This window comes from Triticum aestivum, chromosome 4A (genome assembly GCF_018294505.1).
Source record: "Triticum aestivum cultivar Chinese Spring chromosome 4A, IWGSC CS RefSeq v2.1, whole genome shotgun sequence".
Classification (NCBI taxonomy): Eukaryota; Viridiplantae; Streptophyta; class Magnoliopsida; order Poales; family Poaceae; genus Triticum; species Triticum aestivum.
In genome coordinates this window covers 711,944,677-712,015,827 of record NC_057803.1, presented here as the reverse complement: position 1 = coordinate 712,015,827, position 71,151 = coordinate 711,944,677, and the positions used below count along the sequence as shown (strand labels likewise).

Sequence of the window (71,151 nt, the reverse complement as noted above, 5' to 3'; positions counted from 1 at the left end):
TGTAGTGTGCTTCAGTGAGAGAATGCCCGTCCATACATATTATTTGATGCCCTCCTAGCGTGCCTTTTCCTTCCAGTCTGCCCTTATGCCGCGATTCAGGAACACCAATCGGCTTAAGGTCAGGAATAAAGTCAATACAAAACTCAATGACCTCTTCATTGTCATGGCCCTTCGAGATGCTTCCTTCTGGCCTAGCACGGTTATGAACATATTTCTTCAAGACTCCCATGAACCTTGCAAAGGGGAACATATTGTGTAGAAATACAGGACCCAAAATGTTAATCTCTTCGCAAAGGTGAACTAGGACATGCGTCATGATGTTGAAGAAGGATGGTGGGAACACCAACTCGAAACCGACAAGACATTGCACCAAATCATTCTGTAACCTTGGTATGATTTCTGGATCGATTACCTTCTGAGAGATTGCATTGAGGAATGCACATAGCTTCACAATGGCTAATCGAACGTTTTCCGGTAGAAGCCCCCTCAATGCAACCGGAAGGAGTTGCGTCATAATCACGTGGTAGTCATGAGACTTTATGTTCTGGAACTTTTTCTCTGCCATATTTATTATTCCCTTTATATTCGACGAGAAGCCAGATGGTACCTTCATGCTAAGCAGGCATTCGAAGAAGATTTCCTTCTCTTCTTTGGTAAGAGCGTAGATGGCCTGACCCTGATGTATGCCGTCTTTTCCGTGCATACGTTGCTGGTCCTCCCGTGCCTCTGGTGTATCTTTTGTCTTCCCATACACGCCCAAAAAGCCAAGCAGGGTCACGCAAAGATTCTTCGTCACGTGCATCACGTCGATTGCGGAGCGGACCTCTAGGTCTTTCCAATATGGCAGGTCCCAAAATATAGATCTCTTCTTCCACATGGGTGCGCGTCCGTCAGCGTCCTTCGGAACAGGTTGTCCGCCAGGACCCTTTCCAAAGATTACCTTCAAATCCTTGACCATATCATGTACATCAGCACCAGTACGGTGGCGAGGCTTCGTCCGGTGATCCGCCTCACCTTTGAAATGCTTGCCTTTCTTTCTTACAGGATGCCTTGTCGGAAGAAATCGACGATGTCCCAGGTACACATTCTTCCTACAACTATCCAAATATATACTGTCGGTATCATCCAAACAGTGCGTGCATCCGCGGTATCCCTTGTTTCTCTGTCCTGAAAGGTTACTGAGAGCAGGACAATCATTGATGGTCACGAACAGCAACGCCTTTAGGTCAAATTCTTCCTGTCCGTGCTCATCCCACGCACGTACACCTGTTCCATTCCATAGCTGTAATAGTTCTTCAACTAATGGCCTTAGGTACACATCAATGTCGTTGCCGGGTTGCTTAGGGCCTTGGATGAGCACTGGCATCATAATGAACTTCCGCTTCATGCACAACCAAGGAGGAAGGTTATACAAACATAGAGTCACAGGCGACGTGCTATGGTTGCTGCTCTGCTCCCCAGAAGGATTAATGCCATCTGCGCTTAGACCAAACCATACGTTCCTTGGGTCACCTGCAAACTCCTCCCAGTACTTTCTCTCGATTTTTCTCCACTGCGAACCGTCAGTGGGTACTCTCAACTTTCCGTCTTTCTTACGGTCTTCTGCGTGCCACCGCATCGCCTTCGCATGCTCTTTGTTTTGGAACAAATGTTTCAACCGTGGTATTATAGGAGCATACCACATCACCTTGGCAGGAATCTTCTTCCTGGGGCGCTCACCCTCGACATCACCAGGGTCATCGCGACTGATCTTATAACGCAATGCACCGCATACCGGGCAAGCGTTCAAATCCTCGTACTCACCGCGGTAGAGGATGCAGTCATTAGGGCATGCATGTATCTTTTGCACCTCTAACCCTAGAGGGCAGACAGCCTTCTTTGCTTCATACGTACTCTCGGGCAATTCATTGTCCTTTGGAAGCATATTCTTTATCATTACCAGCAACTTTCCAAATCCCTTGTCAGATACACCATTCTCTGCCTTCCATTGTAGCAATTCAAGTGTGGTGCCCAACTTTTTTTTGTCAGCTTCGCAATTCGGGTACAACAATTTCTTGTGATCCTCTAACATGCGCTGCAACTTCGTCCTCTCCAGATCACTTGCGCAGCTTCTCTTTGCATCGGCAATGGCCCGACCTAGATCATCAGCGGGCTCATTCGATGCCTCTTCTTCAGCTTCTTCCTACATTGCCGGCTCAGCTTCTTCCCCCATTGTTGTATCATCGTATTCAGGGAACCCATGGCCAGGATAGCCGTCGTCGTCCTGTTCTTCTTCATTGTCTTCCATCATAACCCCTATTTCTCCGTTCTTGGTCCAAACATTATAGTGGGGCATGAAACCGGATTTAAATAGGTGGACATGAATGGTTTTTGACGTAGAGTAACTGTGACCATTCTTACAGCCAGCACATGGACAAGGCATAAAACCATCCGCTCGCTTGTTTGCCTCAGCGGCCCGCAGAAAAGTATGCACGCCATTAATGAACTCGGGAGAGCATCGGTCATCATACATCTATTGTCGGCTCATCTTCATTACACAACACCGAATAGACCAAATTAATACAAGTTCATACATAAAGTTCATACATAAAGTTCATACGTAAAGTTCATATACAGCACTTAATTAAATGCAACATACAAATAACTCTCTAGCTAAAGAATTTAAATGCAACAACAAATGCGATGAAGATCGCAACTAAGGTAACAATTGATCCAACAGCATAATGATACCAAGCCACACTATCAATGGCATATTTTCTAATCTTTCTAATCTTCAGCCTCATTTTCTCCATCTTGATCTTGTGATCATCGACGACATCGGAAACATGCAACTCCAATTCCATCTTCTCCCCCTCAATTCTTTTCAATTTTTCTTTCAAATACTCGTTTTCTCTTTCAACTAAATTTAACCTCTCGACAATAGGGTCGGTTGGAATTTCCGGTTCACATACCTCCTAGATAAAAATATCTATGTCAACTTGATGGGCATAATTTGTCATAAACACGAAATGCAACAACTAGTTTTAAAAGAGAATATACCACATCTGAATCATAACAAGGACGAGGGCCGACGGGGACGGATATCAAAACCATGGCACTATGTATAACAAACAACGTACGGGTAAGATAATTATACGAGTAACTATATATCCAAATCACACAAACATCAATTTGGTAATGTAAAACATTCATGAACAAGAGCCTCGCCACAAGGTGGTGCCAGCGACGGGACGGTGCGGGCGATCGACGGTGGTTACGACGGAGATTTAGAAGGCACTAACTAAACCACGCCTACATATGCAAACTAAGTGTTATTTTTGACCTCAAATTGCATATAAATCAAATACTAGCAAATATAATTCCTCCCAAATTAATCACTATACAAAGCATTGCAAGAGCTAATCTAGCAATGAGAGTTGAAAGGACAAAGTTGCTAACCTTTGTGATCATTTGAATGGATGGGGGCCTTCAAATCTTGACAAATTTTGGGCAAAATTTGTGAGGAGCTCGAGGAAGAGAGGATGTGAGGGGAAAGGGGAAGAACATAGTGGCTCGGGTGGACGAAGGGTTTATGTAGGTCGACCTTTAGTACCGGTTCGTGCCACGAACCGGTACTAAAGGTGCTGGAGGGGCCCCAGACTAACAACACCCTGCCACCACCCTCTTTAGTACCGGTTCGTGGCACGAACCGGTGCTAAAGGTTTGCCACGAACCGGTACTAATGAGAACGGCCGGCTAGCCGTTGGAACCGGCACTATTGGACACATTAGTGCCGGCTCAAAATCAAACCGGCACTAATGTGTCTCATATTAGGTCCTTTTTCTACTAGTGGTGTGACATGATGTGCATTTCTCCAAATGTTAAATATTAGTTTATGGAATCAATAATATTTTCTACATAATGTACAATGGTATAGTTATAACTAATACTCCTTCCATACCAAACTTCTTATCGCAGAAATGGTTGTATTTAGATCTAAAAATGTGTTAGATACATTCATTTCCATGACAAGTAATTTGAGGGCAAAGGGAGTAAATTTAGTATTCAGGGCCATGATCCTCTTGGGTGCCAGAGTTGTCGCCTTTTTTTTGCGCGGCCTATGGACCGGACCTGATGAGAACATCAGTGCCCGCGAGGAAGAGCACCAGGTGCGTCCAGTGCTCGTTCGTGGTGGTGATGACCTCGACCTCTGGAAGGATGAGCATCGTGGGCTCGATTGCAATCAGAGGAGCCAGCACGCTCTTGAGCGTGGGGGCACAGACGAGCACTAGAATGAGACGGGGTGGAGCGCTTTACATCATCACGTTGACGAGGCTCGGGGGCGACAAGACGTCGCACGCACAGTCCGACAGCGAGCTGGCGATAGCGTAGTGGATGGTAGTGCACAGGAAACCTGCCCTCTTGTCGCCCCTGAGAATTTCCTAGCCTATCCATTGATGTTTTGACCCTTTTGTCAAACAAAATTGAGATCTAACCCCTGTTTGATTTTTTTTGAAATCTAACCCTTTTGCTACAGCCACAGGTATCGGCGGTAGGGTCAGGCAACCTACCGACAGGGGTTCTGGCGGTGGCATGGATGGGCCACTGTCGTTACCTAACGGCCAACTCAACACCCTACCGCCGCAGGCCTTTGCGGTAGGTTATGATATCCTACGGCCAAATGGCTTGGCGGTAGGGTCTTGTGGGTTTGGGTTTTTACAAGTTTTAGTGACTGTTTCTTTTGTAAATTTTATCACAGGTTTCACATAGTTTCACAAATAGCAAAATATGAACTCACATATTAATAAAGGTTCCACATAGCAAATATCAAACGGTTTACACATAGTTTCACAAGTAGCAAATAGGAAATAGCAAACTTGTCCACATGGTTTGACAACCCCAACTAACGCAAGTAATTTCGCCAAAAGTTTTCGCAAAGCCAACAAACAGTGCAACAAGTTCTTCAGACAAGTTTAGAGAGCGGACAGACATCTCTCAGAGCCATCGGTGTAGTAGGTTCTGTCTACCAACTTCCGCACATTCTTTGAAGAATGAAAATAAGCTATCAATGGAAATAAGCTGTCAACTATTTTGAAATAAAAAATATAAATTACTTAATAACTATGTTTGAGAAACTCACATAGGGGTAGAATTGGAAGCGTATCAACAAGGACCCAAATGACCAAATTGTCTACCTCGATGTCAGGATCACCAAGATCCATGGTGACAAACATACCCTGTTGAAAATCATACATCTTGCAAAGTGCTTCCCAATCCGGGCAACCAAAATTGGACACGCTCTCACAATTGTATAGATTTACCTCAAAATCCATACCATGATGGGTCCTTAGGTGAATTTTCTTTGTTTCATTCCTCTCATGATCTTCAAAACCCATCCTTTCCAAGACATAGCGTCTTGCATGGCATGGGATAAGCTAGTCGAATTGTAAAAGACGAAAATTACACGTTGAAGTAGTAGAAGTCGAGCTTAATTACGAAAAAAACACTTTGCGTTGTAGTGTACCGTTTCACAATCGAAGGCCACCTCGAGGTTAATGCTGAAGCACCGACCTTCTACCAAGTGAGGCCTATCGTAGAAACCACGGTTGTCGCCGCACCAGGAGCACTCCGCGGGACTTTTGTCCGACGTCATTTCTTATGTTCATAATTCAAAGATTAAACTTCTAAAATTCAATATATGTACTATAAAAACTAAATTAGATCATTATTATTCAGCACAGGTTGACTATCGGTCCGTCGAGTCTTTTTTTTGAAAACTCTCAGCTCACGTGGTGTATATATTCGACCGTTGGTGATGGTCGCTCCTCCCATCGTCCCCGAGTGCATTAAACCAAAATTTCTAGCACACGGGAACGAAGGAGAAGCGACCCCCACGACAACAGTCGGCATTCTTCTTTGTTCTCTCATATATGGTGGACACACTCCTTCATTGATTTTTCGACCGTCGGTGATGGTCGTAACTCCTTCTTCCCCTAGTGCCTAACAAAGGTCTAGCACAAGGAGAAGAAGGAGAAACGACCCCCACGACAACAGTCGGGTTTCTTCCTCTCTCATATATGGTCCAGACTTTCTCCCTCGCTCATTTTTTGATTGTCATGTATGGAGCCTCGATAGACTTAAAGTCAACCCGAAATGTCGTTTAATTATCTTTCTAGAAAATCCAGGCCACTCGATATTTCCTACATATTCTAGCACAAGTCATGCCAAAATTCACGGAAAATTCTGGCATGACCTTTGCTTAAAAAGGACATATCGAGCGCCTGAAATTTGCCGGAATGGAAATTAATCAACACTCCGGCAAAACATAGGCCACTCGGAGGACATATCCTATTTGCATTCAAACTTGATGGTCATTGAATTTCAATGCTTGAAAATATGAACAACAACATTTCAGAATATCTTATAGGACTCATATTGACATGGAGATTTGGCTAGTCTCACCTCGAGGTCGGAGGGGGTCTGTGACGGGGACGACGGCGGCGACGACATGAAGATTTGGCTGCAAAAACAAATAGCATTCAAAATAGTGCTCTCCAATTTGAGCATTCAAAATAGGAGTAGTGAAAACCCTAAATAAAAATATAAACAAAAACCTACATTTACTAAAAATATAAACAAAAACACTATTATCCTCATCTTAGGACTTAGTGAAAACCCTAAATCAAAATATAAACAAAAACCTACATTTACTAAAAATATAAACAAAAACACTATTATCCTCATCTTAGGACTTAGTGAAAACCCTAAATCAAAATATAAACAAAAACCTACATTTACTAAAAATTTCCTATCTATTCAAAAGACCTACATTTACTTATTTTTTTCAATTTCATATTTTATTCTATTCAAATTACTTATTCAAATTTGAGGGGGAGGAGGAGAGAGCAGGAAGGGGAGGAGGAGGGGGGCGCCGGAGAGGGAGGAGGAGGGGGAGGAGGAGGGAGGGACCATGGAGGGCAGGAGGATGACGACAATGGAGGAGAAGGGACGGAAGGAGGACGACGGCGGCCACGAGGAGTGTGAGGACGAGGAGGGAGGAGGGAAGGAGGGGAGGAGGGAGGAGGGGAGGAGGGAGGAGGAGGAGGGAGGAGGAGGGGAGGAGGGAGGGACCTTGGGGGAAGGAGGATGCCGACGACGGAGGAGGACGGCGGCGACGGTGATGGAGGCGACAAAGGCGATGAGAGTGTGAGGGGGAGAGTGAGAGGACGCGCGCGGGCCAGTTTGGATAAGGGCCCATAGTGGTAGTGCTTGTCCATAAAAGGCGCTACTGCTAAAATCTATAGCAGTAGCGCTCTCTAAGAATGTGCGCTACTAGTATCCCTAGCATACCTGGAACGGTCTGTCAGTTTTAGTAGTAGCGCATTTTATAGACCCAGCACTACTGCTATGCTCATATTAGCAGTGCTTTTGCTTACCCAGCGCTACTGCTACTTAGCAGCAACGACTGCTTATTAAAAGCGCTACTACTAAGCTCCTGTGTATAGGCATTTCCCTAGTAGTGGTTCCTTCTACATGAGAAGCAACACCAGCTTGAAGTCGAAAGCCCTACTTCGCCGATGAGGCCCAAGTGGGACACCCCTCTCAACCGGGCCTTGAACGAACTTAAGGGACTTCCTTTGGGCCAGTGGCCGCAATATGGACGTGTGCACAATGCCGGAGACGGCTCCACGTGGAAGGTGTTTTTCAACGAGGGCCTGGAGGCCAAGAAGCAGAAAAATAAGTTTAGTCAGGCGGACATCGACGAGAAGGTGAAGCTTGCAGTCGAGAAAAAAGCAGCTGAGGACGCGCAAAAAGCAGCCGAGGAGAAACATGATTTTCTAAAGCAGGCAGTAGATGCAGCTGTAAATGCATGTAGAAATGATTTCGCTACTAACTTGGTCCCGGCTATCATCAACTGGACGAAGGAAAATCCAGACAAGACGGTACATGATTTCCCCATGCCCAGTTCCGTCGGGAGCAACTCGGTGAACAACACCACCACACCATCATCTGCTCACGCAACCGGGCCTGCTCCCGCACCCACACCCGCACCCACACCCGCTTATAGCAGCCCATCCTTAGTCTCTGGTGCGCTAGGCGTGCCTTCGTCTTTGGCTGAGCTCGACGCCCTCACGGTAATTACATGTCGCACCAACATATATATATATCTAGAACATTCCATTTTCGTTGCCTTTCGGATGTTTTACGTCGTAGACATTTGTTTGCAGGCCGACGAAACCCCATGCACCATACTCTACTTGATCAAAGGCCAGAAGGTGGACGTGGGAAAGGGGGTGATAACGAACCCCTTGCGACTCATGTTCCACAACCAGCCGATGCCCGCTTGGCACTTCAGGGTCAACTTGTCCAGTGTTAATTGGGAGCTGCAAGACCCCACTGTGGATTGGAAGCTGCAAGGGTTGGGTGCTACTATGGCCGAAGAATCTTCTTCGTCTAGAGCCGGCTGATAGCACACCAATAACCACACATCAACAAGCATGTATGGAGACCACCACCCCGCCTACGCAATTACCAGCTCCTGTAGTGTCGGGTGAGAACGGCGGACGATGTGATGAAGGGGGTCCAATAGTGGCTGATGTAATCGGCCCCGTAGAACAAAGAATGGACGATGAGATGGAGGAGACAGAGAACCCAATGGGTTTCCTCAATACAGGCGCCTATGAAGGTGACTTAGATATGATGAGTCAACCATATGACGAATCGGGCTATCAGCATGCTAATAAGGATATGGATGATTTGCTCGGGCAGGAACGTCCTAGCAGGGATTGCAAGAAGTCTCTCTTCATGAAATCCTCACAGGACACGCCTGAAGATGCCACCTCAGCACAAGCTCAACTAGCCAGGGGTCGTACAGTGCTTAGCCCAGCAACACTGGGGCAGGGGTTAAGGAAGGGTCTGGAAGGTGTGCCCAAAAAACAAGAGGAAGAGATCGGAGAAGATAGGCTCAGCTGCCTGCAAACAAGCCAGAGCACATAGCAGCCAGACGGTGGATTCTGAAGAGGTACCCGTCAAAGGTGTGGCCATGTTCCATGTCACGTGCGAGCCGATGCTACCGCCGAAACCGCTGGAGGCACTATCAGGGGATCTCAGGAGACTGCACGACCATGTGTTGTCGACTGAGAAAAGCCTACTAGCCTCGAAGGATCCAGGATATCCGACACACGCAACTCATGTGCCTGAGGGGAAGTGCTAAGTCGACACACAACCCGTGGAGGTGTTCTTCCATATCTTCAAGATGTTTCTGACAAGGTGGCTCGATTTTACAATCGTCCGCCTTTTTACGCTACATATGAGCTCCGTCATGAAGAAAGAATAAGTCTCGCAAATCTGTGTGGCGGATCCGTACTGCATGCACGAGTCCTTCTTGAGTCTCGGCGACTCTGAGCGTGAAAATGCTAGGGAGTACCTCCAAAACTTCATGGTACAGAATAAGGACCAGGAAATTGTCCTCATGCCTTATCATCCAAAGTAAGTCATTTCCCCACAGCAACAGGCGCGCCATCCTTTCGTACATTTCAATCATTCCTTCTCGCTCATATGGAGAATAATTTGAGGTGTCTTTTTCCCCGCAGCAATGGGCGCGCCATCCTTATCGTTCTTTACCCGTGAGTATCCCACGCCGTGTATTTGGACCCTACCAGAAACTACGAGAAGGACTACACCCACATAATAAATATTCTAGATGATGCTCTCCAAGGCTTTAGCTTTAGGGGTGGCCACGTGCAGATCAGGAAACAAAGGAACAAGAAGATGGTTTTCGCGCATAAAACTAACTTCTGCTGCATCCATGTCCCAAAACCAAGTAAGAAAGATGGATTCTACATCCTCCATCTCATGATTGAGTTCAGCACGGATCACCAAAAGCTTCGCATCACAAACAGAAATGCTGATCATATCCACAAGTGGGTAGAATCTCAAGGAGAAGCGGATTATAAACTTAGAGATGACTTCTTTCGCATCCAAAGGGTCATTGCGACAATCATCATGAAAGAAGTCGTCGATGAGAAGGGGATGTTCCACCATGGCCCTATATCGCGAGCTGACGTCCGAACTCGCATAGGCATGCAACGTCATGACCTCACGCCGTTTAAGAAGCTAGGGTCCATCCTCAATGATATGGAAGGATGGAACTTCTAGTGATTTACAATGCCGATGATGATGATATGTGTCGGTTGAACTTGTATACTTTCTGTAGCGATGAAACTTAGTGATGTCCACGGTCCCTGCCGAACTTGCGTAACGCTACTTTGTTAGTTTGGGTACGATGACCTGCGTACCTCTAGTTAATTAGTTTGCGTACTGTATGTTGCATCCAGTTGCTAACCCTTTCTTTTTCGTGTTGCTCTAGTATATTTTGTTGCATATGATTGTACATTCTCTTGATGAAGATGCATCTCTAACAGGTACCTAGCTTCTTGATGGCGAGGTGGTAATGCTATGCCATGTACAAAGGGAAGGTTCGGGCGGTGTACAATGAGTGGCATGAGTGTCAGGAACAAGTGAATGGGTCTCGGGCGCCAGCTATAAAGGCTTCAAAAGCAGACAAGAAGAAGAAGCTAGTTACTTGAGGTTCACGCTAGCGCGAGAGAGGACTCGTAACCGCCGCCTCATGTACTGCATAGTTTCGCTCTCACTCATAGTGATAGCTCTTCTCGCGTATATCATTGTTTAGATGGATGGCGATGTAGTTGCAAGTATTTGAGACTTGTATCGCTATTTTCGAAATGATGACGAGAGAACACTTCATGTTGGATGATGATTATGATTATGACCACCTTGTATTGCTATGTATGTGCTATGATTACATTTGTATGTGTACGATATGCTAGAGATTATTGTATAAAGCCCAAAACAAATTCGACAGCACAAAATGTGGAGCAAAAAAAATTAAAAACTAATAACTGTAGCGCGGGGTATGGCATTAGCAGCAGCGAACACTTAGCAGTAGCGCTCTTCTCATAAGGGCGCTGCAGCTATTATCAGAAGCGCCTGTTTCAGATAAACGCTGCTGCTATCCCTAGTTAGCAGTAGCTCTGATCGGACCACACTACTGATAAGCATTAGCTGTAGCGCCGTATTAGTAGCGCGGCCACCCTGCTACTTATAAGCATATAATCCGCGCTACTGCTAGGCTTTTCCCTACTAGTGGAAATTACCTACAATAGTGGCAGGAGATCTGAGATGGACCTTTGCGAAAGTTCTCTGCCTCTGCTTGGCGCCCCAGATGGGCCAGCTTGTCTCCGTCAACCAAAGCGCGTTCATCGCCGGGCGCAGCGTGCACGACAATTTCCTCTTGGTGCCGCAAACAACGCGCTTACTACATAATCTCAAGGCCCCCAGAATCATGCTCAAGCTTGACATCGCCAAGGCTTTCGACACCGTATCCTGGGCCTTCCTTCTCCAAGCTCTCCGCCACCTCGGTTTTGGGCGCCGGTGGTGTGAGCGGATCAGCATCCTCGTCTCCACGGCGATCACGCGCGTCCTCATCAACGGAAACCCCGGACCGCCAGTCGATCACGCGTGTGGCCTGCGGCATGGCGACCCTGTCTCCCCCCTCCTCTTCGCCATTGTGATCGACACTCTCCATTCCCTAATGCAGCATGCGCTCAACGCTGGCATGTTGCATCGGTTCACGCCTCGGCATGCGGCATCGAGCATTTCTCTCTTTGCCGATGACGTCGTGATCTTCTGCCACCCAACCACCACCGAGCTCGCCACCATCCGGGCACTCCTTCAGATCTTTGGCGAGGCCTATGGCCTCCACACCAACTTCCTCAAGGTCTCGGCCACCCCGATCCAGTGCGATGACGACGTGAACTTGGTCGTCGCCTTCACGCTGGCCTGCACGGTCACCTTGTTCCCCATCATCTACTTGGGCCTTCCTCTGTCTATCCGTAAGACGCCAACCTCTGCCCTGCTCCCTCTGGTGGATAAACTTGTGCGGAAGCTCGCAACTTGGAAGGCGACGCTTCTTTCCCGTGGCGAACGGCTGGCTCTGGTCCGACATGTGCTCTCCGCCATGCCCGTTCACGTCCTTATGGCAATCGCTATCACCCCGACGATTCTTCGGAAGATCACGCGCGTCATCCGCGACTTCCTTTGGCATGGGTGCAACGATGCCCGCACTGGCAGCTGCCTGGTCAACTGGCCCCGCGTTTGTCGCCCTCTCGAGCTTGGCGGTCTTGGCATGCGCGACCTGCACCGTGTGGGCATCTCCCTGCGCTGCCGCTGGCTCTGGTTCAGGGCCACCGATCCCTCTCGCCCATGGCATCACCTTCAGCTCCCCGACGACGAGGTCACTGCCCAGTTCTTCCACGCCTCCACTTCCTGGCAGCTCGGGAATGGAACGACATGCCTATTCTGGACCGACCACTGGCTCGGCGGGTAGTCGATCGCTGAGCTTGCCCCCTCCCTCCTCCGGCTAGTTCCTCGCCACCAACGTTGCCACACTACGGTTTGCGCGGGCCTCGCGCAGCGATCCTGGATTGCCGACATCCATGGTAGCCTCGGACCTCAGGAGGTGCTCGAGTATGTCAGTGTTTGGCGTGCGTTGCATGCCACTACCCTCACCTCCGAGCCAGACCGCATCATATGGCGATGGACCTCTAATGGCGTCTACTCCGCTAGCTCGTGCTATAAAGCTCTCTTCCATGGTTCCACTTCATCCCCATGGTGGCGTCTTCTTTGGAAGAATTGGGCACCCATTAACAACAAAATCTTCCTCTGGCTTGCCTCCCTCAACAAGTGCTGGACGGCCGAGAGGCGGGCGCGCCACGGCCTCACCATCGACACGGCGTGCGTCTCGTGCACGCAAGAGAGCGAGTCCATTGACCACCTGCTCGCTGGGTGCGTCTTCTCCAGGATCACATGGCATGAAATCCTGTCGTGGTGCCGGCTCATCACCCCACCGATGGATCGCGACACCACCTTCTTCGCATGGTGGTCCAAGGTCATCGATGAATCCCCGGGCTGCCTACGAAAGGACCTCAACTCCATCTTGGCGCTCTCTGCTTGGTCAATTTGGAAGCACCGCAACGCGGTCATCTTCGAGAACTGGTGCCCCTCCACTGAAGACCTTATACGTTTGATTAAAGACGATGCCCGCCTCTAGGGTAAGGCGGGTGCTCGAGGGCTTGCCGCGATTATCCCTGTAACTTAAACCCTGTGTCTAGACGCTGAGCATCCTCCTCCCCCTGCTCCACCTTGCAACCTCCCAGACGCCGGCTTGTGTACGTCTGCGAGGAAGCATCCCTGTAACTTGTGTTCACCCCTCTACCTTTCAATGAAATGATATGCTGCTAAGCGTATTCACCAAAAAAAGATGGACCTTTGATCAATCTCCTTGACCAATTCCTCGGTTCAGTACTTGTGCTCTACAACAAGTAATGCAACATAGTTGTGGAAATACCAAAGCATGGAGATTCGTTTATATAGAATACTGGAGTAACAGGTAGCACCTCTAACAATTGAACAATATGACAAAAGGACTTCATAGCCGGCCAGCCATGGATTAGATAGTGGTTCAGCATCACTCGAATCTAAGTCCAGTACGCTCAGCCTATTACTCTTGAGAGCTGCAAACTCTCTAGACGGTTAGGTGTCAATTTCTTCAGAGACCAAGAGTGATTGTGGTTCTCGAAGAAGATGTCTTTAAATGTTCAGAGATCGCCTCAAGTATCTACCATGAGTGATCGGCATTGATTGATGAACCAATTGTCGAGGAGAATAGGGTGAAGATATCTTCCGTGTTAAGTCACAGCCCCTCCAACCGGACATAGTCCTTGTACAGAAGGACGAACTGGTCGAACAAATATCATGTCGCCATCGAGCATCACTGCTTACCTCTACTACACATGTTTACATTCAATATGTTTTGCTTCAAGTGATTTTTCTTGATGCATGTCTTAGTTTCTAGTCGGTACTTATCTATACCTCGATGTAGTTTGTTTTTAGTTCGCTCCGCTGCCGGGTTACGAGTTTTGAGATTTCCGAAGAAATTTTAAGACTCCCATTCACACCCCCTCTGATAGACATACTTCGTTCCTACAATTGGTATCAAAGCAAGATACTCCTTGACTCTGCTCATTTTGGTCTAACAACCTTGAAGTTTAAGTATGTCTTCAGTGAGCTACAAGTCGCATCTCAAGATTCCCATATTCGATTGAACAGACTATCCCTTTTGGAAGGAGAAGATGAAGATCCGTCTTTGAGCCATCAACGATGACATGTGGAACGTGGTGCAGTTTGGATTCACGGTTGGAATACCTCAAGTCCCCACCGATGAAGATCAACTTATTCATCTAAAGTACATGCTCCATCTTTTCAGTTTATCTACTGGTATATTTGTTAATTTCAGCAAATCCTCCATGATACCTATTAATATTGATCAACAATCATTATCTATGTTAGCAAATTCTTTTGGATGCAAGGTTGAGAGCTTACCATTTACTTGGGGCTCCCCATGGGCACCACCAAACCTTCTGTTCAAGATCTTATACCTGTGGTCTCCAGAATTGCTAAGAGACTGTCTAGAGTGGCTAGATTCATGAACCATTCTGGCAGATTCACTTACATAAACTCTGTGGTTTATGTTGACAAATATTTGCTATGTGCTCACTCAAAGTTCATCTCGGCATATTGGATCATGTTGATAAATCAAGCAGAAATTTCCTTGGGTATGGTAATGAGATTAATAAAAGAGGCAAATGGCTGGCAAGTTCGGATATGATATGCAAGCCAAAAAATCAAGGAGGTCTCGGCGTTTTAAGTTTAAGAACACAAAATAAAGCTCTCCTTATCAAACATCTATACAAATTCTACAATCAGACTGATGTACCATGGGTCAATTTGCTTTGGAATGCTTACTACCAAAACAATGAAGTACCTCATTCTGGCAGCAACAAAGGTTCTTTCTAGTGGAAAGACTGCATGAAATTGTTTGATTTATTTAAAGAAATGACTACATGTAAAGTCAACTTAGGAAATTCTACTCTTCTGTGGGAGGATAATTGGAATCGATCCATCATGAAACTGAAATTTCCTAAATTGCACTCCTTCAGTCAACAGGGGAATATCTCTATTTGGGCAGCCAAACATCTGGAGAATTATTATAATATTTTTCAGTTGCCATTATCTATTACTGCCCATCAACAGCTCCACTTGTTATCTGATTAGTTTAATAGCATCAGGCAGAATTATGATCATGCCAATTGGTATTTGAACTGGGGTAATTCAATCAACATGACCAAGAAGATCTATAATTTCTTCATGAAAAATGATGAAGCTGCTGATCCATTTAAATGGATATGGAAATCATGATGTTTCCCAAAGCATAAATTCTTCTGCTGGTTAATGCTCAATGATAGAATAAATACTTGTGGCCTTTTGACAAGAAAGAGTATGCACCTTGATTCCGCAAGTTGTGTATTATGTAATGATGAAGACATGAAAGACAGAACTCACCTTCTCTTTTCTTGCCCGTTTAGTCAAGGCTTTTGGTGGAATCTTGGTATTGAATGGAACACAGATATGAGCATCCATGATTTGATAATTGAAGCAAAACAGAGATACCAACTTGATTTTTTCATGGAAATTATGATTGTGGGCAGCTGGAGCATCTGGAATCAAAGAAATGGATGGATATTTGAAGGAATCTCTGTCCCTGAAAGTTAGTCCGTAACAATCTTCCCTGGGTTCTAGAGAAAATCTCTGTCCCTGGAAGTTAATCTGTAACAAACTGTCCCCGAAAATTAATCCGTAACAACGTCCTAATTCTGTTTCAAACCTCCCCCTTATGATTTCCTACACGTCAGTCCTTAACAGGATTAGGGCGTTGAAAAGGTACATACAACTCAGATCGAGACCCAACCCAATCGATCGCTAACAAGTTCGGTACGGCGCGCCGGCCCTAGCTAGCGAAGATCAATGGAGACGCTGCCGGACGACATCGTTGTGGAGATCCTGGTGCGCGTGCCGGGCGTCGCCGCCCTCTTCCGCTGCGCCGCGACGTGCAACCGGTGGCGCCGCCTCATCGCCAAGGCCTCTTTCCTCTTCCGCCGCTGGCCGGAGGGCGCGACCCGCCCGTCCTTCCTCCTCGGCTTCCTCGTCACACCACTGCCCCGTGAAGAACGACCAGCCAGAATCATCTCTGCGCCCGCACCGCCGTTCGCCCTGGCGCCATGGTCGCCCCTCGGAGACCGCTTCCGCTTCCTCGGGCATTACATCCGCGGCCTCCCCAAGGATGGTCGCTTGCACACGGTGCCGCTCACCGCGCGTCGCGGTCTTCTTCTCAATCACATCGTCGAACTCGTCTACCCCAACAATCTGACGACGGGGGGAAGCTTCAGTCTGGCTTTGTGCGATCCGCTCGCAGGCGTAGGTCGCGTGCTCCCCCCGCTGAAGTACAATGGAAAATTCACGATGGTAGGGTATACTCAGGCTGGACGCGGTCCGGGCCGGTCCGGTCTTTGACCGAGCCGTGCTTTGGACCGGTCGCGGCCGGTCCGGACCGGACCGGACCGAGCTGCTGAGCGGTCCACTTTCTCAAGACCGGACCGACAGCACCTCAGCTCGGTGAGGCCCGAGAGGACCGAATGGACCAGGAGCTGGATCTGTTCATTTGAAGTAGTACGTGATGCTAACACACTAGCAGGCAGCTAGATCGATTCATTTTCAAGCAGTACGTGCAAGCTAGCACACTAGTAGTCAGCTGGATCGATTCATTTGTGTACGTGCAAGCCGGCAGGCAGCTGGATCGATTCATTTCAGGCAGGCTGCTGGATCGATTCATCTGAAGCAGTGCATCTGTGCATGCAAGCTAGCTAAAGAAGAAGCTGGATTGATTTATTTGGAGCAGAACAAGCAGGCAGCTTGATTGAGCATTTTTGCCACTGTCGGCAGGCTGCTGAATTTTGGACATCAAAACGCTGAATTTTAACAGCAACAAATAGCATGTTTCACATCCACACTTCAAACATGAGTTCGTATCATCATTGAACGACACCATTACAAACTTGCGATGATATTACAATCAAGCTTTCTTGTTCCTGTAATTCTTACACACTTTGAGCGAAACTAGCTAACCATATGCAGATAGCTACTGACTGTACGTGGACATATGCACGCTGCCAGTCCTATTATTCAGAGAAGGAACAAAGTGTATGCTAGAACATGCAACAGACTAGTCATCAGTTTAGGCATCTGTTGATTTTGGAGAGTAAATAAAGCAAAAGTGCAACAACAAGTAGATAAGTTTAGCTACTGTTTAGGCATCACATAGTGACAGGCTTACGAATGGATGTAATATGATAAGTCATCACTCCTCACTACATTTTTCAGATAAGTTTGGACAGGAACAGCAGATATAACACATCCACAAACAATTCATTTGTACAGCAGGCACTGGACTAAATTTGGACAGTAAAAATAACTAAATTCGGACAGCATTTCCTTTGTGTTTTGGACATCAAAACAACTGATTTTGACAGCAAACATAGCACAAATCAGGTTAAGCAACACAAATACCACATCCACAAACATAATGTCTTATCATCATTGAACGACACGATTACAGACTTGCAATGACAATTTCAAGTCCATGTCAATTGGCAAGTTGAACATAACACAAATGAGAGGTTCATCTCCAAGCTAGCTGTGACAATTCACAGTTCATGACTTGACAAGTTCCAACATAACCCACATGATGAGCGTCTACAAGTAAGATAAGCAACATTCACATAAATAATGTTTGGTATCGTATGCCAAGTGAAACATGTAGAAAGAATTGTTACCAATCGTTGATCTCCTCCACGATGGGTAACTTGATGGTTTCAACATCATCCTCTTCATTCTCATCCCTCGGCTACAAGTGTGGAAGTTAGACAAATGCTCACATCACATACAACAAGACCAAAAAAGAAAGAAAGAAAAAGGTAAGGAAAAGATGGCAAACATACCACCAGATTCAAGTCAACGTGAGCACCCTTGATATAACTTGCACCACAAACTAATGCCTCCACTATAACTGGTTTTAACGAACTCCTGTGGTCATCTAATACACACAAGTTGACAAACTAGTTTGAGGATGAGAACTTGACAAGTTTATATCCAAAGTTCATTAGTACGAGTTGACATACCTAAAATCCTTCTGGTCGTGCTGAAGGTAGATTCTGAAGACACGGAGGTAGCCGGGATAGTAAGGAACCTCCTGGCTATCTTGGCCATAATTGGTACCTAGGAGCATTGCCTTTCCACCAACACCCTTTCCCTTCTCATTCCCCTTCTCCTTCACCATTCTCTACAAAAAAACAGCACATAATATCTACAGTCAGTACATCAACCATCAAGTGCAAATAATTCATCTTCTTCTTGTTTTACCATAGAAAACCTTGTTCGACACATACTATCTACTCTCTAGAACTACATCTCCTGACCAAACGTGTTAAATCAGCTAGTACTAGTGCAAACAAACATATGGTCATCTAGCAATAGTGCGTAATCAAGCATTTTTTCAGAAACTATTGCCACTTTTCAGTATAATCTCCTGACTAAAGTTTGCTGTTGAAACACTACATCTTCAGAAACTCTTTCAGAAAATTCAGAAACTCTAGATCTCTAGATCTTCTGAAACTCTTACATTAGTTCAGAAAATTCAAAAACTCTTACATAAGTTCAGAAAATTCAGAAATTTCTTGTTCAAACACTAGATCTCCAGATCACCTATCTAACTCTCTAGCACTGAATCATCTCAGTTTGGCGGGGTTACAGGTTACAGCCAGGTTACCTCTTCCGCTTCGTGGCGCTCGGCGAGGAACCAGGGAAGGCGAGACCGATGGCGTGCTGGCCTTGCTGCGTCCCCGACGTACACGTGCTCCTCCAGCTTGTACTCGGACGAGATGGTGCCGTCGATGAAGGGGAGAGGCCGCGGGCGATGGCGCCATTGCCTTAGGGTTAGGGTTAGGGATTGGAGAGGAGGAGGCGCTGTGAGGAGAGCGAGAAGGGAATCGACCCAGGAGGAGGGGGAATGGAACGAGGGGAGGGGGGTCGCTCGGTCTGTCCAGGCAGATGCGTTTTCATGGGCCTTGCGCCAGCGGTCCGCTCGGTCGGCCCGGTTAAAGACCGGACCGGACCGAACTTTTCGCGGTCTGTATTTCTGGGCCCGGACCATCATGTTTTTCTACCGGGCCTGGACCGTACGGTCCGGTCCTGAACGGGCCACGAGCGGGCCGCAAAGCTTGCTCGTGTCGTCCAGGCTGAGGGTATACCATCCTAACCGATCTGGATTGCTGCTCCGACAAACGGCGATGGCCAATCTACTCGGTCTCCTTCAAAGTGCTAGTCATCAGTGTCGGCGAAGGTCAGCCTGGGTACAATCTCCATGTGTTCATGCCCGCTGAGTGGAGCTGGAGCACGCCTAGACAGTTCTTTGGCACTCTGGAGCACGGCGTGCATGTGGTGCCCCAGCAGGCCAACGCCGTCGTGTGCCAAGGCGCGGCACACTGGCTTTTCAGGCAAACGTCAAGCTTTTACACACTCAGTGTGTGTGCTAAGACTGCCCACGTGTCCTTAAGAAGGCTCCCAATCACGCCGAACCACCTCGGCCTCAACTTGTATAGTGAACCAATGCTTAGTGCAACCAATGACGGGATGCTATCGTTGCTTCGCTTGTATAGGAAATGCACCATGCTGGAGATCTGGACATGTCAAGGTGATAACAAGAGTGAGGACGGCAATGTGGACCGCTGGTACCGCACAAAGATGATGAAGCTAAAACGGCCCACACAGAGTAAGATCAACCTTGTGCGATGCGTGTGTGTCGGCGAGATGAGTGGCAAGCTGCTGGTCAATGACAACCAAGGTTGTGTGTACATTGTAGATCTCCAAACTGGTGCAATGGAGACGGTCACGGAGTGGTTTCGCGGCAGTGTCGAGAGTGCTATACCCTTTGAGATGGATTGGCCTGCCTACTTCATTTCTAAGTTGGCTGGTGGCAGGATCAAGCGGACTAAACTGGGAGGAGCTATACAGAAAATTACGAAATCTTTCTGGGGACTAGTAGTTGTGTCAGTAATCTTTGGACCAATTGCTATGAGGCGGGCTTGGGCCTAGTAGGAGCTACAAGAATCTTAGGTTTTGTGTGGCAGACTTGGTGAACACCTAATTTAATATATTGTGTACGGGCACATTGGCTACGACACTCAATATAAAGATGCATCATCAAGGCAAGCAACAAACTTTTCCATTGAATTTTTTCATCAGATAAACAGCATGGAATTGCCATATTCATATCAATTGCCTCTGCATTATGTCTTCTGTTTTGATATGTGTTTATCAAGACTGCTTGGTGTGCTTGCTGAACCATTGATGTTCTATATTGAACAAATCGTAATGATGTTTTCAATGGGCATTCAAGTTATGTGCATATCCAGTTCTCCAGTATCTAAGAAGTGAAGTTTCTGTTTTTTTTTAAATTAAGTATACAGTTAATTATGATTATAACTGATAGTTCAACTGAACCTGCATGGTATAACACTATATCCCGCATGCTGCTTAATTTGTTCATTATTTCGTCGCTAAAGTAGAGATCAATATAAAACTTGTAATACTACTTGACTGTGACAAGCATGGCCAAGTAAGCATTTGCAAGGTCCATCAAATTTGAAATATGAAAAATGACTCGATAGCCGCCAAGCCATGGATGAATTATTGGGTAATTAAAAAATTACCACCAGAAGAAAAAACTACCCTTCCCAAAGGATGGATGCTTCTCTCGGGTCGCCATGCATCGATTTACCAGCAAATACTCCACACACTTAAACCCAAGTGGATGGCCAACTTGAAATATACTATGTACTCCCTCCGTCTCATAATGCAAGACGTTTTTTACACTAGTGTAGTATCGAAAAATGTCTTACATTATGAGACGGAGGGGGTAGAGCTAACAAAAATATTGCAAGATACTCAGGGACGCGGCTTGAGAGTTTCATAAGGAAAAAAACTTAATTTTTCTAATCAGTCAATCAAAAGCTCTTGGTTGTTGCAGGGGTCAGTCAGCTAATTGGCTTGGATCTGTTTCAACTTAATTATAGACAACTGAAGCACATGACCAGCAATCCAGCATCACAAAATTTTCATTTAGAACACATTAGTAATATATATAACTTTATTTCTTATTAGCATGTAAAACATGCAAAAACTTGAAATGACATGTGTTGTTGAACAAAGGGAGTACTTAATACAAGTAACATTTAGAAATACACAATACAAACATTGCATAGTTTGATCACATTTTTCCATGATAGATACCACATAGTTATATCTGCAGTGTATCAATAACCATCGTTCCCTTAGAGAAATGTTCATACAGCCCGGCAATGTAGTCCTTGACCTTCACTTTCATGTACAATGCTGGTCTCTTCTCATCGATCAGCTGAGCCGATGGCTCAATTTCTCTCTCATGGTCAACAGAATAGTCTAGAGCCACTGATAGCCTCTCTTTCTTTGCATTTGTCATGACCCTATGCACAGGGCTCTTGAAGAAGCCGTTGCTCATAATCTATGAAACAAAACATTTAACTCAATCAACCCAAGACCTTAGAAACTTTTGACAAAATAATTATTTTATCCGAAAACCTGGCATTTAGTTTTGATTGTTGTGTTCCATTATGGATATGCTAGCAGAGACTATAAATTTGTTATACCATGGAAGTATTTTTCATGGAAAACTCAAACAGTAAGGTTCTGACCTGACCACACAAAATAGTACTGCTACTTTATAAAAAAAACGCACCTCAGTCTGATCTCCTATAATGACCAACAGTGTGTGAGGTACGATCGGTACATCCCACCACACTCCATCTCTTAGAACTTGCAGGCCACCGACGCTGTCATCGACCATGAGAAGTGTAAGGACGGTTCCATCGCAGTGAGGCTTGAGACCAAATACAAGCTCTGGCCTTGGACACTTTGGGTAGTAGCTGCATCTCACGTTAGTTTCAGCCTTCTCCCCGAGCTGGTCCACAAAGTAGTCGTCATCATGAAGCTGCAGCAGCTTCGCCATTGCCTGGAGCAGATTGTCCTTCACTCCCCCACATTTTCTCGTGAAGTTGTGCAGAATATCCCTGCAAAGACAACAATATATGAGCTTATGATACTTATACCCCAGGCCTGGAAATTTTGAAAGTGATATCTCTGATCAATAGGTGACCTGAAGTTTTCAGGATGTGTTGGCCAGAGGGCGATGCGTCGCTCGTCCTCGGGCTCTACCTTGAGGTAGAGGCGGTCAGACCAGTCCAGGATCTGGTCAGGTGACCTCACCTCGTCATTCCCGTACCCCTCAAACTGGAACTGCTCACCGCCGATTAGGTTGGTGTACCTCTTCTTGTCTTCAAGTGGCCGCTTGAAAAACTCCCTCGAAGCAATCATCATGCCGTCCATCATGGTGGTTTCTACACCATGGTTACTGAGCTGCATGCATGCACATACATATAAGCAAGATGAATATGAACGTTTGATCTTCTACTAAAATTGTGGAGTACTACTAAGTACCGTGTGCTGATAGGATTGTTACTTACCAGGAAGAGGCCCCATGACTCGAGCGCTGCTCGAAGCTTCGATGCCTCATCAGTGGCTGCACCATCCTCCGTGAAAAGGCGGCAGAGGTCGATGACAGGGATAGGTGCTGCGACGGCTGTGGCGAGCTGCTGGTTGTGGTGCCCGCGCACCACGTACTGGGCTGGCACGTCGGGCTTGCCGAGGACGTTTGCGAGCTCCTGCACCGTCATTGCTCGCTCTTCTCCCATGCTTCCCATAGTTGCACTTACACGAGCTTCACGTATACTGCATGGGTCTTATAGTAAGAGGGAGTACCAACAGAAGAATCTGAAATGTATTCTGGTTACACTTAAAAATCAGATTGATACTGCAAATCTGACATACGGGTAAAATAGGTATGATTTGAACAGTTGCAACGCAACGTTAAATCTCATGCATTTTCTCGGCTAGCTGATGCATATGAAGCTTAGATCAGGAACTGCCAAACGAAATTACCTGCAATAGTGGGAGAGATCTGAGATGGATCTTTGATCAATCTCCTTGACCAATTCCTCGCGTCAGTACTTGTGCTCTACAACAAGTAATGCAACTTAGGTGTGGAAATACCAGAGCATGGAGCTCCGTTTATATAGACTATTGGAGTAACAGGTAGCACCTCTAACAATTGAAGAATATGACAAAAGGACTTCATAGCCGGCCAGCCATGGATTAATTATTGTGTAAATAGAAGATTACCGCCCACAGAAAATCTAGTCTTCCCCATGCACATGCTCTTCCCAAAGGATCGATGCATCTGGTCACCATGCATCTAACTGCCAGCAAATACTCCACAGTTAATCTAACCCAAGTGGATGGCCAACTTGAAACATACCACGTATGAACTTTGAAGTAACAAATTGAAAATATGACAAATGACTTAATAGCCACCTAGCCATGGATTAACTATTCGGTAAATTTAAACTACCACCAAAGGAAAACTTACCCTTCCTAGAGGATCGATGCCTGGTCAGTATCCATCAATCTACCAGTAAATACTCCCCACTTACAGCCAAGTGGACGGCCAACTTGAAATATACCGTGTATGTGCCACGTATGAACTTAGAGCTAACAACAATATTGCAAGAGACCCAAGGACTCGACTCGAGAGTTCCGTGAGAAAACTTAATTTCGTATGAACACTTGCTTTGCACGCTGACGTGAAATGAATTCTTCTAATCGGTCGGTCAAGAGCGCTTGGTTGTTGCAGGGGTCAGTCCTAGATTCCTGCGGTTGGCTGGCTTAGATCCGTTTCAGTTTAAATATTGACAACGGAAGCCCATGACTATGTCAATTTCAAACTATTTATGCGTCGTCAGCAAGGACGTTATTAGTGCTAATTATGATTACATCAGCAACTGAAGCACAAGCTGTTGCACGTTGGAGTTAAAGTTTACTTGAGACAAACTTAGCCGCACACTTATGTGCTAACCATCATGTTAATGATTGTAGTTTGAGTGTGTGGTATGTCACACCTCCAGCCTTCATATTAAGGTGTGCTAGAACATGCATGCGCGCTTTGCCTATATGAGAACATTTACACGGTACAAAAGTTCGAGAAAGAAATGAACAATTTAAATGATGTTAGCGTTTAAAGAAGTACATATTTTACATGTTTACATAACTGTTTGTAACAATTTTTTGATAAATACTGTAGTATGCACATTTGAATGTTTACACTATGCTCCAAATATAAATTATGCAGATGCCACTAATTATGCAGATGTCATCATTAAAATTCCCTTTCATTCTCAAATTAAAAATAATGAATATCAGTCCATACATAAGTTGTCTAATCAGTCAATCAAGAGCGTGTGGTTGTTGCAGGGGACAGTCAGCTAACTGGCTTGGCCCCCTTTCAACTTAATTATTGATAACTGAAACACATGGCAACCAATTCAGCATCAAATATTTTTCATTTAGAGCATATTAATAATACATAACTTTTTTTTCTTATTAGCATGTGGAACATGCAAATAAATTCAAATGACATGTGTTGTTGAACAAAGTGATTCTTGGCATTTGGAAATACACGATACAAACATTGGTCATAAAATGATCTTTTTTGTGTGTGTATGAAACCCGTGATACCACATATTTATATATGTAGTGTATCGATAACCATCGTTCCTTGACACAAATGTTCATACAGCCGGAAATGTAGTCCTTGACCTTCAGTATCATATACATGCTGGTCTCTTCTCATCAATCAGCTGTGCCGATGGATCGAGATCTCTCGCATGGTCAATAGAATAGTCTAGAGCCATTGATAGCCTCTCCTTCTTTGCATTTGTCACTGTTGAGTATATTGATTATTAGGACAGACGAAATAGACTAGGATTTGTTCTGACTTGTCTTGTATTCCAAGTAAATCATTGTACTCTTATATATATATCCACGAGGCTTAAGCAATACATCAACTATTCCACCAAATTGCTCTCTCCCTTCTAACATGATATTAGCCTAATCGATCCTAAACCCTAGCCACCGCCGCTTCCGCACCCGCGCGCCGCCCCAGGGGTGGTCGGCCTCCATGACCCCCACCTGGGGCCGCGCCGCCTGTACCTAGGGTTCGTCCGCCGGTCGTGTTGACCGGTTGCCCTAGAGAGTATTTTTTTCCCGAGCCCTTCCTCTGGGTTTTTCTCTCTCCCGCCGGTCATCTTGATCGGCGTTTTTCTTTTTGGTTTTTCGATCTATGTTGATCGGTTTACGTTGCCCGCCGCCGCCATCGACCTGCGCACACCTCTACTTCGACCCCGGCGCGATCAGCCGGCCTCTCCTCCGACCCGGCGGCCACGCGCGCTGATGCAGCCCGTCAGGGCCAGCCGCCATCCGCGCGTTGGCCCACCCGTCGCCCTGCGTGGACCATCTCCACCCTGCTTCAACCGGGACTCCTGCATCGCCCCGACCCGGCGGCCTCGCGCCATGCGGCGGCCCATCATAGCCGCCGTTCACATGCCGGCCCGCCCATCGATCCACGCCACCCGTCTCCGCCACGTCTGCACGGCGGCCCTGCGGTCTGCCTCGCCGACCTCCTCCCTGACTGCGTCGGGCCGGCTACGTTAGGCTCGTCGGCTACCTCAGCTCGGGCGCCGCTGCTACGTTGGTCGCTCGGGCCTCGCTGCCCGAGTGCTGGCCCTGTTTTAGCAGCCCGGGTGTCGGCGTTGACGTGCTCGTCCGCATGTCGTCCCACGTCGTCCGTCATCATCGGCCTCATCTTGGACTCCGCCGCCACCCCGCCTCCACCGAGCGGCGTCCCCGACCTCACGCGCGATCGGCTTGATCACCCGCTCGCCGCCGCGATCCGCCTCATCTACGCCGCGCGACCGACCTGGCTCGTCGGTTGCGTGCGCCTTCGCAGGTCCTGTGAAGACCGTTCGGAGTACAGCGTGCCTCTCCACCGATCGAGCATTGGGCTGCCGTTGCATCGCGCCGTCGGGTCGCAGCGCCGCCGCCCTGTGGTTCTCCTCGCGGCTACGTCGACTAGCGTGTCGCCGCTGCGTCGCCCCTTCGGGTCGTAGTGCCGCGATACGCGGTATCCACCTCCCCGAGATAGTCCTCGTGGTTGCACTGACCCGCGCTACACCATTGCACAACCCCTTTGAGCTGTAGCACCGCGGCCCACGGTCCCCGCCGCCGCCCTGAGGTCTTCTCACCGTCGCCCCGACCTTCCCGCCGCTATTGCGTCGCCCCTTCGGGCCGTAGCGCCGCGGCCCATGATCCACTCCGCCATCACCGCGCGTCGACCTCCCGTGGTATCCGTCGCGCCATCTTCCTCGGTGCGGGAACGCCACCGTCCGTGCCGGTCTTCGTCACGATGTCGGGTTCCTCGCCTACTTCGAGCTTCGCCGCCACGCTCCTAACCTAGCCATTGCTGTCGCCGTCAAGCCACCGCCGCCGCTCTTCTTCGGCGGTCGCCGCCCGTCCACCCCCTTCGTCTTCGTCCAGCACCAGCTTGTCACCTTCATCTACCCCGACCACTTCGTTTACTCCAACCACCATTGGTGAAATCGGCCCCGTGCCGATGGATGCCACAATCGTCGTCGAGTCCTTCTCTGCTGGCCTCTCCGGCTTCTCCGACATGGCGTATAGCTCGTGCAAATCCCCGTGCAACACCGATGCATTCCTTCGTCCACGACGTGTCGGCGGTGCTTCGTCAACTTCGTCTTCGTCCGTCTACGCATGCTCGGTGTTGGCAACACCGATGCGAGCCTTCATCCACGATGTGTTCCTGGGCTTGGCAAACCTGGCGCGACGTGTCGTCAACATCATCTTCTTCCCGGCGCACCACTACTTTGATACCACTGCGCCCATGACTAACTTGGCGCCTCCTCACGCCCGCGGGTCCATGGCGCCTTCCTCGACACCGGCTACCCTGACTCGACATCGACCACGGCGTTCTTTGCACGGCAACCTCGACAACGGCTGCACCACCTACGTTCTCGGCTACTTTGACAAACGGCACAAAGGGCCACCGCCTTGCTTGAGCAACCTCGTTGGTTCCCACTCCAGCCACGACTCCGCGATGCATCGACCGTTACGACTGTGGGGGTGTGTTCGTCGGCGTGCCTTCGGATTCCTCTCCAGTCTCACCGTCTGTGTCACTACCGTTGTGACTGCGGGAGATGTTGAGTATATTGATTATCAAGAAAGACGAGATAGACTAGGATTTGTTCTGGCTTGTCTTGTACTCCATAGTAGATCATTGTACTCTTATATATATGCCCACGAGGCTCAAGCAATACATCAACTATTTCACCAAATCCCTCTCTCCTTCTAACAGTCACGACCCTATGCACATGGCTCTTGAAGAACCCTTGCTCATTATCTGTGCAACAAAACATTTAACTTCATCGGCCCAAAACCTTAGAAACTTTGAACAAAGTGATTTTACGTTTTAAAATACCTGGCATATAACTTTGATTGTTGTGTTATATATGGATATGCTAGGAAAGACTGTACATTTTTTATAGTATGAATGTGTTTTTCATGGAAAACACAAGCGGTAACATTCTAACCTAACCAAAGGAAGTAGTAGTTTATTTTAAAAAATGCTCCTTATTATGATCTGCTACAATGACCAGCAGTGTGTGAGGTACAATCCGTACATACCACCACACCCCATATCTCAGAAATTTTCGAAATAGGATTTATAAATAAAGCAACCATCACGTCCATGCCACAAGTTCAAGTGCAGCAAGTAGAGAAATAGTATGTTGCGGCATGAGCACAAACACGGCCAAACAAAGCATTAAGAAATAAGAAAAAAGGCCACCAATTGGCAAGAGTCTCAGGTTGCCTGCGTCGAGGCAAGTCGGCGAACGACATGTGTCATCGCGTCTATCATAAGGCCCAACCATTGACAATGGGTGTGAGTGCTGCGGAAATGCGAGGAATTTGAAGATTGAGTAAGAGACCCGCCTAAGAAAGACTCGCTCAACGACCATCTTATTGTGTGTCATCCATAGGAAACAAGCTAGCGCCGCAAACACAAGCCAGAAGAGGTGTCTCTTCCTACCGGTCAGGTCAGCACGGGTTTTAAGGAACCCGGCCAAGTCGAGGGCCTCCCGATCAAGCCCCAGAGTATCATGGACAAAACTCCAAAGCACTCTCGCCGCCGTGCAAGAGAAGAGAATGTGGGTCCCCATCTCCAGGAGATCACAGAGAGGGCACATCCCATTGTCAGGGACATGCCACTTGATCACCTCTTTCCTAGATGGGAGGCGATTCCGCAAAAAATGACGAACACAAATTTTGATCTTCAAGGGCAAGGGCACTTTCCAGAGTGGAAGAGTCCAAGCAGCAGATTATCACCGGCACAGGGCAGGATATGTCGAGCCGAACAGAAGTCCCCCAAAGGGGCCAGCTACTAGGATACATCTTATGGATAATCTATGAGCACTGGCGGGAGGGCCACCCGCAATCTAGCCCACTCTACGGTATCCCTCGGCCCAAATGTCGGTCGGAACAAGATTTTCTACTGGCCACCTTAGGCAGCCCTGGAGACCAACACCATCGGATTCGAGCAGATGGTAAACAAGATTGGAAATCCCGTACATAGTGGTGTCCCATCCACCCATGGTTCAAGCCAGAATAGGGTCCCCTCCCCATTGCCAATGGAGAAGGACAACCTCGGTTGGATCTCCTGCTTTATCCGTTGGATGGACCTTAAAAATTGGGATCCCTCCATACGCCCGCAAGTAAGCAAGGACTCGCCCCTCAGGTATTTTGCTTGAATAACCTGCAACCGTAGACCTCCGTCCTAGGAATGACCCGCCATACCCAGCGCTAAGGGCCACGTTCATGCGACGAGATCTCAGAATTCCCATCCCTCCCAAGTTTTTTGGCATGCAAAACGTGAGATAACTTTACTATATTATATTTTTGTCGACCATCCATCGCTTGCTAGAAGAATCGGGAAAGGTCTTTATCAAACAAGCTATGAACCCCTTCCGGTAAGATATAAAGCCCCATCATATACATGGGGAGACAAGAGATGTTGGAATCTTTAAGGACGATCTTACTCCCCTTGGATGTAAAATGACCGCACCAAGGTTCCACCCCAGATGTAGCCCGTCCCATAAGCGGGTCGAACTCACTCAAGGGAACCCTCGAGTCAGACAACAACATCCCCATGTACACAATGGGGAAGGAGAACGTGCAGTTTAAATTGTCCGCTATCTGGAGTCACTCGTCCTCAGAGTAACCTAAAACTACCTCCCCACTCTTGTCGAAGTTGATCTTAAGACCAGGCATGGCCTCGAAACATAGTAAGATGAACTTGAGATTGATGATGTCAAGATCATAGCCCTAGACCATAATCATGGTATCATCTACATATTGAAGATGGGTGACACAAACCCCATGGATAAGATGCCCAACCACCCCAGAGATGCGGCCAGCCATCCAAGCTTTGTCCAAAATGACCACAAGGGCGTCCACCACAAGGTTGGACCCCCTTGTGTCTTGCCCCACGCTAATATCTCAAGAAGGGGCCAACATACCCATTAATATTGATTGATCTGCTGCCAGTCCGAACCAACTGCGTGATCCAGAAGCACCATCGGTCATCAAGTCCCCTCGGTTCAAGCACCAACTGAAGGAAGGCCTGTCTAGGCGCTCATAGGCCTTCTGAAAGTCTAGCTTAAGGAAGACACCTTTATGGCGGTGTATCCTAACCGATAGGCTATTTCATGAAGGGCTAAGATCCCATCATGAGGGACAAAGGAGCAGCTGGCTGACTTGACAAAGCCTTTGGGTCGCATCAGGGTCCTCCAGCTGCGTGATAAGATTGGAATGGTCAAGATAAGATAGGCGCTACAAGTTTTAGGGGGTGGTTGTTAGCAAATACTCCCTCTGTTCCAAAATAACTGCCTCAACTTTGTACTAGCTCTAGTACAAATTTGTACTAAGCTTAAGACACTTATTTTAGGACGGAGGAAGTAAAGTCTTGTTGCGCGTTGGTATTAATCTACCATCGCATGGTATTTTTGCTTCTATGGCAGCGCTTTTATAGGATGCCATGGCAGTGTTTTTCAGCCGCTGTGGCAAGCCTTTTCTGTTAGGGAAGTGTTTGTGGCTGGAGCGCCGGCCGAACCGTTGCGCCGGTCGCGCCCATGCACGCACGCTAACAGCGACTCAAGTTACGACACGTAGGATGTGAGGCCACACATATTTTATCTCTTTCCTTCCGTCTCGCGCAGGTTTCGCCAAAGGGCGCGAGGTGGAGCTTGCCGCCGCCGGCCTCCATTGTGCGCGCCAGCTCCTCGAAGGCCTACATCCCGCTCGCAGTCGTTGGCCAGCATCCGGCTCGCCGCCGTCAGCCGTGAGTGGCTGCTCCAACCCCCGTCGCGCGGTCACCACGAGCGTCGCGCGCGTCACGCATCTACTCGAACTGCGCCAGCGAAGTGCACGCGATGATGCGGTCCTGCCACCCATGGCCGCTGCTTCCAGGGGGCGTCGTATCCCGGCGAACCTGCAGGCGTCGACGTGCTGCACAGGATGCTTCAACCGGCCACGGCGAAGCTGTTAACGGCACTCGACGAAGCTGCAGCCGGTGACCTAATTTGCTACATGCAACCACAGACAAGAGAAAGCAGGTGTTACAACCGGTGCAAATCGGAGCTACAACCATCACTGCAAAATGATACGACCGGTGGCATTTTTTGCTACAACCAGAGAAGGAAGGGGCTTCGACAGACGTACGTCAGAGCTAGAACCAGCACCCAAAAATGCTACGTCCGGCAACCAAGGAAGCTACAACTAGCTTTGAAAAAAGCTTCAACTGGATACGGGATAGCTAGAGGTCGGCCACCGTGCAGCGCAAAGAGCTGCAACCGGCGGCGAGAAAGCTGCAACCGGTGGCGAGAAAGTTTCATACAGATACGGGGTAGCTAGAGGTCTGCCACCGCAGGCCGCAAAATGCTACAACCGGCTTCTAGAAAAGCTACATCCTGCTTGTAAAAAAGCTTCAAATATAGAACGGTAGCTAACAATGGCGAGTGGCGACGATGGAGCTGCGCGGCGGTGTTGCGACGGGACGCGTGGCGAACTATGATGGCGGCTGGTGGCGATGCTGGAACCCTAACCGGCAGTGCTGCAACCAGGGGGTAGGAGACAGGGACGGACGGCTTTCTTTCGAGCAGCCCCGGCGAGCTGCAACGGCGAGGGCCTCGGCGAGCTGCGACACGATGGCCCCGTCGAGTTGCGACGGCGAGCAGCCTGGGCGAACTGCGAAGGGGCAGCCGTGAGCGGAGGTTGACATGCGGAGATTTTTTTCTTCTCTCGCGCGCGTGCGGTAGGAGGAAGACGACCCGGGGGAACGCGAGGGCAAATCTCATCCATTGATGCGCGCATATCCGACGCTTGGCAGCTGACCGGCTCAATTTGGACCGGTGCGCCGGCGCTTTTTCGGTTAAGCTTTGACCGATTCTTGTGGCGTGATGGGTTTGTCCGTGGGATGGCACGAAGCACTTTTTTTTGTTACGGAATAAAAGAAGGTCAGTGAAATCATAAAAGCTTTTTTGAACATTAGTACAGACGCAAGCGCTCATACATACACGCATACACTCATCCTTATGAACGCATACACGTACAACCTATCCCTACGAGCATCTCTGAAGACTAAGCCGGCAATGTCATCTTGAAATTTATGAAGTCACCGTGGGCGTCTCGTCATCGACGGGGACGTCTCCTCCCACTGAAAGCGAGCACCAGGACTTGAACCCTGGTGGGCCGGGAATACCACTGTCCCTCTAACCATCCAACCATAGATTGGTTCGCGTGAAATCAGAAAAGCTGCAAGGTTGCATGCAGTGCAACAACGACCCTCTGCCTCTTTCTTCTTCTTATTCGTTGAGCAAGTGTGAGCTGAGAGCGAAGGGATTCCTAACAGATAGCCGGCCAGCCATGGATTAATTATTGGGTAAATAAAAGATTTTCACCCACTGAAAATCTAGTCTTCCCCAAAGGATGGATGCATCTGGTCGCATGCAGCTATCGACAAGCAAATACTCCTCATTTAAGCTAATTCATGTGGATGGCCAACTTCAAATATACCACGTATGAAATTTGAGCTCAAAAGTTAAAACACGTCAAAGGACTTTATAGCCTCCCAGCCATGGATCAACTATTCTGTAAATTTAAAACTACCACCAAAAAAATCTACTCTTCCCAAAGGATCAATGTATCTGGTCACTACACATCAAGCTATCAGCAAATACTCCTCATTTAAACCAAGTGGACGGCCAACTTGATAATATACTGTGTATATACCATTTTTTTTGCCGGATACTGTGTATATACCGCGTATGAACTTTGAGCTAACTGTATTGCAAGAGACCCAAGGACGCAACTCAGGAGTTTTATAAGGAAAAACTTAATTTCGTATGAACACTTGCATTGGGTGCCGACGTTGAATGAGTTCTTCTAATCAGTCAGTCAATAGCCCTTGGTTGTTGCAGGGGTCAGTCGATTCCAGCAGCTAGCTGGCTTAGATCCATTCCAACTTAAGTTTTGATCCAACTGAAGCGCATGACCACCTTGTACGTCAATTTCAAACTACGAAAAGGTGTGGTAGCACCTGGGACTACCGGCACCCCCTTATCATGGAACCCGATCCTCTGACATTCAGGAGGCAAGTTAGGGAGATACATTGTCCTCTCTGTATAAAACGGAGAAGGAAAGGCAGAGAAATTGCACTGTTCACGAATCACTGTAGATTCGTTACCGTTCACCAGTAATCACTGTTCACAAATCGCGGTGTTATATTGCAAACTATGAAAAACTAACGAAGGGATGTCATGGTACTGTAGCATATCTGCCTTTCCTTCCAATGTTAGAGGATCTGGATCCCCTTATCATGTGTGGTCAGCAAGGACGTGGTCAGTGCTAATCACAATTACGTCACCCACTGGATTTGGGCTAGTTGTTGTACCATGAAGATCAACGTATTTTCATTGATGCTTGTGATGGGTAGATTGAACACTCAAGATACTTGAAAGAAAGCATTGGAATGTCTCTGATTCAAATACATGTGTTCTATGTCCAAGTCACACCAAGGAAGACATGGATAATCTTTTCTTTATGTGCAACTTTTGTTGTGGAATCTGGAATTATTTGCAGATTGAATGGCCACGGGAAGTGGATATGAGGGACATTGCTTTGGTGCCCAGAAGGAATTTTGCTAAACCTTTCTTCACTGAGGCGGTGTTCACTGCATGTTGGAATATCTGGATCATATGGAATGCTAGAGTCTTCAGGAATGAAAAGCCTAGCTTCAACAGATGGAGGGATGCTTTCATTCATGATATTTCTCTTCCAACTCATAGAATTAGCAGAGATATAGAGAGGAGCTAGTTAGATGGGTTTCCTTTTTACCACCTTGAGGTGCGTCTTGTAGTTTTTTGTATATATTTTCTTTCTCCTTTGCCTTAGGGCATGTACATACTGTATTGTGTTCTCTTTCAAATAAAAATGAGATGTTGTGGGGCGTTTTCCCCTACAGTAAGCAGTAAAAAACACATCAGAGTTAAAGTTTACTTGAGGATTAGTAGGACGATCATCAAATACTAGTTTGATCAGGACAAATAATGATTCTGACTCCTGAGTTATTGTACATTAGTTTGGACTTTGGAACAAACAAGAAAGGCGACACGGATATTTACAGTTGAGCCCGAACTCACCTGCACCTCATTGGGAACAAATCCAGAGAAACAACAGAGTATTTCAAAAAATTCCAAGTTTGTTTTTAGTGCATACATGTTTCTGCATGTGCATGTGTGTGTCCGTTTTATCTCAATTGGAGTCAGATTAACCTGACACAAGGACGGGAAGCGTTACGCTGGAACCTCACTGCATTTGGGTCCTTCACGGTCGACTCTATGTACCGTACGCTCACGCATTTAGAGATCACAGTGGATAATAACAAGAAAATTTGGATGTCAAAGATTTCACTAAAAGTTAAAATCTTTATGTGGTATCTTCGAAGGGGAGTTGTGCTAACCAAAGACAATCTTGCCCGTTGCAATTGGCACGGAAGAAAGAAGTATAGTTTTTCTACTCATGACGAGACAATCAAACACCTCTTCTTCAATGCAAGTTTGCACGTTCTATGTGGTCAATCATCCAAATAGTGTCTAATTTGTATCCGTCCATAAGTGTTGCCAATATTTTTGGTCATTGGTTGGACAGAATTTCAAATAGGTTCAAAATGCTAATTCGGGTGGGAGCATATGCCTTATTTTGGCATTCTGGCTATGTAGAAATGATTTGATTTTCTAGGGCAAAAACACCTCTCGTTTGTAGGTTATTTTTCGTTGTACACACTCGCTTCGTACATGGTCTATGCTACACCGAACGGAGTATCAACCGCTATTCAAGACGGTGTGTACGCGGTTGGAGCGGGTGGTCAGGGAGGTCTTCACCCAGTATGGGTGGCAGCACAATCTCCGGATTGGCGCACCAACTCCTTCGACATAGGCATACTGTCAGTACTGCATGATCTTACTATTGCTGATATGTCGTCTTTTTTATCTTCTTTCATTTTTTTGTTTGGCTCTGTGCATCTTAGTTATGTAGAAGGCGGGCAATGCTCATCATGTTTTGTATCCTCTTGATGCTATATTTTGAGTCAATAAAAATGTTGGGGGGGAGGGGGGTATGACCTGCACAATCTGGACCTTACGGACTTGTCGAACAATCTGTGCTATGGTACTAAAGGTATCACACCTCAGCATGTTTGTACTTGGGTGAAGGATGGTGTCCATCAATAATGTTCTCTTAGTGCCAATGCTCAAAGTTTTGGCCCAAAAAACTGCAAAATGGTATGATCCAATGATGGGTATGAATAAAATCAGCAATGGTGTGTCCTTTGATGCAAGATCCGATGGTGAGTTTGTGCTTCCTACTGCAGCAGAATGTGAAAACGTTTGAACATCGGAACACTCGCCTTCAGAGATGGTGTAACAAATGCAACTACAAAAGTGTGGCAACAGATCCATGTTGAAACGGATGGCCAAGTGCTGGTTAGTAAGTAGAAGTCTTCGAAGAAATAGGGGTTAGAAATCATCTTGATGCAGAGGCCAGGGGTCCAACCTCCTTTTCGGAAAAAAAAAATCATGGGCAATCTCTGTTAGATTGATGAGCACATTTTATCCGGTTTTGAGGTTTTGATATGTCTTACACCATGAGGGAGGCGAACTTAGCGGCACACTTATGTTCTAAGCATCATGTAATAATTGTAGTTTGAGGGTGTGATAACACCTTCAGCCTTCCTTTTAGGGTGTACTACTACTAGATAATACCCTACAAGTTGTTGCGGGATGTTATTGTGTGACAGATCTCAAAAGAGAGGGAGGCAAAGTAAGGATGAAGAGAGTCAGAGAATCCAATTTTGTATGTGAGCTTAGTATTTAACTGGCTGATCGAAAGTACTTTGTCCAACTCTGAGCTAACAACTAGATGTTGGGTGCCCAAATGGAAGCACACCCGACAAGGCACGAGCCAGATCAGGCTTGTGCCGTTGCGGTGGTATGTGCGGTATGCACATTTAGCAACATCAAAAACTAGATGTTGGCGATACGCAAGAGACTCAAGGATGACGTGACTCGTGTGTGCCTAAGCAAGTTTCCTACAAAAAAAATTGTTATGAACGCTTTTGGACGTCGATGTGGAATAAAAAAATTTCTCATTGAAAATCCATGCACATTAAGGCGTTGTTTGGGTAGCGACGGGATTATATAGAACTGGTGTTTAGCCAATTTTTAGTAAAATCGGTTTTATCAATTGTTATATGTGTAACCAGTTTATGAAAAAAGATGTTTGGACTAGAAAAAACTTAGGATCAATTTGTCACGTTCCTTGTTTGGTTTGGATAGGCTTTTCGCCCACACGCATCAACGAGTTTGTTGAGAAAAGGACGGGCGCAGAGAAAAAGTTAGCGATCGAGTATATCCAGATCGCGTTTTTAGAAAAACAACTAATCCTCGTTTTTCCATATACCCGAAATCCTGGATTATGGAAAACCAGATTTTCTATATTCACGGATTAGATAGAGTTGCCAAACAGGATTTTAGTTTGTTACATCGTTTTCCTAATTTGTGGAGAACCAGTTCTCTACGTATCACGTATCCAAACAACGCCTAATTGTTGTGGTACACTTGTACAAAGGACTTGAACGATTGCTCCAACTAGATCCCTTGAGCGTGAATCAATGATCATACACATGCACGGCATATCCAATGCGCACAAAGAGATCTCTTTGTATTGATAATCATTGTCTGAAAAGGTTCTAAAAATTGTCTATAAATAATCCATGATAAATTTTGCAAGTCCTTCTGCCCTCAAAATTGCTACACCTACGCCCTACGGACACTAAGTTACGGACCCCAACCTACGGACATACGTGTCCACTGTCCAGCATACCTGGCCATCAATAGGGCCTGACCGGGATTCAAGCCATGTCTAACACAGCCCGACACAGAAAACCCTGGGCCTGGCTCAGGCATCGGGCCGGGAAATCAAGCCCAACCCCGGCCCATCCATGTAAAAGCATGCCCGGGCGTGGGGCCTTGTGTCGGGCCCCTTCGTTAAATAGCAAATATGGCGGGCCTGGGCCCGATCCGGCCTTCAGGTTGAAAATATAGGCCCAGGCCGGGTCTGGTCAGGCTGGCTATCCCATGGCCATATACCAGCGGTGCTAATCTCTCCCCAAGCACTCAAAAAAATTGCTAATCTCTCCCCTCTGTGGCAAAAAAATGCAACCAGGGCCTGGTTGAGAAGCACGTCTCCGTTCTCCTTCTCCACTCGATTGATCACATGAGCAACTAGAACATAAAAGCGCGCGTTGCCGCGCCCGTCTACTTTGACGAGAGAATTCTCTATCCATATATTCAGTGTTCATCCAGTAAGAGAAATTCTTATCGGTCCACAATTGAACACTAAATGTTTTGTGGATGTAAGGGGAAAGACCAAGAGACGGGAGACCAATGGAGGGTGAAAAAGTAAATGTTTATATGATTTTCCATGATTTTAAAAAATAATAATAAGTTCAGCATCAACACACCGAAATAATAAGTAGGAAGGTGTTTCTACCGAGCTCTGGTGCACCCTATGAACAATAAAGTAAAAGCCAATAAGATTATACAAATATTTGTAATAACATACATATTCGTGTGTTCTACATGCATATGCAAATTTGCATGGAGCACCGATCCCCCACCCCAAAAAAGCACCGCAAATGTTATTTTAACATTTGAAAAAACATTTGCATGTAGTTATGACACGTGAACATGTTTGTTGCAGAAAATAAGGATCTTTTTTATTGTTCATCCTTTCCGTAATACTAACCAGGAAATTCAAGCAAACAAATTGCAAACTAATCACTTTACTGTGAGTAGGCACAATCGACCAATGCGTAATCAGACTCGACCAAAAAAAACAGCTGTCAACGGTCGCTGGGCTGGGAAATACCATTGGAAGCGCCTGGGCCGGGACACCTTTGCTCCCCTTGTTGGCCCAGTTCACCAGAAGGCACTTGGATCAGTTTGTGGAGCAGCAGCCCTGTTAAGTTGGGCTGGCCATCCAGTGGGACGTGTGACAACAATAAATGATGGCGCGACGCCGGCTATGCATCAGGAGGCGGCGCTTCTTGGCTCGAACGCTGTGGTTGCTTGGCTCGACCGCGACCTCAGGGCATCCACGCACGACATCGCTGCTGCCATCGTCGAGGAGATGGGCATGCTGCCGGACGACGTCTGTGTGGTCAAGCACTTCCCGGAGGCCTTCCTAGTGCGCTTCTTCCACCAGCACCACTGCGCCGACGCGTCCGGGCGTCGGGACCTGAAGTTCCGCGACACCAGGCTGCAGATGCGTCCATGGAGGCTCGAAGCACACTCGGAGAACGTGGACCTTGTCCACCATGTCCGCCTCTGCCTGGACGGGCTCCCGCTGCAGGCGTGGGACGACTACGCCGTCGCGCAGGCCATCGGGCCAGGGTGCTCCATCGACTACATCGAGACCGCTTCTAAGCTCAAGACGGACACTGAGGTCCTGGGGGTGTGGGCGTGGACGGCATCGCCGGCAAACGTGCCATGCGTGAACTGGGTGACCCTGCCGGCGCGCGCGGGGGGTCAGCCGATCGTCGGACGTCGCCGCCTGGAGCGGAGGGTGATTATTCACCTTTCCATCCACGAAGACCCCACGCAAGGGCCAAAGATCGTCTCCAAGGGGTACAACTTCCAGAAGGGTGTCATCGATGGCGAGCGACTGGCTCGTGACCCGCGGGAGCGCATCACACGCCCTATCGAGCACCGCAGGCGTGACCGCGATGACGACCCTGGTCGCGGCCGTGACGACAGGGAGCGTCGCGGACGCGACAACTCGCGAAGCCGCGAGGGCTGGGGCGACCGCATCAGACGTAGCCTCTCTCGCCAGCCAAGGGATGCATCACGCGACAACCGCCGCGACGAGGGGCGCGATGGCCGCCGTGATGGTGGAGGCCGTCGTCGCTCTGCCGAGCCAGCCGTCGAGGATCCGCCCTCCATGGTGCTTCTGGGCTCCAGCTCTGGTAGTGGAGACGCTGCCCGCGGCTTGGAGTTGCTCCCGGTGCAGGCCCCTCCTCTGCCTGCTCCTGGGCGTGGCCGCAGTCCGACACGCCAGCTTTCGCCACGCTTGGCGCGGCGTCGTTCCCAGGAGGCCCGCACGCCGCCTGCCTCCCCTCCGCTATCGCCAACAACGGTGCTGCCAACACCGCCTCGGTCCAAAAGAAGTGATGATCGCCCATCCCCGCTCTCGCAGGCGCGACCAAGCCATGTGCTGCTCCGCCTCTGTGCACCGGACTCCCTTCAGGCGCCGCTGCTCTCGCCCGCCAAGCCGCCTGGCTTCGAGGCCTCCCCGACGCCTCCACTTGCTTCCAGCGGCCCTTTGCGGCGCACGCCCTCGCCGGTGCGGCTGCGAAGGACGGCTGCGGGGGGTGGTGCCGTGGGCTTGCAGTGCCTAGCGCCCCTCTTTGAAGACCGTCAAGAGGCGATCCTGCCGACCCCTGCTCCAGGCCTGCCGAAGGCGCCGACGGCTCGTCGGAAGACCATGGCTGGAATCAACATAGCCAAGACCGGCGGTGGGTTCTCCATCTGCAAGCCTAAGGCTGGTGCTCGCCCTAAGTCAGCCCCGGCAGCCAGGGCTGCCGAGCTCCAAGTGTGCCGCAGCTTGGGCATTGTCAAAGACGGGGAAGACGTCACTGCCGCTGCGTTGGATGCTTTCGCGGACCGCTTCAAGGACCAGCTGTCGCCGGACGTGATCGTGGCCATGCGTGGGCTGTTCAAGCTTGATGACAGCAGCGCAGTGGATGTCGAGGAGGCCCTCATAGCTCATGGTGGGGGAGGTGCTCTTGACCTGGTGCAGAACGGCGACGACGCAGTGGCGCAGCTGGAGGCAAGCTGAGCTTTCGCTGCTTCTGCTCAAATTGGGTTCCCCGTTTCCTATGTTAGCAAAGATCCATGTACCTGTACGAGTTTGGTCCATGTGCAAGGGTACTAGCTATTCTGCAAGCATGCTAGTTGTAGTCGGCCTATGGCCATGTAATCTTTGGGTTGACTCCGTTAGCGTATTCGGAGGGCCAGGCTCTGTTGTTATGCCTTGCATGGCATGTGGTTTGCTTCCTGGTTGTATCAGTGATGCTCTGAACTTTGCTAGTTCTTCTGCATCTGCATCTATCAAATGGCCAAGCTCCAGGGTGTTTCCAGTTATATAATGCTAGAGCAACCGATTAATTTTCTGAGCTGGAATGTGAGGGGACTGAACTGCCCAAATCGACGCTCCACTGTCAATGCCACGATCGCCTCTTCGTCTTGCCATGTTGTTTGCCTACAAGAAACCAAGCTCGACAACGTCGATCAGTTCACGGCCGCCTTTTTAGGCGGGCAGAGATTGCGCAGCTTCGCGCAAAGACCGGCAATTGGCACTAGGGGAGGCATCTTGCTGCTCTGGGATGATCTTCTTGTTGACGTGTCCGACATATCCCTCAATACATATTGCCTTTCCGCCATGGTTAGTGTGCGCGGGACCGATGTGCTCTTCAAAATCACCTCCGTCTACGGTCCCACGGACAACTCCTGCAAAGACGCTTTCTTTGCCGAGCTTCTGAGTCAGAAGCCGCCGCCAGGGATGGCTTGGCTTGCTTCCGGAGATTTCAACCAAATTTATCGTGCGAGAGACAAGAACAAGAGAAATGTTAATTGCAGCAGGATAAATCGCTTCAGGGCAGCGCTCCAGAGCTGTGAGCTCAAGGAAATCCACCTCCAAAACCGCAGATTCACATGGAGCAACGAGAGGGTAAACCCAACCCTTAGCAAGCTGGACTCCTTCTGTAATGCAGAATGGGATACTACCTTCAACTCCCATATCCTGAATGCACTCTCCTCCTCACTCTCCGACCACTGCCCGCTCTTGCTTGCCGATGACAAGGGACCGCGAAGGCCTCGGGTCTTCAATTTTGAAAACTTCTGGGTATCCATGCCCGGATTCTTTGAGGTGGTTCAAAGGGCGTGGAGCGAAAGAGTTGATCACACTGAGCCATACCATATTCTGCACCACAAGCTCAAAAAGACAGCGCTTCGACTTTCCGAGTGGAGTAGGGGCCTCTTCTCAAAGGCAAAGATCCACCTCCAAGCCGCCCTTTTGGTGATTCTCCGCCTTGATATTGCCCAAGAGGGTAGACTCCTATCCGCCGACGAGCGTGAGCTACGGGCTAGGCTCAAGAGGCGCGTCATTGCCTTGTCCGTGCTTGAAAGATCTCGCAAGAAGCAATGCGCCAGAATCGCCAACCTTAGGGAGGGGGATGCGAATACTAAATTCTTCCACCGCCGTGTTAATGCTAGAAGGCGTAAAAATCACATCCACAGAATCAAGAACGAGCATGGATGGGTCACCGAGCATGTGGCTAAGGAGAAAGTAATCCATGATCATTTTTCCAACGTCATGAAGAGAGGCCCCATAAGCAGCAAGGATTTCAACTGGGATGAGCTAAATTTGGAACCCCTTGACCTCCAGGGCCTTGACTCTGCTATGACCGAGGGTGAGGTCCTCGAAGCGATCAACGACATGCCAAGTGACAAGGCCCCGGGACCGGATGGGTTCACAGGCCTTTTTTTCAAGAGGTGTTGGAACATTGTCAAGGCCGACCTCATGCGGGTCATCAACCTTTTTGACTCCCTCCACACTTCAAACCTCCAGTGGCTCAATTCCGCCAATGTGGTGCTACTGCCTAAGAAAGAAGGGGCGGAGGGAATCGCCGACTATAGGCCCATTAGCCTCATCCACGCGATCGCGAAAATTATTGCGAAGGTGCTCTCCTTAAGGCCTGCCCCCCACATGACAAAGCTCGTTTCCAACGCCCAGAGCGCCTTCATCAAAACAAGAAGCATCCATGACAACTTCATGTATGTCCGTAATCTTGCTCGGCGCCTACACAAGAGCAAGACCCCTTCACTTCTCTTCAAGCTTGACATCCGCAAGGCTTTCGACACCGTGAAGTGGGAGTACTTGCTCGACCTTCTCCAACGGCGAGGATTCCCAAGCAAATTTAGGGACTGGATTGCAGCCCTCCTTTGCTCCTCCTCCTCGAGGATCATCCTCAATGGTATTGCCGGCGAGCCAATTAAACATGGGCAGGGCCTCCGGCAAGGGGACCCCGTATCCCCGCTGCTTTTCGTCATCGCCATTGATCCTCTCCAAAGAATTCTTGATGTGGCTACGAGAAAAGGGATTCTACATAAAATAAGGGGTAGGGGAGCCATGATGAGGACCTCCCTCTATGCGGATGATGCGGCTGTCTTCTTGGCTCCGATCAAAAGTGACGTTGACAACCTTGCAGACATTTTGAGGGGCTTCGGTGAGGTCACGGGGCTGTGCACTAACTTCCACAAGAGCTCTTTTGTGCCCATCCGCTGCAATCACCTCGATCTGGGCTGCCTGACCCAGAGGTTACCGGCTGTTAGGACTTCCTTCCCTCTGCGCTACTTGGGGCTTCCTCTCTCAGTTTGGCAACTAAAGTTGGTGGATCTTTCAGTTTCTAGTGGACAAGGCTGCAAGCAAGCTAACAACTTATGAGGGAAAAAACATCACCACCATCGGAAGAACGACTCTTGTCAAGTCCGTGATCACCTCCCAAGTGGTCTACCCCGCCACACCGCTAGTTATTCCGCCAACCATCTTGCTCAAAGTCAACAAACTTCAGAGAGCTTTCCTTTGGTCCGGTTCGGACAAGACGACGGGAGCGAAATGCAAGGTGAACTGGGAGATTGTTTGCCGGCCACTTCAATATGGGGGACTTGGGGTCCTTAACACCAACAAGTTTACACGGGCCCTCCGGTTGCGATGGCCATGGTATGAATGGAAGGAGCCCACCAAGATGTGGGTGGGGATGGGAAACCCATGTGACGAGGAGGACTTAAATTTTTTCTATGCATCCACCACTATCACCATTGGCAACGGTGTGAAGACCCCTTTTGGGACTCACCTTGGCTCCTTGGGCGCAAGCCAAAAGACATTGCCCCGCTCACTCACGAAGCGTCAAAGAGAAAGAATTGGAAGGTGTGGGAGGCCCTCTCACACAATGCATGGATCCACAAGATCAAACCCCCCACCAACATCTCCGTGGAGCACATAACGCAGTTCTTCACTCTTTGGGCGCTTTTGCACGAGGTCCAACTTGATGAACTCACCGAGGATGACATTGTATGGAAGCACACGGCTAGTGGGACCTACTCGGCGGCATCTGCTTACAAGGCACAATTCCTAGGGATGGTTCTCACACCTTTGGATAAAATGGTTTGGAAGGCTTGGGCCCCCTCAAAAGTCAAGTTCTTCGCTTGGCTGGCGTTGCAAGACAGAATTTGGACCGCCGATAGATTGGCCAAACGCGGGTGGCCCAACTGTGATCTCTGCCCTCTTTGCAAGAGAGTGCAGGAATGTGGGTCTCATCTCTTCTTCAAATGCCGCTACACACGAAGGCTTTGGTCCTTGATCATTGACAAATACCACATTCACGGTCTTGACACCAATGGTTGGCCCCTCTTCGACTCGGTTGAGGCTTGGTGGGCAAGTACTTGCGACAATGGCACGCCAAACCGCCAAGCCAAGGCGTCCCTCACCATGCTTGTTACGTGGACCATCTGGAATGAGCGAAACGCAAGGGTCTTCAAGCACAAGAGCGCCCCTCCACCTACATTGCTTGACTCCATCGATTCTGAGGCTAACCTTTGGGTCATCGCCGGTGCAAAAAAATTAAGGTCTCTTATTTTGCGAGAGTGATCTCATGCCGTGTATTGTGTGACTTGTAACAAACTCTTTTCTCTCTTAATTAATGGATGAGGCAAAGCTTTTGCGTCCGTTTCAAAAAAAAAAATGATGGCAGAAACGTTGTGCGGGATGACAGATGAATCACGTATCTTCATGGGCATAATAAGTTTAAATGGCTGTGGATGCTCCTAACTAGCTCTGTTTTACTGTTTAGTAATGTTATAATTAATTATTCTTGATCGGTTAGAATTACATTTCAACAAACAAGAAATCCATAATGCCACTGTGCTAAAAAAAGAAAAGAAAGGGGAGATAAAATCAAGCCTCGGCCTGAGCCGACTTCTCCATGTACAGCTCGACGATCTTCTCCTGGGAGAAATCCGTGAAGTACCCCTCGCCGACGGCGAGGCCTTCCTCACCCGCGAGCCGCTCCACCATGCCCTGCACCTCCTCGGCGCCCACGCTCCCCGGGTCGAGCAGGTTACACGCGACCTCGGCGCCGCCGTCGCCGTGCGCGAGCCCCATGGCCTGCACGGACCGGAGCCCGCCGCCGCGCTCGCTGACCCGGCGCGCGACCCGCCGCACGGCCTCCACGTCGGCGGTGCGCACCGGCACGTTGTAGTTGTCCACCCACGCCGTCGCCCCGAGGACCAGCACGCCCTTGGACGCCGACGCCGCGTCCGGGCCGGCGTCGGGCGCGACGGGGAGCGCCGTCGCGTCGGCCGTCACGGTGAGCGGCCCGTGCCACTCGGCGCTGCTCTGGGGCTTGAAGTAGCCGAGCTGCCTCCTGATGGCCGCCAGCGTCCGGCCCTCCCGGTGCGCCGCGCCGTAGAGGTACGTCGGCACTGCGGACCGACGCCGCCGTCGCACGAAACGAATCTGAGCGTCAGCACGCCGCACGGAGTGGCAAGTAGAGGGGAACAAGAACGAGAGACGGAGGAGACTGGTTTACCTCGGAGCCCGTCGCCGATGTCGGCGGCCACGGCGGCGGCGAGCGCGGCGACGTCACGGAGGGGGGACCCGGCGAGGGGGTGGAAGCAGACGTGGTCGACGGCGCCGAGCCGCGGGTGCGCGCCGGCGTGGGCGCCGAGGTCGATGGCCCCGAGCGCGGCCTCGACCATGCCGAACACGGCGCGCCGCAGCGGCGCGGCCGGCGCGACGGGGTCCGGGAGGCGGGAGACGAGCGTGTAGCCGACCCGGTTGTAGGCGTCGTCGACGAAGGTGTTGACGAGGGCGACGGCCGGGTGGTGCCGGCGCGCCGCCTGCTCGACGGCGCGCAGGGCCGCCGCGCTCCGGCCCTCGGAGACGTAGAGCTTGCAGCACGCCAGCATCGGCCTCAGCATCCTCCTCTACGCATCCAGATGCAACCACCAACCAAAAAGGAAACGAAAATTATTCTCGTACAAGGAGAAGATGAGGCTGTGGACAGAGTTGGGCAGCGAGGGAGGTGAACAAGCGTCCATCGTCCCAGCCACAGAATAGGTTCTTCATCCTTTGGTTCACTTGTTCTCAAAATTGCTCAAATGTTCTCGCTGAATTACAAGAACCTCCGGTTACGAGCATCAATATCTATGAGATTGCAATGATTGCAACAGCAAGGCCTGTTCATGTTGCTCATCTCAACATTGCTCAATTGGAATATAAAAAGGCACAGTTGCTACTGCAAATTGGCAAAACTTTGAATTACATATGACATATCTTATCCTTGTGGCGCATCAATATCCATGAAAATAAGTCAGAATATATTGATCTTACAGAAGACTAAGCAAGTTCCAAAAGAAGAGAACCATAAGGCCGAACACCAGCATTTGCGTTCTGCCCAGCAAAAACTGTCCAAATCCAAACTCTCAAACCCAATGAAAGCACAGCGAGAAAAATTGTTTACAATGCCAAATCTTCGACCAGCTGACATGAATAGACAGTGGCACCGTGTGTTCAGTATGTCTCTAACACATAACAAGATCAATTATACAATACAAGATGCCCCCGACCGTCATCAACACTCTTACGACAATAATAGTACATGCCAGGTGGCAGGTGTAGCTTTATTATTCCAGCTACAAAAACTCGAAACCAGGATCTATTTGTTGCGATGCGAATCCCATGCAACCTAACTATGTAACTTAAACCTGTGAATTCCAGGCAGCATCCTACTCTATCTTGTGGTGTGTGATGAGCTAAAACGCCCATGAAATGCTGGGCGGCTTGGCTCCTAAGACCGTCTATCCTGATGCGCCAGCTGCCTTTTCCGCGTCCTTGTCGTCCTCGCCCTTCTCTTCCTTCTCGAACTCCTCGAGAAGCATGCGCTGTTTCTGTGTCAAATTCCTGCAGGAAATATGTGTGAGAACTACCTGTGACGGCACAGGGCATTGCACAGAAGTTTTGTAGGGAACTTACACGGGGATTTTGACATTGAAATGGACATATTGGTCTCCATAAGAATATGAGTTTCTTGTCTTGATTCCTGCAGAACATTGATGTTTATGATTATATAGGCAAAAGGGAATGCATCAGTTATTCCGTTTTCCTATAATCATTATTACTATCTGAAAATATGATGCCATACATAAATCATTTATGTGGTAGTTCAAGCTGAATGTTCATCTAGATGCCAGTTAAAAATGAATCCTAGCATTTTCTTTCAGATCTTACTCCTGGCAATCTAATATACAGGAAGGCAAAAGGAGACAATTTTGCAGGTGCTACAAACTTTGTCTCTTCATTGCTTATTCATATATTTATTGCTTCACTTGAAGACTTGAACCCAGATATAGTTTGGCAAAAGCCTACTTCTCAATTGTTCCGAAGAAAAGAGTAGATCTAGCAAGTAGTAGTAGTTATACCTAGCAAACACAAGATGTACTTCAACATAAAAGCACCGACTATAAACTACGTCACCGTATATGCACCTAAGATAAAATGAACCATGAGCAAAAGATAAACAGTCCAGTGCAATTTACCTTTTCCTCTCAGAACAACCTTCTGACCAGGTTGAGTACCAGGCTTAACCTACAACAAGAAGGTACATGAGACCGATGAATAGTTTGCCACTTAATAAACAACTAAAACCTTGCACAATTAAGATAGACCTTTTTGGGCATACCTTTAGAACAACATCTCCAGCGAGAGTTGGCACTTGAACAGTACCTCCCAGAATTGCCTATAAAATGACATGAATTAATGTCTCATGGGAACAATTATACAACCTCACATTTCAAGTGCCACTGCAATGTCACAACTCACAAGTGACTCGGCACAGAACTACTCTTAACATGAGCTGTTGTGATTAATGCGACGAAGGATTGGTACTTGCTCATTCAAAGGTCATGGGGAAGCTAATAGCATTAGTATCCTATAAGATCAAATTCAGCCAACACGATCAGGATTCGTATTCCTATCAATCAGTGGCTTAGAACAGAGTTTTCATGCTAGCGCACAGAGGTACAATTTCGAAGAAGGGGGATCAATTTTACCACTTTCCTTAAATGTCCCATGACAAATAAAAATGGTATACCACAGAGACTGGAACATGCAACAATTACCTGAGTCACATTTAAGACAGCATCTACATGGATATCACCTTTCTCTCTCCGGAATACTGGATCCCCACGAACCTGGAACGAGAATAGCATTACAAAGGTCAAGTGCCCATCTTCAGCCATCAGCTAACAACAGAAATACCAAACGAGAAGACGACTGACCTTAATGGCTACATAAAGGTCACCAGCACGAAGACCGTCTGGATCTGCTTGACCTGATCTAAGCACTTTCATGACATCCTCATCATCCGTACCTGCACATGCAGAATCATGTCCAAAGACATATAGTAAACACAGAAGAACATCACATGGGTACAGCGATGTCAAAAACTTGGTAGCTTACCAGGCGCTATATCAATAGAGACTGTTTTTATTCCTGGCACAACCTTCTTCCCCCTGCACGACTTGCAGAAATCCTAACAACACAGGCATGGTAATCTTCAGCTCACATCAAGTAATTAGAAATACTCATTATGCATAATGTACATTGCAGACAAATATGGCAATACAAAGGGCTTCATAATCATCAGTCTTCACATTAACCAGTAATGTATGATAGGAAGCAACATTCACATTAAACAGTAATGTATGATAGGAAGATGCAAATGCACAGTCTCACACGACATTTATTCTAGTCACCTGATTGGTAATAAATCAGTACACACTAAAAAGTACACAGATATTTGTTCACTATGATGTTGATGTAGATATTTGTAGGTACCAAAACGTAAGCAGATATTTTCTCATTCCATTCATTCTGGTCATCTGGTTGGAAATAAATCAATACATATTAATAAGTACGCAGATATTTGTTCAAAATAAGAAGCTTCTCTAGCCTAGAACCTTAACGAACGGCATCCACGCTAGCGAGATTCCCCGTCTCGGGTGGGAATCAGGCATAACGGCCGGGAAATAAACCCGGGCATCGATTGTTAGCGTCCGCTTTGTAAATGCCCTAAGATTAGCCAGAATAGTGAGTAACATACACTAATAACATACACATATCCCTAGACTATATTACTATCTTCATAGTGGGTACTAACATAAATGTGGTAACATACAAAGCTTAATTTATTAGGTTATAGACTCATATTGCATTGGGACATGTGATGTTACAGTAACTAGCTAAGTTACTATAAGGCTGGTTGTAATGGGTGGTATCATAGACTAATATCATGCATATGATACTAGTCTATGATACCACCTCCGTAATGCACGGTATTATAAGGGTAGTATCATAAACAACAACATTTATTGTTGTGTGGGATCTATGGTGGTATTTGAGCGCTGGACCTTATTTGTGGCATTGTCTCAGTGCAAATTAGGCTTGTTGGTACACGCATGCATAAAGACATGATAATTTTTTTTAATAGATCCATACATAAAGCACCAATATAAAACACCAAAATATATGAAAATATATGAACATAATCTATCGTAATCGCGGCCCAAACTTTTTCCAAATATGCTCGACCAAGTCATCCTTTAGTTTTTTGTGTGTCGGGCGATGACGGATGCTAGCATCTCTTTCTAGTACGTCAGCAAATGCTGGCATGGCATCATGATTAAAGACTGATGGAAAAACTATCGATGTGCCTGCTTCTAAATTTAGATCAATAATATTGGCCGCCTCTTCTTTTTCATCCTCGACTATCATGTTGTGCATGATGATGCAAGCCGTCATAACATTCTTGATATCGCCCCGAGCATATAAATGGCCGGGGTGATGTAAAATAGACCATCGACTTTGCAACATACCAAGTGCTTCATATTTCTCCAAGGCCAATTTCTCCAGGTCTTCAGGCTTGTAACCACTATGATACACACTAGTTACAGCAACCCACGCACCATGGAAAAGACTGAGTCTTTTCTTAGTCCTTTGCCACTCTTGCTTCAGGTGATTGGGGTCTCTCTTTCAATTGTTTGGTGTGATACTATTGTATAGAGCAGCAATATCATCCCAGAACTTTTCACCCTTCTTTCCATTTCCGTTGATAGGATCAGTTGAACACTCCAACCAAGCGCTTGCCTACATAGTGAACATTTAACTTAGTTTGTCTAACAAGCAAGAAGAATAAAGAAAACAATATTGAGCAAATGATTGTGGTTACCAATCTTTCATACTCCTTGGGTGTATAGGACATACGCTGCACAGTCCTTTCGCCCACTACATCATCACCAATACTGATGATATTTCTTTTCCTTTTGGAAGAAGACGAAGCCACTTTGCAACCAGCAGATGGAACATTTTTCTCTTTAGATTGCGGCGGCGGTGGTGGCGTTGATAAGGAATCCGATGAATTAGCACCAACAAAGTGCAAATTCTCCAAACTTTGGTATTTTTGTTCAGGATGGGACATTGCCAGTGGTGGAATATTGTAAGTAATGTGCATCGGTGAGAATTGACCTAAACTTAAAAGTGCTTCAGGTGGAGGTGTATACAATGGCCTCTTGTAACAGATATTCCAATTTTACTTCAGAACACATAGGCAACAAATTGATTTTCAATGAAGAACAAACCTACTAGATATAAGCTTGAGTTTAGTTACAAACTGGAAGGAGCAGACTTAATTAAATCTGAGAATTTTGCACCCAGGTTTCTTTAAGACCTACAACACTTAAGAACTGAATCTAAAACTGAAGAAATTGAATACCAGAGCATACTCGTCTAACCACGGTACTGCCACAATATGTCTAATCTGCTGCTACTTCACGGCAGTAAACGATTGAAAAACAGAGTACTTATCCCACCAACAGAACAAACAGATGGACCATACCAGTGAATAGGCGAGGTGTTGGGGACGGAAGAGCTGCTCACGGCTCCAGGATAGTAGTATGGAGGCGACCCCATCGCTAATGGAGGTGCTGGCGGCATCTCCTTGTTGCTGTTCTTGTGGCCCGCCATGGAGGAGAATTTCTCGCGAAGAAGAGCAGAACGGAGGCGTGTCGTGGAGGTGCTCGCGCCGGTGGTCGGCACCGGCGTTGGGGGTGGATTGGGGGCGAGCCGCCGCCGGTGGAGGGGTGGATTGGGGGTGAGCCGCCGCCAGCGGAGGGAGTGGATTGGGGCGAGCTGCCGCCGAGGGCTCGGTACAGAGAAGCCCCACGCGCGCACGGGATCGATCGAATTAATTATTTCCTCGATCGAAACGCTATGATACAGTATCAGTGTATTGATACCCAATCTTCTCTTTCCTCATTTAATCATGTGCCACATCATAAAAAATGCCTAATTGGCATATATGATACCGGCTATGGTACTAGCATTACGACCAGCCTAACTACCTCTCTCCTCATTGACTCACTGCCACGTAAGCAAATTTGCTGAGTTGGACTCGATGTTACTGCTGAAGTTACTCCCACTGTGGCTAGTCTAAGAAGTTAGGGTTTTTTCAGACTTTTATGTTTGCTTTATTCGCTCACTCCCATGTGGCCCTGCATGGCGCGCGTCGGGTCTGAGTAGTTTTTCTTTTCGGGTTGTATTGCTCTACACCTGGATCCGCTTCTCTCATTTTTTTAGGAACGAACCGTTTTCACCCACACGATTTTCTGAATTGTTTTTTTGGGTGGTCGTCGGCAGCCCATATCAGAAGAGGAGTAAATAGCACAAAACTACTAGTATACAGGGTAGGGTTCCAGAAAACTACCGGATTTTAATTTTTCTTAAAAACTACCAATCGTGCGGTCCGCTGTTTCAAAAAACCCAAAGCAGCCATGACTAACGATTTAACCGTTTTTCTGACCGCCTGGACCGACCTGACAGGGCACGTGGCCACGCGCGCTCACGGCGCGGCCGTTGACGGCCGTTAGCCTGTGCGGTCCGGTCGGAAACAAAGCACCCGGTCGGTCGCACTCCCTCTCACTCTCACTCTCACTCTCCCCCCGAAGTGATCTAGGTGGGCGATGGCGGCGCCGCAGCGAAATGCCATCGGCGGCGAGCTTTTGAGCCAAGGCGTCACCGGCGACGAGGGCGGTGGACATTCAGAGGTTCACACATGGCTAGGCAGCTCTAGCTTCCCAGCACAGCGGTCGCCGCGACCATCACCGCCCGAGGCTCAGGTGCATCCAAAGAGCTCAGATCCGGAAGTCCGCACGGCTAGGGCAGTGGCGAAGTGCATCCACGCGGATCCAGATGGCGGCCATAGGTGGGCGTCCGCGTTTGGTGGAGTGAGGTAAGAAATTTCGGTATCAGTTACAGTTTTAGTTGAGATTTGAAAATTAGGGTTAGAAGATGATAGTTTTCGTTAGGAAAAAAGTACTTTAGTTTGGGTTAGAAGATAGTGCAGTATTGGGAATGAGTAGTGTAATTGTTTGTTGGCATGCTACTGCATTTTAGTAATGTTCAGTGCATTTGGTCATTGTTTTAAGCTTTAGTTACTTGAAAAATAAATGTTTGTCATTTAATCTCATACACCCTTAGATGAAGAGATTTGGGACATGAGGTTGCATTTCCAAGGAACAGATAATATGGAGAGAAAGTATTCAGTTTGTTCAGATATCAGTTATCTGACCATATTAGCATTGGCTGAGTTGGAGGGTTATGGAATGGAGGCTTTTCTGACTTATGTAAAGGAAAAGAGAAAAAGCTTGGAGGGGGTGGAGGTCCTGGATAGTGAGGAGGCACTAGAGGAAATGCTAGACTTATTTGTTGATAAGAAGATTCTGAACATCATTGTCAGAAAGCCTACTGATCCAAGCCCAGCAGATACTAATATGGGTCACAGCAAGCTTGAGGAACACATTCCCATTAGTAATGTTGGTGAGCAAGTTGTTTATAGTGTTTCCCAAGAAGGTGTCATGTATCCACTCCATAATGACACTTTGGCACCAGTAATCCCTGAGGAGCCCTATCTTAACACACAACATAGTTGTAATTTCAACAAGGGGAAAAATGTTGTGGAAGAAGAAGAAGATGTAGAAGTAGAACATGATGAAGATGAAGATGAAGATGAGATGGACAAATCTTCTTCAGATTTTGAGTTTTTTAGGGGTGATCACACATGGCAGATCATACAAGGCTTGGTGTAGGGGTGAAGATGAGGCTGGCACAGGGACAAACCATAAGCCTAGGGAAGATGAAGATACTGCAGAGCACTATTGTGGAGAAACTCGGAACCATCTGGGTTTTGGGAGGAAGACCAAATCCTTTCTGAACATGAAGAACCCTCAGTTGTACCAGAGAAAGGAGCAAAGAAGCTTAAGCATGTCAGAAAACTAGGCCTAATTGGCAAGTCACACAGTGAGCCTGAACACACCAAGTTTGAAGATTTTGTGCCTGAACCTGATGAATTCTGCTTTCCAGGTGATTTTGGCCTTAGTGACGAAGAAGAAGTTCCAAGGTTGCCTTCTGGTAGGAAGAAAAGGTTGAAGAAGAGGAAGGAGAGGAGGTGGTATGATCCATCAGCACCTGATGCACATGAGCAGTTTGCATTGCATTTGTGCTTCCTAAATGTTGTGGAGTTTAGAGAAGCACTAAGAAATTTCCATGTTAGGACACTTAGGAATTTTGAGTATCACAGAAATGAACCAACTAGGGTTATTGCTTGGTGCTCTGATAGAAAGCAAGGTTGTCAGTTTTACATAGTGGCCTCTAGAATAGCTAATGAGTCAACTTTCAGCATCAAGAAGATGAATTTGGATCACACTTGTGGAGCAAGTGGAGAGAGCACCAAGGTTACAGTCAATTGGGTTGCCAAGGTTTGTGATGATACCATTAGATCAAACCCTGGAGCTGGTATTGAGACAATTATGTCATACACAAAGAAAACATTTGGTGTTCATGTGCCTAAAAGCTTGGCATATAGGGCAAGGAAGCAAGCACTTGAAGTTGTGCAAGGAGATCACAAACTCCAATATCACAAACTAAGGGACTATCTACAGTGTGTGCTAGATACTAATCCAGGCAGTAGATGCATAGTGACAACAAAAGAGGACCTAGAAAATCCAGCTCCTACCCCCAGGTTTCACTACATGTTCTACTGCCTTTTGCATGCAAAGAGGGCTTTCTAAATGAATGCATGCCATTTATAGGTACATCATCCTTAAACATATATCTAAGATGGTTGCATTCATGTTATTTACAACTAATGTGATCATATTTTCAGGTTTAGATGGTTGCTTCATCAAGCTCAGCACTAGACAACAGATATTGGCAGGTACTGGCAGGGATGGGAACAACAACATCTTCCCCATTGCATTTGGTGTTGTTGACAAGGAAGAGACAGACAACTGGACATGGTTTCTCACACAGCTGAGAACTATTGTCGGAAGTGAGAACAAGTTTGGCAAGTACAAAATTATGTCTGACAGGCAAAAGGTATGTGCTCCACTACTCATGACCACCACACTTTAAACTTACCATCATACTTAGCCATCATTCTAAGCCATCATAATTAACAGGGATTGTCGAATGCAATCAATGATGTATTCCCTGACTCTCCACAGAGGTTCTGTCTTAGACATATATATGCCAACTTTCAATCTGCTGGTTTTAGAGGGGAGGAACTCAAGAAACACTTAGAACAGACTACCTATTCCTTCACTAAGAATGGTCATGAAAAAGGGATGGAAAATTTGAAGAAAGAGAGTTTTGAATCTTGGTAGTGGTTGTCACAGATACCAGACCATACATGGGCAAGATTTAAGATGAGTACTGTTTGCAAAACTGACCTGGTTGTTAACAACCTCAGTGAAGTTTTCAACAGGATGATATTGGATGTTAGGAACAGGCCAATCAGGACTATGCTGGAGGGCATTAGAACAAAGTTGATGATCAAGTTTCAGAAAATCAGAGAGAAAACAGAGTCATACAGATGGGAGATCACACCAACCTACTCAGAAATTTTAGAAGAAGGCAAGAAGTGGGCTAAGTATTGTGATGCATACATGGCAGGTCCAGGCATCTGGCAAGTGACAAGTAGCTCTGAGAACACATATTGTGTTAACTTGAACAACCATACCTGTGACTGTAGGAGGTGGGACATGACAACTGTGCCTTGCAGTCATTCCATTGCTGCAATGCACAAAGTGAAGCTACATCCTGAAGACTTTGTCAAAGATTTCTTCAAAAAGAAGGACCTGAAACACACAAGCATATAATTTTCCCAGTTTCAGGTCCTGACCACTGGCCTCATACACCTGGATTTGACATATCTCCACCAGTGTTCAAAGAAAAGAAGGGCAAAAAGCAAACTGCCAGGAGGAAAGGTGTATTTGTGGTGCTAGCAAAAAAGGACACCTCAAGAATTGGTACTGTCACATGTAGCAATTGCAAGAAGAAAGGCCATGATGAGCCACAAGTATAAGGGACCTATCATAGTCCTTTCGATAAGTAAGAGTGTCGAACTCAACGAGGAGCAGAAGAAAATGACAAGCGGTTTTCAGTAAGGTTTTCTCTACAAGCACTGAAATTGTTGGTAACAGATAGTTTTGTGATAAGATAATTTGTAACGGGTAACAAGGAATGAAAGTAAATAAAGTGCAGCAAGGTGGCCCAATCCTTTTTGTAGCAAAGGACAATCCTGGACAATTTCCTATAATGAGAAAAGCGCTCCCGAGGACACATGGGAATTATCGTCAAGCTAGTTTCATCACGCTCATATGATTCACGTTCGGTACTTTGATAATTTGATATGTGGGTGGACCGGTGCTTGGGTGCTGCCCTTACTTGGACAAGCATCCCACTTATGATTAACCCCTATTGCAAGCTTCCGCAACTACAAAAGAAGTATTAAGGTAAACCTAACCACAGCATTAGACATATGGATCCAAATCAGCCCCTTACGAAGCAACGCATAAACTAGGGTTTAAGCTTCTGTCACTCTAGCAACACATCATCTACTTATTACTTCCCACTGCCTTCCTCTAGGCCCAAATAATGGTGAAGTGTCATGTAGTCGACGTTCACATAACACCACTAGAGGAAAGACAACATACATCTCATCAAAATATCGAACGAATACCAAATTCACATGACTACTAATAGCAAGACTTCACCCATGTCCTCAGGAACAAACGTAACTACTCACAAAGCATATTCATGTTCATAATCAGAGGAGTATTAATATTCATTAAGGATCTGAACATATGATCTTCCACCAAGTAAACCAATTAGCATCAACTACAAGGAGTAATCAACACTACTAGCAACCCACAGGTACCAATTTGTGGTTTTGGATACAAGATTGGATACAAGAGATGAACTAGGGTTTGAGAGGAGATGGTGCTGGTGAAGATGTTGATGGAGATTGACCCCCTCCCGATGAGAGGATCGTTGGTGATGATGATGGTGATGATTTCCCCCTCCTGGAGGGAAGTTTCCCCGGCAGAACAGCTCTGTCGGAGCCCTAGATTGGTTCCGCCAAGGTTCCGCCTCATGGCAGCGGAGTTTCGTCCCGTAAGCTTGCTTCTGATTTTTTCCAGGGTAAAAGCCTTCATATAGCAGAAGATGGGCACCGGGGGCCACCAGGGGGCCCAGGAGATAGGGGGCGCGCCCAATAGGGGTGGGCGCGCCCCCACCCTCCTGGCCAGGGTGTGGGGCCCCTCTGGTGTTTTCTTCGCTCAATAATTCTTATTAATTCCAAAAATAACTTCCGTGCAGTTTCAGGATTTTTGGAGTTGTGCAGAATAGGTTTCCAATATTTGCTCCTTTTCTAGCCAGAATTCCAGCTGCCGGCATTCCCCCTCTTCATGGTAAACCTTGTAAAATAAGAGAGAATAGCCATAAGTATTGAGATATAATGTGTAATAACAGCCCATAATGCAATAAATATTGATATAAAAGCATGATGCAAAATGGACGTTGATACGTCTCCAACGCATCTACTTTTCCAAACACTTTTGCCCTTGTTTTGGACACTAACTTGCATGATCTGAATGAAACTAACCTGGACTGACGCTGTTTTCAGTAGAACTGCCATGATGTTGTTTTATGTGTAGAAAGCAAAAGTTCTCGGAATGTCCTGAAAATCCACGGAGGGAATTTTTGGAAAATATAAAAAATAGTGGCGAAAGAATCAAGACCAGTGGGCCCACACCCTGTCCACGAGGGTGGGGGCGCGCCCCCTCCCCTGGGCGTGCCCCCTTGTCTCGTGGGCCCCCTGGACCTCCACCGACCTCAACTCCAACTCCATATATTCACGTTCGGGGAGAAAAAAGTCAGGGAGAAAGTTTCATCACGTTTTACGATACGGAGCCGCCGCCAAGCCCTAATCTCTCCCGGGAGGGCTGATCTGGAGTCCGTTCGGGGCTCCAGAGAGGGGGATTCATCACTGTCATCATCATCAACCATCCTCCATCACCAATTTCATGATGCTCACCGCCGTGCGTGAGTAATTCCATCGTAGGCTTGCTGGACGGTGATGGGTTGGATGAGATTTACCATGTAATCTAGTTAGTTTTGTTAGGGTTTGATCCCTATTATCCACTATGTTCTGAGATTGATGTTGCTATGACTTTGCTATGCTTAATTCTTGTCACTAGGGCCCGAGTGCCATGATTTCAGATCTGAACCTATTATGTTTTCATGAATATATGTGAGTTCTTGATCCTATCTTGCAAGTCTATAGTCACCTATTATGTGTTATGATCCGACAACCCCGAAGTGACAATAATCGGGATACTTCTCGGTGATGACCATAGTTTGAGGAGTTCATGTATTCACTATGTGCTAATGCTTTGTTCCGGTTCTCTATTAAAAGGAGGCCTTAATATCCCTTAGTTTCCGCTAGGACCCCGCTGCCACGGGAGGGTAGGGAAAAAAGATGTCATGCAAGTTCTTTTCCATAAGCATGCATGACTATTTGCGGAATACATGCCTACATTACATTGATGAACTAGAGCTAGTTCTGTGTCATCCTATGTTATAGCTATTACATGAGGAATCGCATCCGACATAATTATCCATCACTGATCCAATGCCTACGAGCTTTTCACATATTGTTCTTCGCTTATTTACTTTTCCGTTGCTATGTTACAATCACTACAAAACCCAAAACATTACTTTTGCTACTGTTACCTTTATTATCATATTACTTTGCTACTAAATACTTTTGCTGCAGATACTAAGTTATCCAGGTGTGGTTGAATTGACAACTCAACTGCTAATACTCAAGAATATTCTTTGGCTCCCCTTGTGTCGAATCAATAAATTTGGGTTGAATACTTTACCCTCGAAAGTTGTTGCGATCCCCTACACTTGTGGGTTATCAAGACTAATTTCTGGCGCCGTTGCCGGGAGCATAACTCTATTCTCTGAGTCGCTTGGGATTTATATCTGTTGATCACTATGAAGAACTTGAAAGATGCTAAAATCAAGATTTTGCCCTCAATTACGAGGGAGGTAAGGAACTGCCATCTAGCTCTGCACTAGATTCTCTTCTGTTATTAGTAACTTGCAACACCTAACCCTGCTCTTATGATGAAACTACTTCTGTGCGTGATACTACTTTGCCATTAGGTGAATTTCTTGATGAACAACTTGCTAGAGTTAGGGGGAATGAAATTATTGAAGATGCTATTATTGATGATAGTGATGATGAAAATTCTCCCAATGATTATGAATTGCCTGTTGTTCCTGAGGGTTATGTTATGAATGAAGAAGCTGCTAGAGCTATCTTTGCTTGCAATGATAGATATGATCTTAAGAAATTATTAGCTAAATGGAAGCAGCAGTCTCTTAATGCTAGAATGAAACCTGACCCTGCTTTTGCTACTTCACCTATCTGTGTTACTAATAAGGATTATGAATTCTCTATTGATCCTGAAATTGTTACTTTAGTTGAATCTGATCCTTTTTATAGCCTTGAATCTGAAACTGTTGTGGCACATCTTACCAAGTTGAATGATATAGCCACCCTGTTTACTCATGATGATAAATCTCGCTATTATTATATCCTTAAGATATTTCCGTTCTCGTTGAAGGGTGATGCTAAGACTTGGTATAATTCTCTTGCTCCTGGTTGTGTGCGTAGTCCCCAGGATATGATTTATTACTTCTCTGCTAAATATTTCCCTGCTCATAAGAAACAAGCTGCCTTGCGGGAAATATATAATTTTGTGCAAATCAAAGAAGAGAGTCTCCCACAAGCTTGGGGGAGGCTTGTCTGATTACTTAATGCTTTGCCTGATCATCCTCTTAAGAAAAATGAAATACTTGATATCTTTTATAATGGACTAACCGATGCTTCCAAGGACTACTTGGATAGTTGTGCTGGTTGTGTTTTCAGGGAAAGAACAGTCGACGAAGCTGAATTACTATTGAATAATATGTTGACTAATGAAAATAATTGGACTCTTCCTGAGCCAATTCCTGAGGCAATTCCTGAACCAATTGAGCCAACTCCTGAGCCTATTCCTAAACCCACTCCGAAGAAGAGAGGTGTTTTATTTCTCAGTCCTGAAGATATGCAAGAGGCAAAGAAATCAATGAAATAAAAAGGTATTAAAGCTGAAGATGTTAAGAATTTACCACCTATTGAAGAAATACATGGTCTTAATATACCGCCTGTTGAAGAACCACATTGTCTTGATAACCCAACACAGGTAGTAAAGGTAAATTCTCTCTATAGATATGATAAAGTTGAAATCCCCTCTACTAAATTTCATAGCCCATGCTTAGATGAATTTGATGACTTTATGGCTAGACAAGAAAGTTTTAATGCTTATGTTGGTAGAGAGTTAAAGAATAATGCTTTCGAGATAGGACGCGTGAGCGATAATATGGCTAGAGTTAAAGGTGAACTCAAACTCATTAGCAAATATACTTCTATGGTTGCTACTCAAGTTGAGCAAGTACTTAAAGCTCAAAATGATTTGCTTGATGAATTAAATAATAGAAATGACTTTGCTGTTAGAGTGGCTACTAGAACCGGTAGAATGACTCAGGAACCTTTGTATCCTGAAGGCCACCCTAAGTGCATCGAGCAAGATTCTCAGAGAAATAATTTAGAGGCACCTAGTTCTTCTAAAAAGAACAAAAAGAAAAACAATAGGACTTTGCATGCTTCTAGTGAACCTACTGTAGACACAGCTGAGAATCCTAATGATATTTCTATCTCTGATGCTGAAACACAATCAGGTGATGAACATGAACCTAGTGATAATGTTAATGATAATGTTCATGTTGATGCTCAACCTAGCAAAAACAATGATGTAGAGATTGAACCTGCTGTTGATCTTGATAACCCACAATCAAAGAATCAACGTTATGATAAGAGAGACTTTGTTGCTAGGAAGCACGGTAGAGAAAGAGAACCATGGGTTCAGAAACCCATGCCCTTTCCTCCTAAACCATCCAAGACAAAGGATGATGAGGATTTTGAGCACTTTGCTGAAATGATTAGACCTATTTTCTTACGTATGCGCTTAACTGATATGCTCAAAGTAAATCCTTATGCTAAATATATGAAGGATATCATCACAAATAAAAGAAAGATACCGGAAGCTGACATTTCCACCATGCTTGCTAATTATACTTTTAAGGGTGGAATACCAAAGAAACTTGGAGATCCGGGGGTACCAACAATACCATGCTCCATTAAAAGAAATTATGTTAGAACTGCTTTATGTGATCTTGGAGCCGGTGTTAGTGTTATGCCTCTCTCTTTATATCGTAGACTTGAATTGAATAAGTTGACACCTACTGAAATATCTTTGCAAATGGCTAATAAATCAACTGCTATACCTGTCGGTATTTGTGAGGATGTGCCTGTTGTGGTTGCAAATGTCACTATCTTAACAGACTTTGTCATTCTTGATATTCCCGAGGACGATAGTATGTCGATTATCCTTGGTAGACCCTTTTTGAACACTGCAGGGGCTGTTATTGATTGCAACAAAGGCAATGTCACTTTTCATGTTAATGGTAACGAGCATACGTACACTTTCCGAGGAAACAATCTCAAGTTCATAGCATCAATTCTATTGGAAAAGTTCCAACTATCATTATTGGAGGTTTTGAATTTCCTCTCCCTATTGTCAAGAAAAAGTATGATATTCTTATTGTTGGGGATTTTCATATCCCCGTTGAGGTAACTTAGTGTTATTTGAAATTTCTCCGGTTCCGTGTTATTCGGAATGAGTTTGTTAACAAGACTTGATCAACCTTGTTAGTGGATTCATTTTGACGATCATGAAATGGATGAAAATAGAAGGCACAACCTTCTATACCCTCTTTTTACTTTCTGTTTTTTAGAATAAATAAAGCAAAGATAGTATTATCCGTTTGTTTTCTGAATTATCCGTGCATTAAAAAATAGCCCAAAAATAAAAGTGCTCCAAATGCCCTGCAAATTTAGTATTATTTTTTATGGAATATTTGAGGATTTTAGGCACTGAAAACACTATAGGAGGGGCAATCACCAGGCCACGAGAGTCGAGGGCGCGCCCACCCCACCTGGGTGCCCCCCGTCTCATGGGCCCCTGATGGCCCCCCTCCACTTATACTAGCACCCACACACTCCATCGTCTACCTAAAAAATCCCCATCCAGCTGAAGCACGAGTTCTAGCTCATTTTGCTGCGATTTTCGATCTCCTTGCTCAAAGCTCCATTCATAAAACTGCTTTGGGAGATTGTTGCTTGGTATGTGACTCCTCCATTGGTCCAATTAGTTTTTGTTCTAGTGCTTTATTCATTGCAAATTTTTGCTGCATAGGTGACCATGTTCTTGAGCTTGCATGTTAAATTTATGATGACCCAAGCAATTCTAATGCATGATATAGGCTCTAGGCACTTGTAGGAGTAGTTGCTATCAATCTTGTTTAGTTTTATTCACTCTTATTTTGAAGTTACTAAAATTTCAGAAATTTTTCAGAAAAAGAATTATGTTTAGGAGAATGTACCAAGGTGGTTCCTCGGTGAAGAAAGGGCCCAGGATTGCTATACGTGAGCAAGATGTTGAATTGCCGAGGGACGCGGATGTACGAGCTTGTGAGTGGCCATCCGATAATTTTATGGTCGAAGCAGGCTTTAAGGAGGAATTTGACGCGTTTGTGCGTAATGCCGAGCTGGAGGACTTCTTACAAGATAAGTGTCCTCAGTACTATCAATTGACTGATTCCTTTGTGCGGAGGTTTAAATATAACTGTACGCGTAATTCTCCTAGTGTCATATTTGATATTTATGATACATCTTATACCATGGACTTAGAGGATTTTACAACTGCTTGCAAACTCCCGCAGTGGGGTAATATTAATGATCCTCACAAATCTGAATTTAGAGACTTCCTTGCTAGTATTACTATGGGAGAATCCAGGGACATAGCACAAGCTACCATAGGGAGCATTCATTTTCCTGCTATACATTATTTTGCTCTCTTCATTGGTAGATGCATTAACGGTAAGGATGAAGCATGTCACATGTTTGTCCCTGATCTGTGTGTCCTCCAGAGTGCTGTGTTAGGATATAAAGGTTATAACTTGGGGGCAATAGTTTCACGTAGGTTGCAAAATAATAGTAGAAAGGGAAATTTATTCGGAGGAATTTATGCACCCCGTGTGGCTAATTATCTTGGTATAGCCCCACGAGAGGGGGGTATGATGATACCTCCTGCTTATTTAGATTATGACGCTATGGTCAATCATCAATTTCTTAGGAGGAATGAACAATTCCTCCAATATCGACTAATCTATGACAGACGCACCATCGTCCATGTTACTCTTCCTGCTCCCCACCTTTTTGATTATCAGGCAAAAGGAAGATATGTTGTCACTAGGGAGGAAGCAGCTGAACACGAGGGGAGAGCGGAGGCAGCTCGCCAACATGCCGCAGCTCAGGAGGCGGTTGCTACTGGATCTCAGGTACAACCCCAGTTACAACTACGGATATCAGCCAGGCGGTCCTTGGTATTAGACCAACTTAGGCCAAAAGCCTAAGCTTGGGGGAGTACGTATTTCTCACAGACTTTACATTCATGTTCACACACTATTATAGTCGTCGGTGCTCATACTCTTTCATTATATTATCCATGTTAGTTTAATTTCTTTTTCTAGTTTTCTTCTTGTGTGTTTGATAAACCTTAAGAAAAACCAAAAAAATTAGTTAGTTTAATTTCCATGCTTGTAGTAGAAATTAAAATGAAAACCCCAAAAGATTTCTCGTTCTTCTTCTTACTTGTTGGGAGCTTTCCCGTGTAAATAGTTTTATTTTCTTTTCTTTCCTTTGGGGGTCGAGAAGACCATATTGAAAATGTTTAGTGGCTCTCATATGCATGATTGTTTATTTAACTTAGAGCCCATATTACTATCTTCTCTCTTGAGTTGAATGCTTGCAGATTCCAGCTTAGTCCAATGCACGTGCACTATTATTATTATACACATCGTTCGGTTGTGCAAGTGAAAGGCAATAATGACGATATATGATCGACTTATTGAGATGAGAAAAGCTGGTATGAACTCGACCTCTCTTGTTTTTGTAAATATGATGAGTTCATCGTTTCTGATTCAGATTATTATGAAGTAAACATATTTGCAATGACATTTAGAGATTATAGTTGCTTGTGTCATGCTTGATTAGCTATGAGTTATAATGGTTTACCTTGCGTGCCAACATGCTATTAGAATGATTATGATGTGGTATGATGGGATGGTATCCTCCTTTGAATGAATTGAGTGACTCGACTTGGCACATGTTCACGCATGTAGTTGAAACAATCAACATAGCCTTCATGATATTTATGTTCATGGTATATTATATCCTACTCATGCTTGTATTCGGTGTGAATTAATTTTAATGCATGTTTATGACTGTTGTCGCTCTCTCAGTTGGTCGCTTCCCGGTCTTTTGCTAGCCTTCACCTGTACTAAGCGGGAATACTGCTTCTGCATCCAAACTCCTTAAACCCCAAAGTTGTTCCATATGAGTCCACCATACCTTCCTATATGCGGTATTTACCTGTCGTTCCAAGTAAATTTGTATGTGCCAAACTCCAAACCTTCAAATGAAATTCTGTTTTGTATGCTCGAGCAGCTCATGTTTCAATTAGGGTTGCCTATGTCTTCCATGCTAGGTGGGTTATTCTCAAGAGGAGTGGACTCCTCTCCTCATTCACGAGAAAGGGCCGGTAACCGGGATGCCCAGTCCCATGATCCAAAAAGATCAAAGCAAATCAAAATAATTAAACAAAACTCCCCCCGAGCTGTTGTTAGTTGGAGGCACTCGTTGTTTCGAGCAAGCCATGGATTGATGCTTGTTGGTGGTTGGGGGAGTATAAACCTTTACCATTCTGTTTGGGAACTGCCTATAATGCATGTAGTATGGAAGATACAGCCATCTCATAGTTGTTGTGTTGACAACGAAAGTATGCCGCTCAAAATGTTATTCAATCTCTATTTTAAAATCGAGCTCGGGCACCTCTACAAATCCCTGCTTCCCTCTGCGAAGGGCCTATCTATTTACTTTTATGTTGAGTCATCACCCTTCTTATTAAAAAGCACCCGCTGGAGAGCACACTATCATTTGCATTCATTACTATTGGTTTATATTGGGTATGACTTGACTGGATCTCTTTTACCATGAATTACAATGTTTAGTCAGTCCTTGATCTTTAAAGGTGCTCTGCATTTATGTTTTGCAGCCTCAGAAAGGGCTAGCGAGATACCATTTTGTTATATCATGTTATGATTGTTTTGATAAAGTGTTGTCATCCGAGTTCTATTATTACGTCTCGCTAGCTGATTATGCTATTGATATGAGTAATTGTGAGACCTAAGTGTTATTGTGAGTATGGTTAGTTCATAATACTTGCTGAAACCTGAATGCTGGCTTTACATGTTTACAACAACAAGAGCAAACAGAGTTTGATAAAGTTTTTCTTTATCACTTTCAGTTTATCAACTGAATTGCTTGAGGACAAGCAAAGGTTTAAGCTTGGGGGAGTTGATACGTCTCCAACGTATCTACTTTTCCAAACACTTTTGCCCTTGTTTTGGACTCTAACTTGCATGATTTGAATGAAACTAACCCGGACTGACGCTGTTTTCAGCAGAACTGCCATGATGTTGTTTTATGTGTAGAAAGCAAAAGTTCTCGGAATGTCCTGAAAATCCACGGAGGGACTTTTTGGAAAATATAAAAAATATTGGCAAAAGAATCAAGACCAGGGGGGCTATACCCTGTCCATGAGGGTGGGGGCGCGCCCCCTATCTCGTGGGCCCCCTGGACCTCCAACGACCTCAACTCCAACTCCATATATTCACGTTCGGGGAGAAAAAAATCAGGGAGGAATTTTCATCGTGTTTTACGATACGGAGCCGCCGCCGAGCCCTAATATCTCTCGGGAGGGCTGATCTGGAGTCCGTTCGGGGCTCCGGAGAGGGGGATTCATCGCCGTCGTCATCATCAACCATCCTCCATCACCAATTTCATGATGCTCACCGCCGTGCGTGAGTAATTCTATCGTAGGCTTGCGGACGGTGATGGGTTGGATGAGATTTACCATGTAATCAAGTTAGTTTTGTTAGGGTTTGATCCCTAGTATCCACTATGTTCTGAGATTGATGTTGCTATGACTTTGCTATGCTTAATGCTTGTCACTAGGGCCCGAGTGCCATGATTTCAGATCTGAACCTATTATGTTTTCATGAATATATGTGAGTTCTTGATCCTATCTTGCAAGTCTATAGTCACCTATTATGTGTTATGATCCGACAACCCCGAAGTGACAATAATCGGGATACTTCTCGGTGATGACCATAGTTTGAGGAGTTCATGTATTCACTATGTGCTAATGCTTTGGTCTCGTTCTCTATTAAAAGAAGGCCTTAATATCCCTTAGTTTCCGCTAGGACCCCGCTGCCACGGGAGGGTAGGACAAAAGATGTCATGCAAGTTCTTTTTCATAAGCACGTATGACTATTTGCGGAATACATGTCTACATTACATTGATGAACTGGAGCTAGTTCTGTGTCACCCTATGTTATAGCTATTATATGAGGAATCGCATCCGACATAATTATCCATCACTGATCCAATGCCTACGAGCTTTTCACATATTGTTCTCCGCTTATTTACTTTTCCGTTTCTATTGTTACAATCACTACAAAACCCAAAAACATTACTTTTGCTAACGTTACCTTTATTATCATACTACTTTGCTACTAAATATTTTGCTGCAGATACTAAGTTATCCAGGTGTGGTTGAATTGACAACTCAACTGCTAATACTCAAGAATATTCTTTGGCTCCCCTTGTGTCGAATCAATAAATTTGGGTTGAATACTTTACCCTCGAAAGCTGTTGCGATCCCCTACAATTGTGGGTTATTAGACGTATCATCTCCCCCAAGCTTAGACCTCGCTTGTCCTCAAGCGGAAGCCGAAATTGAAAAATATGTCCACATGTTTAGAGATAGAGGTGTCGATAAAAATAAAATATGGACATGAGGGCATCATGATCATTCTTATAACATCAACATAAATAGATTTTATCATATGATTTATTATGCTCAAGTAACGATCAATTCACAATGTCAAGTATAGTTCAGAAACTTCATTGGGAACTAAAAAACTATAATCTCAGTCATTGAAGCAATATCAATTTATCATAACATCAGAAATAGTCAAAAATAGAGCTTTTCAGCAAGTCCACATACTCAACTATCATATCGTCTTCTACAATTGCTAACACTCACGCAATATTTGTGTTTATGGAGTTTCAACCGGACACTGAGAAAGATAGGGGCTTATTGTGTTGCCTCCCAACGTATTCACCTTTGGGTGATGTCAACAATAATAATTCGTGCTAACTTACATCCAATTGGATATATATATATCAATATCTTTCAAACACGAGGAGCTTGCCAAAGGATAAAATGAAAAAGGGAAAGGTGAAGATCACCTTGACTCAAGTATAAAGTAAAAACATAAAGTAAAAGATAGGCCCTTCGCAGAGGGAAGCAGAGGTTGTCATGTGCTTTTAGGGCGATGCATAAAATCTTAATGCAAAAGAACGTCACTTTATATTGCCACTTGTATATGGACCTTTATTATGCAGTCTGTCGCTTTTATTGCTTCCATAACAAGATCGTATAAAGCTTACTTTCTCCGCACTAATAAGTCATACATATTTAGAGAGCAATTTTTATTGCTTGCAGCATGACAACTTACTTGAAGGATCTTACTCAATCCGTAGGTAGGTATGGTGGACTCTCATGGCAAAACTGGTTTTAAGGATATTTGGAAGCACAAGTAGTATCTCTACTTGGTGCAAGGAATTTTGGCTAGCATGAGGGGGAAAGGTAAGCTCAACATGTTTGGGAAGATCAATGACAATATACTTAAACTAAGATGTGAGAAAACATAAACCATTATGTTGTCTTCCTTGTCCAACATCAACTCTTTTAGCATGTCATACTTAATGAGTGCTCACAATCATAAAAGATGTCCAAGATAGTATATTTGTATGTGAAAACCTCTCTTTCCTTATTACTTCCTATTAATTGCAACGATGACCAAAACTATGTTTGTCAACTCTCAACAACTTTTATGTCTCATACTTTTTATATGTGAAGTCAATACTATCCATAAGATCAATATGAACTCTTTTATTCTTTTTATTCTTTCTACTTTCTCAAGATCATAGCAAGATAGCAAAGCCCTTGACTCAACACTAATCTTTATTATAGATATCTCACGGACTCGATTACATAAAGAGATCACAAAGCAAACTCAAAACTACTTGATACCAAAACTTCAGTCTACTAGATCAAGATAATACTAAAAGGATCGAACTAAGTAAAACCATAAAGGTAGGAGTGTGATGGTGATACGATACCGGGGCACCTCCCCCATGCTTGGCAGTTGCCAAGGGGAGTGCCCATACCCGTGTAATTAGGTCTCCTTCTTCATAGTTGGTGTTGTGATCTTCTTGGCGATGATGCCCCTCAGGATACGATTCTCCTCCTCGAGCTTATTGACTTGTTGTTTGAGGTCCATAATTTGTTTGCGGAGCTTGCCCGTAACGGCTAAAGCCCCCTTTACCCAAGGATGTTGCATAGCTTCTGGAAAACAAGTGACGCTCTTTTTCATGTTTTCATAAGAAAGAAATTTAACGTTGGAAGGGATGACCGAATTTGGAATAGCCGAGCTATGTAGTTCCCCCATCATGAATCCTGCTTGGAGGCGAGAGGTAACTTCTTGATCTTCCTCCATGGCATCTATCCTTTTCAAGTCGGCCTCCATCTCATCTTCTATTGATGGTCCAAAGTGATAAGCATCGCTATTTGCTCCTGGACCTGGTGTCGGGTGAGACACCCGACTCTCCCCGACTGACTCTTGAGAAGACATCTTGCTCTTAATCTACAACAGGAACAGCTCGAAACAAAAACAGAGGATATTTGCGTGATACGGTGGTCAAAACCTTCGGGAGATTATATAATTAATTTTTACCGACCAAAATACGTAACGTGCAAGAAAACGGAGTCCGGGAGGCACACGAGGTGGCCACGAGACAGGGGGGCGCGCCCTCCACCTTCATGGAGGCCTCGTCTCCTTCCCGGATTACTTCTTTCTTCCTAAAAGTCTTAAATATTCCAAACGGAGAAAAATTGCCATTAGAACTGTTTTGGAGTCGGTTTACTTACCGTACCACATACCTATTCCTTTTCGGAGTCCGAAACATTCTGGAAAGTGTCCCTTATGTATTCCTCTGGGGTTACGGTCTCAATAATATTAGTTTCAACATTGATAGGATTACCTGAGATATAATGTTTGACTCTTTGACCGTTCACCACCCTCGGACTTGTGCCTTCGAAGTTGTTGATTTTTATGGCACCAGAACGAAAGACTTCCCCGATAACGTAAGGACCTTCCCATTTAGAGAGAAGTTTTCCTGCAAAAAATCTTAAGCGAGAGTTGAATAATAACACATAATCACCTACGTTAAACTCACGCTTGTGTATCCTTTTGTCATGCCATCGTTTAACTTTTTCTTTGAACAACTTGGCATTCTCATAGGCTTGGCTTCTCCATTCATTAAGTGAGATAATATCAAACAACCTCTTCTCACCGGCAAGTTTGAAGTCATAGTTGAGCTCTTTAATAGCCCAATATGCTTTATGTTCAAGTTCAAGAGGTAAGTGACATGCTTTTCCATAAACCATCTTATACGGAGACATACCCATAGGATTTTTATATGCAGTTCTATAGGCCCATAATGCATCATCAAGTTTTTTGGACCAATTCTTTCTAGATCTATTGACAGTCTTTTGCAAAATTAATTTGAGCTCTCTATTGCTCAACTCTACTTGACCACTAGACTGTGGGTGATAAGGAGATGCAATTCTATGATTAACATCATACTTAGCAAGCATCTTACAGAAAGCACCATGAATAAAATGTGAACCACCATCAGTCATAAGATATCTAGGGACTCCAAACCTCGGAAAAAGAACTTCTTTAAGCATCTTAATAGAGGTGTTATGATCATCACTACTAGTTGGAATAGCTTCTACCCACTTAGTAACATAATCAACAGCAACTAAAATATGTGTGTAACCATTAGAGGCAGGAAAAGGTCCCATATAATCAAAGCCCCAAACATCAAATGGTTCAATAACAAGAGAATAATCCATAGGCATTTCTTGACGTCTACTAATATTACCTATTCTTTGACATTCATCACAAGACAAGACAAACTTACGGGCATCTTTGAAGAGAGTAGGCCAATAAAAACCAGATTGCAATACCTTATGTGCAGTTCTATCTCCAGCGTGGTGTCATCCATATGATTCAGAGTGACACTTGCGTAGGATCTGTTCCTGTTCATGCTCAGGTACACAACGTCTAATAACACCATCTAGTCCTTCTTTATAAAGGTGTGGGTCATCCCAAAAGTAATGTCTTAAATCATAAAAGAACTTTTTCTTTTGCTGGTATGTGAAACTAGGTGGTATAAATTTAGCAACAATGTAATTAGCATAATCAGCATACCAAGGAGCAGTACAAGAAGCATTAACGACCGCTAATTGTTCATCAGGAAAGCTATCATCAATAGGTAGTGGGTCATCAAGAACATTCTCTAACCTAGACAAGTTGTCTGCAACGGGGTTCTCAGCTCCCTTTCTATCAATAATATGCAAATCAAATTCTTGGAGCAAGAGAACCCATCTAATGAGTCTAGTCTTAGCATCTTTCTTTTCCATAAGATATTTAATAGCAGCATGATCAGTGTGAATAGTAACTTTGGAATCAACAATATAAGGTCTAAACTTATCACATGCAAACACAACTGCTAAGAACTCTTTTTCAGTAGTAGCATAATTTCTCTGGGCAGTATCAAGAGTCTTACTAGCATACTGGATAACATTCAACTTCTTATCAACTCTTTGCCCTAGAACGGCACCTACAGCATAATCACTAGCATCACACATAATTTCAAAGGGTAAATTCCAATCAGGTGGCTGAACAATAGGCGCAGTAATCAAAGCTCTTAAGTATTTCAAATGCTTCTACACAATGATCATCAAAGACAAAAGGAATATCTTTTTGCAATAAATTAGTCAGAGGCCTAGAAATTTTAGAAAAGTCCTTAATGAACCTCCTATAAAAATTGGCATAACCAAGGAAACTTCTTATACCTTTTATGTCCTTGGGACATGGCATATTTTCAATAGCATCAACTTTAGCTTTATCAACTTCAATACCTCTCTCAGAAATCGTATGCCCCAAGACAATGCCTTCATTAACCATAAAGTGGCACTTTTCCCAATTCAACACGAGACTAGTGTCTTCACATCTCTGCAAAACTCGATCAAGGTTGCCCAAGCAATCATCAAAAGAGGATCCATAAACGGAGAAATCATCCATGAATACCTCACAAATCTTTTCACAAAAGTCAGAGAATATAGCCATCATGCATCTTGGAAAGGTAGCAGGTGCATTACATAAACCAAAAGGCATATGTCTATAAGCAAAAGTACCGAAAGGTCAAGTAAAAGTAGTTTTTGATTGATCCTTCGCTGACACAGGTATTTGAGAGAAACCAGAATATCCATCTAGAAAGCAAAAATGTGTGTGTTTGGATAGTCTTTCTAGCATTTGATCAATAAAAGGTAAAGGGTAATGATCTTTCTTAGTGGCTTTATTTAATTTACGGAAATCAATTACCATCCTATAACCAGTGACAATTCTTTGCGGGATCAATTCATCTTTATTATTAGGAACGACAGTAATACCTCCCTTTTTAGGAACACAATGGACAGGGCTTACCCATTCACTATCAGCAACGGGATAAATTATACCTGCCTCAAGGAGATTTAGTATCTCCTTTCTTACCACTTCTTTCATCTTAGGATTTAATCATCGTTGAGGATCTCTAACTGGTTTGGCATCTTCCTCCACTTTAATTTTGTGTTGGCATAGAGTGGGACTAATGCCTTTAAGATCATCCAGAGTATATCCAATAGCAGCGCGGTGCTTCTTCAGAGTTTTCAATATTTTTTCTTCTTCTTGCTCTGAAAGGTTAGCACTAATAATAACAGGATATATTTTCTTTTCATCAAGATAAGCATACTTAAGATTATCAGGTAATGGTTTGAGCTCAAACACGGGATCACCCTTGGGTGGAGGGGGGTCCCCTAGGATTTCGACAGGTAAATTGTGTTTCAGAGTAGGACCCTGTTGAAGGAACACTTCATCTATTTCCCTTCTTTCATTCATAAACATATCATTTTCATGGTCTAGCAAATACTGTTCTAATGGATCAGTAGGAGGCACGGCAATAGAAGCGAGACCAATAATCTCATCCTTACTAAGTGATTCTTTATCACGGGGTTGTCTACGAAACTTAGTAAAATTAAACTCATGAAACATATCCCCTAAGCTAATAGCAACAATATCCTTTTCACAAGCAATCCTAGCATTAACAGTATTCAAGAAGGGTCTACCAAAAATAATGGGACAAAAGTCATCTTGTGGGGAACAAAGAACAAGAAAATCAGCAGGATATTTAACCTTCCCACACAAGACTTCGACATATCTAACAATCCCAACTGGTTTAATGGTGTCCCTATTAGCAAGCTTAATGGTAACATCAATATCTTCTATTTCAGCGGGTGCAATATCATGCATAATTTCTTTATATAAGTCATAGGGTATTGCACTAGCACTAGCACGCATATCACATAAGCCATGATAACAATGATCTCCTATTTTAACAGAAATAAGAGGCATGCCTACAACAGGTCTATGTATCTTAGCATCTGGTCTAGCAATATTAGCAGTCTCACCACAGAAATA

The 71,151-nt window shown here is 45.7% G+C and overlaps 6 protein-coding genes across 6 annotated transcripts; 2 read left to right on the top strand and 4 right to left on the bottom strand.

The window, feature by feature from the left end:
- The first annotated feature begins 15,744 nt into the window (after positions 1–15,744).
- Positions 15,745–16,470, top strand: LOC123084369 (uncharacterized). The gene has a single exon (XM_044506010.1). It carries the CDS (start codon positions 15,925–15,927, stop codon positions 16,468–16,470), a length of 546 nt encoding a protein of 181 aa, XP_044361945.1. The 5' UTR covers positions 15,745–15,924.
- A 931-nt stretch (positions 16,471–17,401) lies between these two features.
- LOC123083312 (zinc finger BED domain-containing protein RICESLEEPER 2) lies at positions 17,402–19,041 on the bottom strand. Its single transcript, XM_044505382.1, has 5 exons — positions 18,782–19,041; positions 18,135–18,295; positions 17,955–18,049; positions 17,790–17,860; positions 17,402–17,709 (listed from the first exon to the last, which is right to left on the bottom strand). Coding segments are annotated over exons 2-5 (255 nt in total). The 5' UTR covers positions 18,223–18,295; positions 18,782–19,041; the 3' UTR covers positions 17,402–17,708.
- LOC123084368 (uncharacterized) lies at positions 18,830–20,106 on the top strand. The gene is made up of 2 exons (XM_044506008.1): positions 18,830–18,896; positions 19,256–20,106. The coding sequence occupies exons 1-2, from the start codon at positions 18,830–18,832 to the stop codon at positions 20,104–20,106; spliced, it is 918 nt and encodes a 305-aa protein (XP_044361943.1).
- Positions 20,107–21,310: 1,204 nt separating this feature from the next.
- Positions 21,311–22,808, bottom strand: LOC123083311 (protein SRG1-like). Its single transcript, XM_044505381.1, has 4 exons — positions 22,572–22,808; positions 22,205–22,464; positions 21,788–22,118; positions 21,311–21,553 (listed from the first exon to the last, which is right to left on the bottom strand). Exons 1-4 carry the CDS (start codon positions 22,806–22,808, stop codon positions 21,311–21,313), a joined length of 1,071 nt encoding a protein of 356 aa, XP_044361316.1.
- Positions 22,809–43,592: 20,784 nt separating this feature from the next.
- LOC123088290 (formimidoyltransferase-cyclodeaminase) lies at positions 43,593–45,098 on the bottom strand. The gene is made up of 2 exons (XM_044510483.1): positions 44,336–45,098; positions 43,593–44,228 (listed from the first exon to the last, which is right to left on the bottom strand). Exons 1-2 carry the CDS (start codon positions 44,724–44,726, stop codon positions 43,702–43,704), a joined length of 918 nt encoding a protein of 305 aa, XP_044366418.1. The 5' UTR covers positions 44,727–45,098; the 3' UTR covers positions 43,593–43,701.
- Positions 45,099–45,315: 217 nt separating this feature from the next.
- LOC123084367 (chaperone protein dnaJ GFA2, mitochondrial) lies at positions 45,316–49,827 on the bottom strand. Its single transcript, XM_044506007.1, has 8 exons — positions 49,687–49,827; positions 47,266–47,338; positions 47,085–47,176; positions 46,926–46,997; positions 46,487–46,543; positions 46,344–46,392; positions 45,781–45,847; positions 45,316–45,708 (listed from the first exon to the last, which is right to left on the bottom strand). Exons 1-8 carry the CDS (start codon positions 49,825–49,827, stop codon positions 45,606–45,608), a joined length of 654 nt encoding a protein of 217 aa, XP_044361942.1. The 3' UTR covers positions 45,316–45,605.
- Positions 49,828–71,151: the final 21,324 nt, after the last annotated feature.

Coding starts and splice junctions, on each gene's coding strand:
- LOC123088290 (XM_044510483.1), bottom strand. CDS start 44,726: ATGCTGAGGCCGATGCTGGCGTGCTGCAAGCTCTACGTCTCCGAGGGC. Junction 44,229..44,335: donor CATCGGCGACGGGCTCCGAG/GTAAACCAGTCT, acceptor GTCGGTCCGCAG/TGCCGACGTACCTCTACGGC.
- LOC123083311 (XM_044505381.1), bottom strand. CDS start 22,808: ATGGGAAGCATGGGAGAAGAGCGAGCAATGACGGTGCAGGAGCTCGCA. Junction 22,465..22,571: donor AGTCATGGGGCCTCTTCCTG/GTAAGTAACAAT, acceptor GCATGCATGCAG/CTCAGTAACCATGGTGTAGA. Junction 22,119..22,204: donor ACACATCCTGAAAACTTCAG/GTCACCTATTGA, acceptor TTGTCTTTGCAG/GGATATTCTGCACAACTTCA.
- LOC123084368 (XM_044506008.1), top strand. CDS start 18,830: ATGGCGTGCTGGCCTTGCTGCGTCCCCGACGTACACGTGCTCCTCCAG. Junction 18,897..19,255: donor GCTTGTACTCGGACGAGATG/GTGCCGTCGATG, acceptor GTCCAGGCTGAG/GGTATACCATCCTAACCGAT.
- LOC123083312 (XM_044505382.1), bottom strand. CDS start 18,222: ATGGCCAAGATAGCCAGGAGGTTCCTTACTATCCCGGCTACCTCCGTG. Junction 18,050..18,134: donor CACGACCAGAAGGATTTTAG/GTATGTCAACTC, acceptor TGTGTGTATTAG/ATGACCACAGGAGTTCGTTA. Junction 17,861..17,954: donor ACGTTGACTTGAATCTGGTG/GTATGTTTGCCA, acceptor CCACACTTGTAG/CCGAGGGATGAGAATGAAGA.
- LOC123084369 (XM_044506010.1), top strand. CDS start 15,925: ATGGAGACGCTGCCGGACGACATCGTTGTGGAGATCCTGGTGCGCGTG.
- LOC123084367 (XM_044506007.1), bottom strand. CDS start 49,827: ATGGCGGGCCACAAGAACAGCAACAAGGAGATGCCGCCAGCACCTCCA. Junction 47,339..49,686: donor TTCACTGGTATGGTCCATCT/GTTTGTTCTGTT, acceptor CTGTGTTGTTAG/GATTTCTGCAAGTCGTGCAG. Junction 47,177..47,265: donor CTCTATTGATATAGCGCCTG/GTAAGCTACCAA, acceptor CTGCATGTGCAG/GTACGGATGATGAGGATGTC.